Raw genomic sequence first — 68,507 nt, 5'->3', positions numbered from 1 at the left:
ATAGGGAGCAGCGTTAATTATCTCAAGGCTGCAATTGACTGTGAAGTGCCTCAGAGCATGTCTGTACAGGAACACTACACTGCCCTGAGTGCTGTGGTGGTGGTGCAGCAGTGCTATACCCGCAGGAAGACGCTTAGCTCAGTACAGTTTACCACTCGTCTGCTCAGGAGATGTTTCCCGTTGGGGCATGAAGGCACAAGATACCATGAGAGACAACAAGGAGGAATCTTGCTTCACTTGAGCTCATTTGAGGTAACTACCCCTCAGCTTGTTTCTGCCTTGAGATAAACAAGAAAAGTTTTGACAGGAAGGACTTAGAGATGTGTAAGAACTGAGGTCTGGACTCACCCCACCTGGGGAAGTGCCTATGACTTAAGAACTCAGTTGGCGAGACAGTGTCACTACTAGAAGGCACTGAGTGCACTGAAGTGCACTAAACACAGTTCAATGACAGTACACCTGATAGGTCAAGTTGACAGCTGGCCTTCATGATCTTGTAAAGTCTTTTCCAATCTAAATGATTCTGTTTCTCTGAACATCACTGCTATGACATCCCCACAGCCGTGCATCCCATCCCCAGCTAATCAGCTGCACCAGCCCAGCGTAAACTAAACCTCTGGTGCCCACACAGACACTGTGCTTTACATCTCCTGCTAAAATAGATCAAGGTGCAATAATATTATAGCCCCAACCTCAGAAAATTTACACCTTGGAAAAGATTTTGAATTTTAGAGACTGGGAGTGTCAGCTTTCTGATTTAATGATGCACAGTCCCTAGTAGGGTGGAACACACCCACGCTCCTTATGTTAAATAAGACAAGGTGAGTCCTGAAAAGCTTGATGAATGTGCAACCCAGCTTGGCCAGAACTTCAAATGCATTATCAAAAGAGGATAGACTATGACAAAAGGGTTCTGTCTCTGTCAGGATTGCCGTATCTTGTGAGCTCCCAACTTGGCATATCTTGCCTTTCACAAGCCATCTTCCCCTGGAATGTACAGTTTGAACAATAAGTAGCACAAAGAGCTCTGATCCTGACTGCAGCTTAGGAGCACAGCTGAACTACAACGTTGAATCATTATCTGCAAATCAAAATGTAAAGCAAACAGTTATTTGGAATAAAGGCGTGGACTGTTTACACTGGGCTTTTCCAAATTACTCTGCAGTGTTGACTTCTAATCAGAAGCTTCACTGCTGTTATTTCACAAGAGTTAGAGGCTACAGTCTAACTGTTGCCCCAACTCCACCCAATAAAGGGCAGCCACTGCCCCAGGGATCTTACAATTAAAGAGATGATACATAAAAATCAATATTCAAATTCTCTCATACATTGCAAATATCAAGCCTTGAAGAAATAAAGAACACAACACTGAAACTTGTAGTAGTGTGATTCCTAGATTTCACTTCAATGAGCATTTGACCTATGGTATAAAATTGTTTACATTCAGCCCACTCCCAAACCTCCACAGCAAAAGGTTCAACTGGTTCCTTTATTTTAGTAACTGACTATTTCTACTGGCATCAATGATGTTACTCAAAATAACCTATTTCTTTAAGTGCTGTGCTAATTAGGGCCTAATTGCCCAGTTCTAAATGATCTCAAAAGACAAAGACACCAAACCCACGTCTCCATCTCAACCACATTCCTATGATGTCAGATAATGGTTTTTTAAGAACTGAGCCAGACACCAACTGAAGAAAAGTTTGGCCCCAGAATGCTTTCTTTTCTGAACAAAACCACTTCCTTCTTAGAAAACCAAGCATCAAAGGAATCTTACCAGGCCAGAAGAATTCGTGGCACATAGAGTTTATAGTAGGGATGTGATTAGGGCGAACGTAGCAGTAATCAATGGGTGCTTCTGGCTCAGCCTTCCAGCTGAGATCATTCCTGTGTGGATACGCCCAGATTTCTGCCAGCAGCTTCAGTTTGGGGGGCTTTGTCTCATAATCACGCCTGCCAATTAACATGAAAAGCAAACACAGAAGGCAAGTGAGGAACAATGCCACTGCAGTCCATAAAATATTTTCTGACATGCTCTACTTGGAACAAAAGAACAGTCTTCCATTCATGTGGGAACACAGCATATTGCTCAGCAATAGCACTGTTGTGTCAGAGATCAGAACACCTCGATCCAAAGCACATTGAGGCAGACTTTATGGCAGCACCAAGGATATTATGGGTCTGACCCAAGAGCAGGCACAACTTGCACCTAAGAACCATGGTTCCTCCTCTGCCCTGCCCCCTCTTCCCTTGGAGACTCCCCTTTCTAATGCCAGTTTAATTATTCAGCTAAACAAAACTATCTTTCCAAAGTTACCACAGGATACTGAATTGTACAGCAATGAGCGAGGATGGCTGCCCAGAAGAAAAGCACCCTCTCCCTCAAGAACACCTCTTGCTCAGAGGCCACAAAAGGTAGGCTGTTGTTTCCAGAGTGAAGAGCAAATTCAACCTCTGGCCACCTGTACCTGATGTACGGTTTCAGGACACGAGACGTGTAAGGACTGACAATGCTGTGGTCTGGAAGCAGGTCTTCTGACCCTACCAGTCGATACAGGAACTTTGTTGTCTGCTGTCGATATCCCTTCATGGCAGGCAGCACTGTCTGCACATACAAAAAAAATTCAGAACATTTCAGGAAAACTAGTCAATGACTTAACACAAGGGAATCATAATAACAGAAAGAAAAAGGGCCTCTCATTACAACAGGATGATCTGGCCCCCAGGATGACCGTCCCACCTCAGAGGAACTGCAAATGCACTCACAGATTCAGCAGCTGTAGCTCGAGCTGCACTTACTGCACAGCGAAGCACTCCAGGTAACCTCTTTCCTACATGGCATGAAAGAATAGTTGGGTACCACCATGGTTTATTGGGCAGGACTGGAGTACAAATACACAGAAATCTGTGGTACTTATACTGACAGACAGTTGTGCTGACTGAGCATTTCCTGAGGAAAAAAATTGGAGCTTGTGAAATAATCAGCGAGTACACAGCTCCAAGTCATAGTAAGCCTTGTTCACATACATCTTTCAACTTCTCAGGCCAGATATTCTAAAGGTGATGCTGCTGCTTGCAGCAAAAACTCTAAAACAACCAGAGTCAAAGGATCGCTTAGATTTAACGACACTCACTTGGTATCTGTCCAAGATCCTGAAGTCTTGACTCGTAGTTCTGTAGGTTGCTTGCCCTACTGGGGACCTGGAAACACCTTCTTTGGCTCCATAAATCCCATCAACCAAGAGCAGTGCAGCATTCACGACCTGGTCCAAGTCAAAAAGCGGTAGCCCCCTTTCCCTCTTGGCTTGCCTGACTATCAGCTTGCGCCTCAGCCTCCGGGCCTCTGGGGTCATGCTCAGGGCATTGGGACAGGCTTCCAGTCTCTTCAGCAGCAGCTTCTCCTCATAGATGCTAACAGAGGTATGCTTGGGAGCTCTGGGCTTGGCATCCTTCTCCAGCTGTGGTTTCCTCTTGTCTCTTCCCCTCAACTGCAGAGGCATGTTTGACTCTTCAGGATCTTCACTGTCACCTTCCATCCTTTCTGTTTTTTCTTCTTCACTCTCCACTTCTTGCTTGATCTGCTCAGCTGTCTTCACTTTTTTTCTACTTGCTATCATGGTCCCAGCACCAGCAGTCCCACTTGGGGGAGGCACATACTCTATTCCCGGGTCTATGACTCCATCTCCTTCCATCTCCTCATCATCTGCTCAAAACATCATAATAATCCAGGAAGAAAAACGTGAACATACAAGTCCCATTGCAAAAGGGGCTCTTGCAGAACTTTTCTGCTAAGGAACAATACTGTAGGATACCCAACAGACTCAATTTTCTGTATACTTCTAGGCCTCCAGATTTGGGACAGAGAATGCATTAAGGAGTCCAATTTCGGGACACAGAATTGATCCTTTTAAGATACCTCGCAATTTGGCATCCAAAAACATCACACACACTGAGCTGTAAAGCTCAAATATTAAGTTGCTGAAAATTCCTGAACACAATCAAATGGTGAACTGATGAGCTCTATCTTCAGCTAGCATACCCTGGAGAAGCTTTGTTTAAAGTGATGTAACAATTACAAGTCACAAACGAACAGCATTTGTTGCTCTGCAGAATGTGATTCAATGAGTCATGAGGGAATCACCTGAAGTTGATCCAGGAGAGGTTGAGGTTGGATATAAGGAAAAATTTCTTCTCCAAAAGAGTGGTCAAGCACTAGAACTGGCTGCCAAGGCAGGTGATGGAGTCACCGTCCTTGGAGGTGTTTGAGAAACATTTAGTGTTGTACTAAGGGACATGATTTAGTGGGAAAATATTGGTGGTAGGTGGATGGTTGGACTAGATAATCTTGGAGGCCTTTTCCAAGCTTGGTGATTCTATGATTCTATGACTACCTTCCTTCCAACAATAAGTGATTTACTCTCTATCTTCCAGATTAGAATGAGGTCTGGCTCCCCAAGGAACTGCCAGCATTCGCTATGTATCACTAGTCTGCAACCATCTTAACTTTAAAAAATCCTGCAGCTTTGAGAGCTCCTTTTTTTAATGCCTCCTTCTTGACAACTATGTGCAGCTTATTATTAAGAAAAAAATACAGCAGCTCTTACCATGAAACAGGGCCTGTGGTGGCATGACATCAGGGATGAGATCTGCTTCTGAGAGAAGGCTAGGAGTAGCTGAATGTGAGGCTGGCGTGCCAGGAGCAGAGAAGTCCAGAGATGGGGAAGGAGAAGGGCTTGTCAGAGGAGTGCGATCTGAAGAGCTCAAAGAAGAAAAGTCAATCACCTCTCCTTTCTCAAGGACAATATCGGGACGACGGCCTCGACTGGAGAATTTAACAGGAGTGGAGGAAGTGCTACGGTCCAGGAAGCCGGCTGCCTCCTTCTGGGCTCTCCGAATATCCTTGGCTTCCTGAGTGCGAGACCTCTTCTCCTTCAGCTCCATGGCCGATTCAACTGGATTGCGGCTTACCCGTTTCCTGAGACCTTCCACAGTAATGATGGGATCCAGAGGTGGCTTTGAAGCTGCTGAAGAAGTAGCTTGCTTATTCTAACATATACTTAGCTCCTGCAGTCACTGTATACGTACTATATAGTGATAAGAACACACTGCCTTGAAACTTGAGAGGATCTATTTTCAAGATATACAAGAAATTTACTTCAAGGCATGTAGCAAAGTCAATGCGTCATTAAAACCTCACTTAAACCCTGTTCTTGCTCCTCTACACTGAAGGGAATTTGCATTTAGTGTGAACAAAATGAAAACAAAATAAAACACTCCCTAGGGTAAAGAAGAACAGAAGAATCACAGATTTCAGTTGCAAAGAAAAAAAACACCACCAAAAAAGCCCACACAGATCTCAAAAGCCTTTAAATGAGTTAGCACACTGCAAAAAGGAAACAAAATATAAAAGGCTTTTCTTTTAAGCAAACTTTTGTCATGTTTTCCAGCTCTGTCAGCTCTGGCCCAGCTAGGAATCTATATCCCATCTGGGAAACAGTTACCTTTCGCCTTTAGTGTGGATGCAGACAACTTTTCCCCTTCAGGTTTCATTGTTGGGGGTTTATTATGAACCAGTTTCCACCACCCTGGTTCTCCAAATTCCTGGGCTCCTGAGCGGAAATACAAGGGGCTCCCCACAGAGAGACAGCCAGCAACTGTGCTCCACCATGTCGAGGTCTTTTTCCTACAGTGGGAGATATGGAAACAAGCGTTAGGTCCCTACTCACCAGCTCTGCCTTCACCCCTAAGCCTCCCCACTGCTCAGAGATGGTAAGGGCAGAGGGCTTCAGGCGCTGACTGACACAGCGGGATTACGTACTCTCTCAATTCCAGTCCTCCAGCAGAGAAAGGATTAAAGAATTTCTTCTCAGAAAAAGGACAACCTACAATCAACAGGCTCTGACAAAGTGCTGCATACCTACGTTCCATAAACGCCAGACAAATTGAGCACAGCGAGATGTTATTTTTCTTCTTGTGACAGTGAGTTGCGATACACGTATCTGATGGAGGACAGGCTAATTCTGCCACTAGCACCCCTGCAGTGCCCTTTAAACCTGGGAGATTAACATCAAAAGTCCCAGTTCAGAGTCTGGAGTGACTAGATCTGGCAAGTATGAACACCACAGTGGCTCCTGAACTGTCACACATATGGTTTAGCTGTCCCTGCTCCACCAGAGGCTAATCCAGGCAAAGAAGGGAACCAACAGACTCAAGCCAGTACTCTTTCATCTGAAATCAATCGGAGCAGGGACTACCTCGCCTATAAGGAGGCAGCAGCAAACACTGAGAAGCAAGACTCCCTGAGAGAGAGACAACTGGCCATCAGCTGCCCTCCTGCCAGGGTCCTGTTGGTTTCCAGAGGGGACAAACATTGTTGGGTACAGAGCAAGGAGGCACAGGCATGCAATGAAAGCAAACAACAAATCTGGATAGGGAGAAAGGCCAGATCTCACAACAGAGAAATCCTTGAAGCCAGGAGGAAGTCTGTGAAACCAATAAATACACAACTTCATAGGCTTGCTCAACTCCTATCCTGCCTCCATAGCACATGCATTAACAGTGACATTTGATTTTGACAGTGACAGTATGCTTAGAAAATAACACAACATTCACTTATGCAAGGCACAAGACACTGTCACAAGTTACCATGTATGAGAAGGGTTCTCATTCTAACAGCTTCCTCTTCAGTACACACTGAGTGAGAAAGAATTTACCGTACTGTGCAATACCTATTAAGAGCTATTTTATTAAGATCCAAAACAAACTAGAAGACAAAGCCCAGCTTCCCTTTGTCGTGAACTTGATCATACAAACTTTGGAGCTGAGGAACAAAGTACTTTGCTGAAGCTCTTTCTTTCAAGTCCAGACAGATGACACCAGGATTAGCCCATCCGCTGTGAAAATTTAGTCAGACTGAAAAGCTTTGTGGGTTCATACAGTATTTAAATGAAGAAATAACTCCAAAACATATGCAGCTACACGGCTACATTTTTTATTTTGCTTTTTTTCCCCTTCACATTGAGAAATGCTTATTTTTTCCTCAAGATTGCCCCTCATGCCTATATTCAGGTTCTTAGTACTAAATACTTCAATTTTCTGGCTAGCTAGACTCAACAGAGACATCCCCTAACTAACCAGGGCTCACGTTGCCACCTGTATACCAGCTTTTAATTCATTCAGCTCACCAAGCAAAGCTTCCAGGACACAGCGTATCTTTACCTGTTTCCTAATAAGAAAGTCCAGTGTTTCTCAATAAAAGCACAAATATCTTCTTTCCATCTGAAGTACCCCTGACGGCCAGTTCCTTCCAGAGACAGATTGTACATTGCCAGCATGACAACCTGGAACAGAAAGCAGTGGAAACCAGTGCACCTTTTCTGCTTCTCCTGGTGAGCTGCCACCCAACTGTGTGACGCTATGCGCACAAATCTTTGCAGCCTCATAGATATCTTATTTTGCAATATCTCTCAGGCAATTTCTGCAATCTATCTTTCATGCTGCCTTTTCTCATCTCTCTATTGTTAGATGAACATTCTTCTGTCCTTTCCCCCCCCCCAGAGATTTCACCACCCTAGGGGAATAAAAGCTGCTTAATTACGCAGGTTTATGAAGAAACACAAACTTCTGCAGTGGGATAAATCGGTCATATGGCAACTGGGATCTGAATGCAGTGTGCAAGTCTTTTTCAAAAGACAAAAAGAATTGTGACAAGCAATCCCACTACCTTATTCATCAGAAACATAGTAATCAGAGTCTTCCCAGATATTCACTGTTGCATATTAAACTGAACACAGGCTAAACTATGTAAACCTGCTGCCACTAAATCAAATACTAGATCAGGTTGCCCAGGCCACACCTACAAGGACAAGGCATCCACATCATCTCTGGGCAGTCTGTTCCAGCACCTCACCAAACTCTCAGGAAAAAACCTCCCCCTGACATCTAATCTAAACCTCCCCTCCTTCAGTTTAAAACCACTCCCCCTTTTCCTATCACTATCTACCCATGTAAAGTTGATTTCCAACACATTTATCAACTCCCTTCAAATGCTGGAAGGCCACAATGAGGTCTCTTCTCCGCTTTCTCTTCTCCAAATTGAACGAGTTCAGTTCCTTCACCCAGTCTCCATAGGAAAGGTGCTCCAGCCCTCTGAGCATCTTCGTGGCCCTCCTCTCGAGAGGAGAAGGCTCCAAAAGCTGCACTTCTTTCCCATGTTGGGGCCACAGAACTCCAGATGGGGCCTCACAAGGGCACAATAGATGGGGACAGTCGCCTCCCATTCTCTGCCTAGGGACACAGCTGGCAACACTGACTTTTTCACCCTGCAGCCCTACACAGGACGCCAGCAGAAAGCACTGCAGAAGTTACACCTGATGTTTGAAATGATCTGTTATGAGACAGCACACGACTTCTGTCACAAAGAGCAGAAAGATATCTTGTATACACCTCCCAGTGCTCAGCATTTGGAATCACTTAATGCTGAGCAGTAGCTACCACTTGATCAAATCCATTTATGCAAAAGCAACTGGCACTTCCTGTGTGCCCCTCAAAGTAAATCTGCACCCTACTGGAAGCAAGACATGCATCACCCTATCCACACAGTGGTTGCTGTCTAATGCAGAATACTTTGACTGCTCAGGTGTGTAAGTGACTGAACTTGCAGAATCCAGCAAGAACTGTTAGTAAGCAAGCAGCCAAGTTAGAGCTTTGCATTCAGGGAACTGGCAAGCTGTCTGTTTGTGTGCTGCCACCTCACTAGTTTTATATTTGCTTGTATATACAAAAAACTGTTCATGCCTAGAAGCCAAGTTGCATTTTGCTTTTCCAAATTTGCCTGAAGCCATGAAATTCACGTGCAACATGAGTGAGGAGGGAAAAAGAGGAGGAATGTGGTTTGTGTGATTATCTTGCAACTTACTTGCCAAATACTCAAATTCTAATCTGCAGGCAATCCTCTACTAATTAATTTCTGCAGTTCACTCATATGTTTGTCATCTGTACCCAATCCTCCTTTTCTAGGTAATACATACATAACAAACAACAATTCTCTGAAGTGCTGTGGTCGTTCTCCTGGCACAGACATTGTACTTACTTGTTGCCAAGTTAATCTCAGCCGCTCAAATTGTTCTTTCCCATCTTCTGAGCAATCTGAGCAAGTAAATCTGAAAAAGTTATCTCCTTTGAGATAGCTGAGCTGTTCTCTCAGTTGACCTAAAATCAATAGGCAAAAGATCACACTTTCAGTCCTTCCATACAAAGAAAAGCTGCAAAAAAGATCTGGATTCCCTACAACATCAGGCAGAAAAGCACTTTTGCCTTTTCCTAGAGTCCAAAGACCCAAGCAGTACCCAACAAGTGCTGGCACAAGCTGTAATGTAAGGTATGGGTTCATTTTACAGTTGCAGCAGCCAGCAGTGACTATCAAAAAAGCACAGGCGTTAGAAAGTCTCATTCTACTTCGCAGCTGAACACAGCCAAAGGATTTCCTCCACATTTTTCATTAGTTTTTGCTTCCCAAGAATAATCTATATATTGCAATAAATAGCCATTTTCCCCATTCTACTTGATAACAAATAACAAAAAAACAGCTGATCTGCTAACCCTTCAAGAAGTTTGAATAAATGTCATCTACTGGGGTAGAGACAAATATAAAGTAGCACGCATAAAAAGCTGAATGTTCTAATTCTGTTTCAACAGCAAACAATGGACAAAAAATCAGGATCCCTAAACTCAACAGAGATGAAAGAAAGCAAAATCAGAAGAGAGGGAAACAGAGGATTACGGCACTTCTGAAATACACAGGAAAGGTCTGCCTCTAAAAGTGTTCCACCTCTTTCATTACTGCTCTGGGGATTTGTTCCACAGCAACAAGAGGAACATCTATCTTTGTAAAACAGAGCAAACTGAGTGTTAAATTGAGTGCCCTGAGATCTCATGCTACCTTTAACTCTATTCCTTTTTATTATTATTATTAATACATTTCAAGCTAATATGTCCCACTGTCTGCACAGCATCCTTTTAACAGTACTATGCTGGCTCCACCACATTACTAGCAATGCTTACACCATGCCTTGAGGGATTTCTACACTAGATTCGTGGCAAGTTCTAGGATGGTAATAAGGGCAGCTCTGATACAGCTGTGAAATAGGTGTCACAATGAAGAGTTCCATAATGCTAAACACAGAAATAATAAAAACACAACAACTAGATAACAAAACAACAACAAAAAACAGTGCTTAGCAATACCTAGGTTTTGGATCTAATAATAGAACCAACTGCTTAGAATTCCTAATGTAAAGCCTGCTATTTTGGTAGCAGCATACACCTTATGTCAAGCAGCAACAGCAAAGGGATCTAGTTATCTAGCTTGCTCCAAGCACCCCCCAAAGCTAGACACACTTCTGCAAAAGCTAAATTGAATTCACATTATCAGAAAATCATTAGTGCTGAGATTTATCCATATGCTGCACATATGCAGCAAGCTAACTAGGGAAGAAAACAATAAAAAAGAGAAGTGGCTGCACATCCAAGGGGTTCCTCCACAGACCTTTGCAGAAAGAGTTCTTTATTTGAGAGGACTGAGAGGACAACTCACTTGGCCAAAGTCCCTTGGCATGCCAGTGACAGGCCTCAGGACAGCATGTGCATTTCTGATGTCCTATCCTTGTTTGGCAGTAATTAGAGCAGACAGCCCCCCTTCTTGCAGGGAACACCAGCTAACGACACCCACACAGCTCATGGGCTGAGGTGCCCAACACACAGAACAAGCAGCATGAGGCAGCTGGGCTCTGTGCTACACCTAGACAGCACTTTCACCCCATCCCTGGAACACAGCTAACCGAAAGTCACACAGAGCATACAGGACAGCACAGACACCTTGTAAATCACAACCCTGGTGATGCCAATTGCACGTGGGAAAGGCTACAAGAAACAGCAAAGCCAGCCCTCTTACTTGCTGGAATCCACTTCTGGCACTTCTCGCAGTAGTAGGACATCTCCTCCATCCAGGACGCATCACCTTCATCACTGTTCAGTGAGTCCCCACTCTGGTCATGGGATAAATCCACCGAGGCCTGGTCCTCAGACTCTACAATCAGGAGGGTTTCCCCTTCCACCTCACCCTCCTCCAAGCCCTCCGAAGTCGAAGTCCTTGTGGCTTCATCGTCATGGCGGCTCAGCAGCCCGCTCATGTGGACGTTATTAGCCATCCTTCATGGCCTACAGCAGGATGGGGTTTGCATGACAAGGAGCCCGTCCTCCCCGCATTCACAAGTCCATCCACACTGGATGTGCCAAGTCTCCACAAGTACTGGTGATGGAAGAAATATTTTGTGTGTGCCCTATGGCTTTTGGTACAGGAATACAACGTGTCTGAAAGAAACAGTCTTCCACAGCTGATCTTTGTTTACTGAAATACTTGAAAGTACTTAGAATGCAATCATCCCAAGTGCCTTGAATCAAACCCCTGACAAGTCAGGTCCCACCTAGGACTGCTGGGATCCCTTTTCCATGAGCATCTTCTCTCTTTCTTCTGTAAGCTGCTTTGTCAAAGCAATCTGCTCTTCCAGTAGGCGAATGTTTTCCCTTTTCTGATTTTGTCGCTCCAGATCTCTGAGGACACCACTGTGCAGCCTCTGAAAGCACAAGGGACAGGGTTTATCACAGCCTGTTCGATCGTGAACTTGACCAACCCCATCTGGGCTCCAGTCCATCTTGCAGGGCTGCTCACCGTGCCATACTGCCTCTGCAAACCTCCTACAGCCGTAATGCCCTGCGGTGCACTGGTAGCTCCCACACCATGCAGGATGGACACAACCTGTAACAGTCGGGTATCTCTGCCCAAAGCCTCTACCCAAAGCCAAGCAATTTCTCCAAGAGTGCTATTCTGCTTGGAGACAATTTGGAGGCAAAATAAATTTAAGGAAAAACCACCATTTTATCTTGATTTGCTTATGTCTCACTCTTTATTTTTTTTAATTATTATTTAAAAAAATAAAGCTAGTAAACTCTCACTGTAAGGCTGGCTGAAGATCCACAGCCTGCTTACGCCAAGCTCTTGAAACAGCAGGGCACTTCATTTGCAGGCTGTACTCTTATCCAGAACATTTGTTATACATGAGACACACGGCACTGATGAGCAGTTTGCACACTGACAGCTAAGTCACCAAGCAGATGTAAACAGCCTTAAGAAGATTGCAGTTACTCTATTGTTTCCTACTTACGCTTTTCTGTCTCTGCTACCCATAATCACAGAACGGTTTGTGTTGAAAGGGACCTTTAAGACCACCTCGTTCCAACCCCTGCTATGAGCAGGGACATCTCTCCCTAGACCAGGCTGCTCACAGCCCCATCAGCCTGGCCTGGAATGCCTGCAGGGAGAGGCATCCGCAGCCTCTGGGCAACCTGTGCCGCTATCTGGGAAGGCACCCGGCAGGTTTTTGCCGGGCACCTCTTGAAGCCGTGAGTGAGAAGTGCATTTTGGGAGAGAGAAGCTCACAGCAGCGGCCTCATCAGGTGCCCCAACCAAAGGCACCTACCATCGGTTAGCAAACGAAGCAACAACTACAGCACACAGAAGGCGCAAAGGGCTGCGAGCCCCATCCTGACAGCGGTAGAAATACGCGAACGGACGAGAGGGCATCACACCGCTCCGGGCCAGCCGGCCGGCCTGCCTCCCCGCTCCCGCTCACCTCACGCTCCCGCCGCTGCTGGACGTGCACGGCCGCGATGGTGGTGGCGGAGAGGAGCGCGGTGACGACCAGCACCGCCCGAGAGCTCCTCGACATCGCCGGGCACGCGCACAGCCAACAGCCGTTAGCAGCGCCCGCCACAACCGCCTGCCCGCCGCGGGGGAAAGGCGGGACCGGGGGAAGGGGGGGTGAAACGAGCCCGCCCTGCCGAGCGCCGAGCGCGTCGAACCGCCGCCGCCAGCCCTGAGTAGCGGAGGGCCGAGAAGATCAATGGCATCCTTGCTTGTATCGGCAACAGTACAGCCAGCAGCAGCAGGGAGGGCATCGTCCCTCTGTACTCAGATCTGGTGAGGCTGTGCCTCGAGTGCTGTGTTCTGTGCTGGGCCCCTCGCTACAGGAAAGACACTGAAGTCCTGGAGTGTGTCCACAGAAGGGCAATAAAGCTGTGAGGGATCTGGAGCACGAGCCTTAGGGGGAGCAGCTGAGGGAGCTGGGGTGGTTCAGTCTGGAGGAGAGGAGGCTCAGGGGAGACCTTATTGCTCTTACAACTGCCTGAAAAAAGGGTGTGCTGAAGAGGAAGTTGGCCTCTTCTCTCAGGTAACAGCAATAGGATGAGAAGGAATGGCGTCAAGTTGCACCAGGGAAAGTTCAGGTTCAGTATAGGAAATACGAGTGGTGAGGCATAGGCACAGGCTGCCCAGGGAGGTGGTGGATGGAGTCACCATCCCTGGAGGTGTTTGAGGAAAGGGTAGATGTGGTACTGAGGGACATGCTTTAATGGGCAATATTGGTGGGAGGTGGATGGTTGGAGCTTAATTCTTTTATGATTCTATGATCACAGGAGGGTTGTGGTCAATGGCTTTATGCCCAGGTAAAGGCTGGAGATGAGTGGTGTCCCCCAGGAGTCTGTTTTGGGACCTGTGCTCTTCAGCATCTTTAACAGTGAGCTCTAAACTAAAAGAGAGGAGATTTAGATTCCATATTAGGGGGAAATTCTTTACAGTGAGGCCCTGGCACTGCTGCCCAGAGTAACTGTGGGTCCTCTATCCCTGGAGGCACTCCAGGCCAGGTTGGATGGGTCCTGGGCAGTCTGAGCAATTGGAGGCAGCCCTGCCCATGGCTGGGAGTTGGTGAAGGGGCTTTAAGGTCCCTTCCAACCTAAGCCATTCTATTGATTCCATGATTCTGTGTTGAGTTGCTGCTTTCAACTCACAAATTCCTTACCACCAGCAGATGGGAGGTTTATTGTGAGAGGCAGTCTTATCCCTGACTCCTTCCTATGCTTTTTGTCCAAGTATTTGCCATGCTGTCTGTCAGGTGGGAACACAAGGATTTTCAGCTCCTCTAAGACAGGCTCGGCTATTTCCAAGTAGAGCATGGAGGTGCTGCACTGTAGTCAGCTTTGATGACACTAGTGGAGACCTTTGCTGTGAGAAGTTGGCCAGGGCACATCCCCTGAGTAGAACAGGAAAACTGAATGCATGAAGCCAATCCTTCCTTGTTATAATCTTCTTCATCTGTCTGCTGAACAAATGTGATTAAAATGAAAGGTAAAATTAGTGGAAATGATAGCATTTCAATTTAGTATAATAGTTTTGCTCACGTTTGTATGTTTACTGTTATTAAAACGTGCATAAGTGCTTGTAGCACAGCCAAGGCCACCGGGTGCCAAGAACAGGGTTGGGCCAGATGTAGAGCGGGTGTGAGCCAAGGCACAGTGCCTTTGGCACCATGGAGGGGCACAGCTTGCCCAGCTGGAAGCCAAGTGCCTCTGTGCGAGCCTGGCATTAATCACTTCAGGGCCCAAAACCCCAGACAGGGAAAGTTGAGGCTGTGGTTTCACAGTGGGGAGTTCTGGCTCAAGGTGTTCCCATTTTCCTCCCATCCCTCCTGAGGGCCAAGGGTTGCTGCAGTGCTCACCTTCCCCAGGGTCAGGCTGCTGTGGTCTACCATTCTGGATAGTTGTTGTCTTTCCATGCTCAAACTCATTGAGGAGGTGACCTTTTGGAAAACCAAGCTAGCTGTGGGCTGGACTGGCAACTAGGTCTGGCTTAAAACCCCGCAGCAACTACATGGAAAAGTCCCCCTCTCTTTTTGTGTGAAGCTGCTCTCCAGCTGGATGGTGTGGACAGGCAGTGTGCATACAGCCAGAGGCATGATGCAGGGATGGAGAGCAGGAACGGCATTGGAGGGAGGGAGACTGAAGTGCCCTGCAGTGATACTGCTGGGGAAGCCTTTCAGCTGGAGATTAGCGCAAGGGGAAAAAAAGAAGATTTCAGAGTTACCTACAACAAATACAACCTTAACCACCCACAAGCCATTGCAGAGACATCTCACAGGACTTGTGGTGCCACTGGTGGTAGCTTATTGCAAGGAGTCAAGCCACACTGCTCTGGAGCAGAGAGTGAGATGAGATATTGAGTTTGTGCTGAGGGAAATTGGCTCAGAAGAGCCTTTTGGTTTTTTTTTGCTGGCTCACCTGGTTTCTCTCCACTTCGGGTTTCCTCGAATAAACACCTTGGTTTGCTAATAGAGGGTTCCTGGCGTGTTGCGTCTGTGCTATTCTTTGATGTCCTATTTCCTGTGCCTCTGTTCCTCCTTTGCTAGCCTGGGCATAGCAGCATGCATCATCTCCCAGAGAAGGGCTTGCAATTCAGCCAGGAAAGGGTTTATTCGCATGTGAAGGAGGCTGTGAAAAGCTAGAGGCCATTTCCCTCCTGGGCAAACAGCTCAGATCTCTACAGTTATCTTGAATAAGCGTCTGAAGTCAATGCTTAGAGGGCATTTTTATCCCTGTTTCCTAAGAAAACGAAGCTTGTGCAACCTCTGTGCCTCATTCACCCCCTCCCTTCCCCTCTGTTCATGCACAGGCGTCTGCCAGTCTCCCAGATGAGGCCGCGTTGGAGTTTCTGTGTCAGGAAGGTTTCTGTGTTCATCTGCCAGTTCCAGCCCTTTCGATAGGCGTGGAGGAGTTCTTGCTGTGCTGTGTGTGAAGGCGTGGTTACACTGAAGCTGGAGAGCAGGGTGAAGGTAAGGGGTGGCTGCAGCACCTTAATCCATCCACCAGAGAATCCAGCCCACAGGGCTCTCACTTGCAGCTCACCTAGCAGGTCGTCAGCTGCTGCAAATCCCCAGGAAAACCCCATGAGATGTGACAGGGATGGATACAAAATATGAACTGAATCTATTTCCAGGTTTGATTTGCAGCCTGAACACAGCCCCAGTTGTTCCACCTTTCACTCCCAGGGACAAACCAATCTACAAGCACACAAAGCATCATGAGTGAAAACCCCGAAGATGCGTTTCCCTCTTTGCAGAGCCAGCTCTTCCTCCTTCCGCAGCATTTGTGCATACCCTCAGTGCCCCACCAAACAGCCAGAAGGAAGGCAGAAGGTTCAGACCCCACCCAAAGTATGTATGATCCCCTTCACACAGTAGAGTCCAACAGGGCTTTCCAGCGCTGCAGGCAGGAATGCACCCCCCAACTGCTGTCCTGTGTGCATGCAGCCAGCAAGAAGGCTCAGGAGGATGGAGATGAGTGAGCAGAGATGTCTGAAAGGGAGAGAGCCTCTCCTACTGCTGTTAGCACTGATTTTCTTACTACATCAGTACTAACAACAGTGACAGAAATTATCATCACTGTGTTGCAGGCATTTTTTTCTCGCCGCAATACTGTTTCCCTTCTAAGAAATGTAAGGATCCCCCCAACAGCTGCAGACCTGATTGCTGCAACGTGGACATTGCTCAGGTGCAGCCTACCTGGCCAGGCAGCCCTTTTCCCCATTGGATTTGCAGGGCAGGGAGTGTTGCATCATCAATACGAAAAAAAATTCAAAAACAGAGGTGGGAAATGACAATATATTAAGGGCTTTCTGTCCCTGCTCTGTAATTAAGAGGGAGGGCAGCCGAGGGGCTTCTCTGCATGCAGACTCCACAGGCAATATGAATGAACGAAATGCACGCACTGAAAGTGTGTTATTTCAGCTGGGTGAGCTCCTCTCCAAACAGACGAACGTGTGCATAACGTGGGCTGGTTTTACTTTCCGCCAGGCACCAATGAAGTGAATGCTACCAGGGTGTCTGTGAGGGGATTCCACGAGCCCCTGCCCCCCTCCCACAGCAGCGCGGATAGGTTGGGCTGCTCATCCCACAGTCTGACGCCGCTAAGATCTGAATGATGAGGAAAAAGAGAACGCCCAGGCGGAAAGCAGCCCGCTCTCTCGATTGCAGCAAAAAGCAGCGCAGGGCTCTCTGTAAAACAGTTACTTCTGATTTTAATTTGCCTGCGCGTTTCCTCCTTCGAGGGGAGGGCAGGCAGGGCAGGCGCCGCTGTGAGCGCTGCCGGATTTACAGCCACCGGCGCACAGGTTGGCCGGCGAGCCCTGCTGCGCCCCAGGTAACCCGCGGCACGGGCCGGGCCGCCGTGTCTCCCTGCTTTGCCCAGGGCATGGCTCTCCTGCTCCCTACCCCACCGATTGCAGCGTCGGGGGGCTTTGGGGTGCTGCAGCGGGCGCCCGGATAAGGAGCTCCCCAGGCTCCCGGTGGTGTGGGGAAGGGCGGGTGAAATGCAGGTCGAGGCCAAAGTCTAGCAGCGAGGCGGCAGGAGGAGGATGTGAAAACAGCTCTTTATAATTATATTGGTGGCAATTTCACAGACCCTTGTCCACAGACGGAGCGAGGCAGGCAGTGCTGCTGGGAGGCTGCTGTGGGCAGGGATGCCAAAAGGCGTGGGTTTTTTTTGTTTTTTTTTTTTTCTTTTTTAAACTATTTTTTATTTTTGGTCTGGTAAACATTATAAAGGGCATCGGTGATAAAAACCCTTGTGCAAAAAGGAAAAAAGAAAAAAAAGAAAAAGAAAGGAAAGAAAGAAAGAAAAAAAAAACGTTGTCAAAGCAATTCTGAGAGAAATCACTCCAGAGCTTGCATGACAAAGGTGGCCCTGCTGGAAAAAGATCTCGTCCCCATCTGAGGCACCCCCACCACTGCAATTCCCTGAGGACGGGGATCGCTGCTGGGGCCGCGGAGCTGTTTGGAGCCGCCCAAACAAACTGGCTTCAGTGGGAAGCTGGGGAGGGGCAAAGGTGCCCCTGGTTTCCCCGAGCCCTGGCTGAGGGCAGCCCTGCTGGGAGCGGCACCTGGGGCCATTTTCAAGTAGCGGGTGCTCGTGCTGATGGGTAACAGCTCCGGGCATGTTGGGACAGATGCTGTGCCTCAGCACGGGGGAGCAGGAGAGGGAAGGCTCTGGCCCTGACCTGAGGATCAGGCACCTCAACAGCCCCTGGCCCAGTCAGGGGCAGACCAGGCAGTGGGGATCTGTGGTTCTCAGACAACCTCTTTTCTTTCCACTGCTGCAAACACCTCAGGATGTTTCCCGAGCACCTGAGCCCGGCCCAAGACAGTTATTTCTCTCTCCATCTCATCCTCATCTCTCCTTGTTGCTCCTTTGTGTCCACCCGCTTGTGAAGGGAATGCACCCACCGCCCAGCTGCCCGCTCCCAAAGGTCGACTCCCACCCATTTGAAATGGTAAAGAAGTGTGACAGGCCCATATGCATACAATGGGTTTTATTGCAGCTGTTCGTCCTGCAGGAATGAGGAAGTATCTCCCTAGCCCCAGAGATGCCATTTGTCCTTTGGGGATGGAGATTTTCTCCCTGAGCTGGAGGGGGATGTTAGATGCGGTCGGCAGGGAGCGCAGCCTGGAGCCTGCCCCGTTATCAGCTGTGCCAGCTGCAGGAAGTGGGGCTCATTATTTTTAGGAAGGGGTTGGCTAGGTCATGCCCCAGCCTTCTTCCACTGGCAGCAGCCTTCTTGGGGAGAGCTTCAGGCAAGCAATGCAGGGAAAATGTGGCTTTTGGGGGATATTTCCTGGCGTTCACATGGGTGGCATGCACCATCCAAGCAGAGACGTGGGGACATAGAACTGCGGTGGTGTGGAGAGCTGAGCAGGATGTGATGAGGGAAAGCGTGGTGCTTGAAAGGAAATAAGGAGTACAAGGTTTCCATATGCTACCCTGCCTTGAGCTGCCCCTTCAGCAGAAGCTCTTTGTTCTCATGGGTACTGGCACCTCTGTGCCCAGCAGGACCCAAAGCCCACCAGCACTGCTCCTGTGATCAAACCAGCCCTGTACCAAGCAAGAGGAGAGAAGGGACAACGCCCCACCTGAGAAGCCATATAGATATATGTCCTGCCTACAGAGCAGGCAACCATCTCCTGGCACCTCGGTGGGTTCTCTGGTGTCTGATGAAAGCTATGCTCTTGGTGAATCCTCGCCCAAGCATGGTGGGAACATGAACAGGAGTGGTTTTCTCCCTTTAGCATGCATGTGTGAGGAGCTCATGGCTGTGTGACGCTTGGCAGCCACACACGCACTGCTCCAGGGGCACTTGGAGGCAACAGTGGGAGCAGCTGGGGCTGCTCTGGGTGCCTGAGGGAGCACAGCCACGGCGAGTGGGTGGCAGGGAGACAGCACTGAGCTGGGAGAGGAGCGGACGGATCGGTGCGGAAAGACAGGGAGACGCTGGGAGTGGCAGGGGCTGTGGGAGGCTGGGAGCCGGTGAGTCAGCGCGGCGGGGCGCTTGGAAGCATGGCAGGGCTGCTGCAGGCCCAGCGCCACGTTCTCCTGGCTGGCACCCGCTGCTGCCCTCCTTCATGGCTCAGCCAAGATGAGCAGATCGCTCTCCTGGTTGGGGAAATGCTGTGGCCTCCTCCTGAGTGTGTGGCACACCTAACTGGGGCAGACGTGACAATGTGGCCTGGGAGTGGTGCTGCCTGGCGGCCGGGCCATCCCTGTGAGCAGGATGCTGCTGGGGACATCACAGCTGGTGGTGCTGCTCACATCTCCTGCGCCCAAACAGAGGACCATCTGTGCTTTAGGTGACATGTCACATCCACACATTCTCCATCCAGCCTGTTTGGCTCAAAATCTAAAGAAATCACCAGAAAGCACTGTGCATCACTGGCGTGGAGCTCATCCCCTCAGGCTGGTGTCTCTGTATTTCTAGGTGGCACGATGATGGCCACGCTCAAACCTTCTGTCTGCAGATAGACCTGTGCCCTCACCACTCCCTTAACAGCAGACAAATGCCTTTGCTCATACTTATTTGCTTCCTTTCCCATGTATTTCTCCCTCCACTCCTTTCCTCTCTGCCCCCTCCAACCCAGTCCCTCCCCTTACTCTCCAGACCCAGGTCTCAGCTGTTGACCTTGCCTTTCCCACTTCCTTTTGGCATTATATGGACCAGCACGGGGCTGGCAGTGAGGACAGCCCTCTACCAGGGACATGAGCCCATCCCCATGCAGGGCTGCATGCGGGAGGGATGTGATTGCGACAGCGTCTCATGGCTGCTGTGCAGTGTTTGATCCCATCTTTCCCTTTTCATTCCCAGATGATTTGAGTCAAATGAAGCCCATTTTAGTAGTCAAATATGTAAGGGTGGGTCCCATTGTGCTTTGACCCTACGGGGCGTTTTGTACGTTTAATTTGATTTACACCCAAAATGTTAATATGACGTACCGGATTTTCTCCCACACCCAGCTAAGGCTGAAAATTAAGCAAGGTCCCACAGAAAGGTTGGTACCACGCAGTCTCGTTAGCACTGCTATTTGTTAAGCAGTTACAGTGCTCGGGCTCTGCTTGGCTTTTCTCCCACAGCCGACTGGGAAGGACGGCAGCTGCCCTGTGCCACATCCATGGGGCTGCTTCGCTGGGGGGAGGCACAGCCCCAGGGTACTGCTTGTGGCACCACATGCATTTGCCTACAATGGTGTTTGCGGGGTCATGCTGAGAGCCTGCTCCCCAGGCTCCTCTGGGTTGAATAACAGCATGAAGAAGCTCGCCCATCACCACCATGGTGCCCTGGTCCTCTTGCCTTGCCAGAAGCTGCAAGACCACCAATGCTGGGCACACTGCAGCCCTGACCACTCATTAGGTGGTCATTAGGCTCCGGAACTGGCCATAATTATAATTCCTGATTTAGCCATGTGAGTGAGTGCACACATGGTGTGGAGCACCCAAAGGGAGCTGAGTATGTCCTCCAGTACCTTACTGAGTGGGGACCTCAAAGCAGGGATTGAAAAAGGCAAGAGCATGATGAAGCAGTCCCAGAGAGCTCTTGGTACAGGAGTGCTGTGATTAATGACATTTGCTACCTCTTTTGGCTTAAAAGACAAGGAGTGGTTAAAATAAAAGAAACCTCAAGTCGAAAGCCTTTCAAAAAATCAATTAAAACCTGTGTAGTTTTATCCTGACCTGGAGCAAAATCTCAGACATAACAGAGAAATCACTTAGCCTTAAAGAGAAGGAAAGGAATAGCGTTCCTCGTGGTATCGCTGAGGTGCCCTGGGGCACACTGGGTTCCACCTCCCCTGGCACCACAGGTCCTGCAGTCCCTGTGTGCTGAGCTGCCCTGGGTGGCTGGGGGGTGACGGTGGCACTGAGGAGAACAAAGCTGGGCACTGTCCCTCAAAGGCAGCTCCTTGGAGAGGGCTTCTCAGCTCTTCCCTCTGGGTGCTCTCAGCAATGGAGGCTGTGAAGACAGGTGGTGATGCTCTCCTGCCTCACTTCTACCAAACCATAGAATCACAGAATTGTTCAGGTTAGAAAAGACCCAAAGATCACCATGTCTGACAGTCAGCTCATCACCATCACTAACCATGTCCTTCATCTCCACATTTCCAACACCTGCCTGGGCATCCTCTGCTTGTGTTCGATCATGAGAATAAATGTTTCCTAATATCCAATCTGAACCTCCTCTGGTTCAGAGGACCTCTAACTGAAGGCCATCACCTCTTGTCCTACCACTGTTACCTGGGAACCCAGGCCAACACCCACCTGGCCACAGCCTCCTTTCAGGCAGCTGGAGAGAGCAATAAGATCTCTCCTGAGTCTCATCCAGACTGCACCATCCCAAAGAGCAGCTCCCAGCTGGGTGCCTGGTGAGCACCTCTGCTCCATCCTTAGCCCACAAGGGGCTTCAGTCCCACTGGGGACATGAATTGAACACAGATCTTCAATTTGGACGTTTCATTTGGAGGCATGTCCTTTTCAGAACCTTCAGGTTTGGCTCTCAACACCAAATCCTTACCCTGGTGGAATCAGCAGCAAACCCACCCCGACCCCCCTCCTCCTCCCTCCCATCATCTCCCTGTGGCATTTTGCTCTGGGAGGAACACGGCAACCTTGAAGGAGAGCGATGCCTGGAGGCCCCTTGGCACAGGGCAGCGCCATGGAGATGTGCGGGGAGGAAGGACTGCGCGGTGCCAGGCGCAGGGCAGGGAGCACCCAGAACGCTGTTCGGTGCTCAAGGACACACCACGCGCGGGGCTTTGCTGCGCTCAGAGGCTCTTCAACGCTGTTTTGTGGGTTTTCTTCTGTTTCTTTTGCTTCCTTCCCCCCAACCCGTCCTCTTTTCTTTTGTTTCGTTTCCACTTCGGGAAGAGGAGAGAGGACAAGAGACAATTAAAAAAAAAAGGGGGGGGACGAGGGGCGAGAAGTGAAAAGTCGGAGGCCTTGACACGTTTTTTACTTTAAATAAATGAATAAAACAGAATAAAGCTTTTCCATCTTTTGTTGTTGTTTCCTTCTCGCTCGCAGAAGGAAAGCCGGTGGTGAAGCTGAGTAACGCCGAGAGCCGCTCTCCTGCCCGCTGTCGCCCCGAGGGCACGGCTGCCCCGCACAGCCCCGCTCTGCTGGCTCTGCCCCACACCGCCCCGAGCAGCCCCGCACACGGGGCCGGGGGCACCGCCGCTCCGGGCTACGGGAGGGTAACGACGAGCGGTTCCCCCCGACTCCTCGTGAGCTTTTTTTATTTTCTTTTCTTAATTTTCAGACGTTAAATTCTTTTGCAAACATTCATGCCTTAGGAAGGGCTGGAACAAAGCTCAGCTGCTCCAACCGGTCGGACAGGTAAGCAGACTTGTTGACACCGTTATGTTTGCAGCACGCATGCTCCTTCCCAAGTTTCCTGGTGCATTTTTCTATTCCACCTTATGAAACTTTCCCCCCCCCCCCGCCCCCCCACCCTTTCCAGCCACCCCTCCCCTTCCCCTCCCCGCTCCTCGCGCGGCTCTGCCCCGGTGCGTGCGGTCCCGCGCCCCGCGCACGGCAGCGCTGCGCCCCGCCGGGCTGCGGCCGGCCCGGCCCCGGCAGCGCTCCTGTGCGCCGCACCGATCCGCGTGTGCCACACCGCTCAGCTCAGCTCAGCTCAGCTCCGCTCCGCGCCGCGCCCCCCGCCCTCGCCATGCCCAGAGCCTTCCTGGTGAAGCGGCGCAGCCCGCAGCCCGCCGTGCGCAGCTGGGCTGGGCTGCCCGACGACGAGCGCGCCGACACCTACATCCCAGGTAAGGATCCGCCGCTCCGCTCTGAGCCCCTCGGGGCCACGGGACCCCAAATAACGGAGGAGGGCGGCCCCATTTCGCCACCGGGACGCCGCGGGTGGGGAGGGCGACGGGGGAGGTGGGCGGCGGGGGGAGGGAAGGGAAGGGCCGGGGGTGTCCTCCCGGTCCCCCCCCTTCCCTACTCCTTCTCCTCCTCCCCGCCGCCTGTCCTTGCCCGGGGTATAACGGGAAGGCGGCGGAGCTGCGCCCGTTTGAACTTTGGGACCGTTCGTTGTTTGAGTTTCCGATCGCGGAGAGAACCTCCCCCACCCCCTCAACCCGAGGGCTCTCCCGCGGGTTCAGCGCCGCGGCCGCCCCCGGCCCGCTCCATTTGTCTCACCATCCTCACCCGCCGCAGGCGGCCTCGGCTGCGCCCCGGGCTACGAAGACAGCTGCAGCCTGGAGAGCAGCGGCAGCAGCGGGACGCGGGACCCCGATCTCGGAGACCCCCCAACGCCGCAGGCGGCCCCGGAGGAGCTGGGCGCGCCCGGGGGGATGCTGCTGGACCTGGCCGTCAGGCGCCCCGCCGTCAGGTCGAAAATCAAGGTAATGGCCCCGCGCACTTTGCCTTCCCGAGCTCTGCCCCGCCGCGCCGCTCCTGGCTCCGGTTCCGCGCGGGTGGGCCCCGCTCCTCGGCACGGAGCCTCCCGCAGAGCCCCGTTCCGGGCGGGGAGCACGGGGCACTGCGTGGGTCGTCCCGCTCCCCACCTTCCTCTCGGCTTATCGAGAGACGGGCCCTGACCCGGGGCTGCACAGGGCCGTCCGCACCTTAGAGGGGAACCGCGGGCCGGAGAGAAGGAAGCGCTTATCTCCCCGTTAGCTTCGCTGCTGCAGGTAGGAGCGATGATAGGCTCGATCCCGTGGGCAGAGCCGGCGAGGCGAGGCTGCGCTTTCAGTCCCAAGAGAGGTGGTGGGATGTAGGGCACAGGGGGGATGCAGGGTGCGGTGGGATAGTCGGTATGGAGGGATGCAGAATATGGGATACAGGACATGGAGGGATGCAGGATGCAATGGGATGCGCTGGGCTGAGCGCTGTCCATCCAGGAGCACCCCGGCCGCCCCCGTGCTGGGGCGGAGCTGCGTTACCCAGGGGCCGGTTCTCACCGCGTTAAGCCTTGAGCGCTGCTCTGCGGACCGAGCTGTAAGCATTCCCACAGTCCGTGGTGGGGCTGCGGCGGTTCAGCCATCACCTTATGTTTTTCCACCCCTTCCGTGCAGCCAGGATGAGGGGGAGCCCCACCTGTTGACCGCACACGCTTTCCCCTCTGCTGCTCGTCTTGTTTCATAGAAACCCCAAGTGCTTTTTCACAGAAACCCCAGACTGTTCCTCTCGCTTTGACTTGAGCCCATTTCTTACAACTTAGCCTGCATGAACAGCAAAAGATACAGCCCAGTCCACGAGAACAGATCTGTGCTCAGCTCCGTTTCTGCAGCGCTGGGTTTTCTGCAGATGCCACAGAAACTTGCCGGGAGCCCCTGAGTGCTGACAGCGTGTGCGTGCGGTGCTGCTGGCTGGAAGGGCTGGCGGCAGCTGCACTGAGCATAATTAAAATAATGGCCGGGCATTTGCATAGAAACCTTCCTTGTGAGGAACGCTCTTCCTCAGAGCTGAATCATCCGTGTCTCCCTCCGTCAGGTTGGGTTGTGGAGCTGGCACAACAATTTTAGTAGTAGAAAGGCGATTAACCTGTAATAACAGCCTCAAATGAATTAACGAGCGAGGGGGGCTGACAGGAGATCAGGGCCATTGTTGTAGGCTCCGCTGAGTCAGCACAGCCTGACTTTGTCTCACAACACCTCTGTGGGCAGAAACACCGCTAACCCCGGGCGCTTCGGTGGGAAATAGCGATGTTTGCAGGGAGACGTCAGCGCACGGGAGCTACTCTGAATGGGACGCCGTGCCGCGTCCCGGCACGTCACAGAATCGTTAAGGTTAGGAAAGACCACTGAGATCATCGAGTCCAGCCCTTAACCCATCACCACCACGCCCGCTAAGCCACGTCCCTCGCTGCCACACGAGCCAGTCCTCCCCTTCCACTTTTGGTTCCGTTCGGGCTTTGCCATGCCCGCAATCCACTCACCCGGTCTCTCCCGTTCCCCAGTTCACCACAGGCACCTGTACCGACGCCGCCGTGCACTCCTGCGAGCTGTGCGGCAAGGGCTTCCGCCTGCAGCGCATGCTGAACCGGCACGTCAAGTGCCACAGCCAGGTGAAGAGGCACCTGTGCACCTTCTGCGGGAAGGGCTTCAACGACACCTTTGATCTGAAACGCCACGTCCGGACCCACACCGGTGAGACGGCGGCGGGATGGGTGCGAGAGGACGGGCCGAGGGTAACCGGCGGGGTGGGAGCTGCGCGGGCGCCGAGTGAAGGCGTTTTGCCCTCTAGAGGAAACGAGCAGCAGTTTCTTCCATCGCGCTGCACCGCCACGGGCTTTTCTGTGGAAAGGGGGCACTCGGGGGTCAGTTTTGGCATCTGGAGGAGGCACCGTGATGTATGCTGTGCTTCTGGGTTCTGGGAGACCGTGCGATGCATTTGGTGCCTGCTGAGCCCAGCAAGCAACACGCATGGCTTCTGCTGCAGAACGCAGCTTGAGCCAACTGGGAGCTCCAAGGCTGTGCTTCAGCCGCAGCCATTCAAATGTTGGGGCTGGGGCCCAGCTGCATTCTGAATGAGCTCAGGTGGAAGCAAACCATTTCAGAGCCTTTTGCTAACCTGGAACAGGGAGAAGGATGCTCTCTTTTGGTTTCCTTTTCTTCTTTTTTCTTCCTAAGTGAAAGCAATGGCACAAGCACACATCAAGCCCACATCCACCACATAGGGCACTCTGTAAAGCCAGGCTGCTCGCACCAGGAGCCTTTCCATTCCCACCATGGGGCACCTGGTAGAGTATCTGCCTCTCCCAGGCATGTTCCACCTTTCTGCATTCGCTGCTCCCTCCAGGACTGCTCTGCAATGCCCTTTTCTTTGGCATATAGGATTAGGCAGAATTAAGCAGGTGCATGGCTAGCAGCACAAGTCTGTTGGTAGACAGGATTTGTTCCTTATCAGTAGATGTCATGAAAACAATGCTGCCCATTTTGATGAGAGAACGTTGGCCAGGGCCAGTGTTCTGGGCTGGTTTAGGTTTGCCAAGTGGCCAGGAAATCTTCCAACTGAGACCAATGGGCTGTGCCTGAAGGGCAGAGCCAATGCTTCAGGAAGAGGTGGTGTTTTCTACCCAAGTCCTCTTCTTTGGATTCAGAAACTCACTTTGCTTAGGGCAAGGTTTCTCACCAGAAGCCATAGGCATCTGTGCTGTGGCTGGGACAGCTGAACTCAACAGTCAGGATTGAACTGATTTTGTAAAACTGTGGAGGAAGAAGGATGTGGAGGAAGAAGGATCTGGAGTGAACAGAACTGAAACACTACAGTCCACGTCAAGTGACTTACAGTTAAACTGTCCCCAAATTTAATCAGAGGAATCCAGTGTTACCATTTCTCCTCTCCAGCATAAAGCCAGGCTACGCACAGGCTGTGCTTTTTTCTCTAGGGTTTGCTTTCCTGAATTTGGTGTTCCAGTGGAAATTGCTTGCAGCCAGATGTAACAGTGGGACAGCCAAATGTGCTAACCCAGGTGCATGGCACATACAGAGTTCAATGTTAAGTAACTCACATGCACAGTAAAATGAAATCGTGAAATGATTCAAAAGCAGTGGAGAAGCACAGACCCTGGTCAGCTGCCTTAAGTGCAGACCCACGCTGATGCTGGGTGAGCATAAAACCACACCCAAAATACTGTTTGTAACGGATGCGTTTTTTGTTTGTGAATTCTGAGAAAGATTTGGAGTTTCTCTCCAACTGCAGTTCAGTGTAACTGAAGCCACTGGTGCAGTCTCACAGCAGTAGGTGTTAGGAAATTAACACTTCAAGTTTGACAGTTCTAACACTTTGGAATAAACTCCTTGCCCAAGACTTGCAAAAATGCAATCAAGATGCTTTTGATTGGAACTCCCAATTAGTTTGGATTTCTGGTAACAAGATTCCAGCAAGTAAATGGCAAACTTAACACAGTTTGATGACTAATTTAACACCATAGGAACATGGCAGCTTTGCTCTTCACCATTCCTTGCCTATTGCTCACTGATACATACTTTTATCAAAGCGGGCTTGGGATAGCATGTTGTATCAGCTTTAAGGCTGGCCTTAGTACTGAGCTACTCTGTAGTAAGAAAAATCACACACCATGTTTGGGTTTTTCAAGTGTTGATAAACCCCCAGGTGTTCATCCACTGAGCACTGAGGAGCTATTGTTGTTAAATCAGTTGATTGGTGATAAAGTGGATACTCTTCTCTGCTTTTTATAATGAAAGTATTCAGGCATTCAAATCACAAGCCACTTGTGTTCTTCCTCCTCCAAGAGACGCACAGAGACTTTTTTTTCATCTCAGTACACTATTTTGTAGAACCCAAGCCTGTAATCACAATAATTAATACTCTATCTTATGAAAACACTCTTGCTCATTGGAAGTGCTGTGATCTCTGTACGTCCATGTTTGGCAGCCATCCACTGAAGAGTCACTAAAAGAGTATAATTACTTACCAAGACACAAAATTTCGTTCATTACAAGCACCAAAATGAGCAGTTAGCTAAAACCAACAGCTCTACCTAACCACAGAACTAAAATTTTAAGTCAGGTCTTCAAAGGAATAAGTGTTGCAAGAATAGATAACTGTTTCTTCTTTGGGACCAAAGCTGTGATGGCCACCAGTCAGCTTCAGCTCCTGCTTCCATCTCCTCAAAACATTTATACGCTCCTAAATATATCAAACCACTCGCGATTTTGGCCTAAAAGTAAAATGTTCTATTCACAGTTTCTTGGGCTAGCAGCTACTTAGTGCTAGGTGCCTGCTTGCTATCTAAGAAGGCAGCCTTGCTTTCAGCTGATTTCTTGGCTATAATAAATGTAAACCAGAAAAATAATGGCCCTCTTTTGGCGTTGTAGGAATTCGTCCTTACAAATGTGAGGTTTGCAACAAAGCATTTACCCAGCGGTGTTCCCTGGAATCCCACCTCAAGAAGATTCACGGAGTGCAGCAGCAATACGCCTACAAACAGAGGCGGGACAAACTGTACGTGTGCGAGGATTGCGGCTACACCGGCCCCACGCAGGAGGACCTGTACCTGCATGTCAGCAGCGTCCACCCCAGCAGTGCCTTCCTGAAAAAAACCTCAAAAAAACTCGCAGCGGTCTTGCAAAACAAACTGAGCCCTGTCCTGCAGAGGAGCTCCAAAGATGACGACAAAGATGAGTAACGCGGTGGATTACAATGGTCTGCAGGAATGAAGTTTACACGTAGGACTACATATATATTATTTTTTTAAAAAACTATTTTGAAATAAATCCCTGAAAGGGATATTTTTGTTAATGGGACTCTCTTGATACTGGTAGAACCTCAACTTGAAAGAAATATTCCCACAAATCATACAAACGTCAGACTTTATCTGGTCAAAAAAATGGAAACCCTAACCCTAAGATGGAGTATTTACTGACCCTGGCATTCAGGTAACCTGACTGCCATTTCAGCTCTCCTACACATCTGAACGGTGCTGACAAAGAAGCTCACCTTTCCCCAGCACATTTCTTCAAGACATTAACAGTTACCTCCTGCAAAAACTATTTTTGAGGTGTTTGGGTGAAAGGGGCCACGTAAGAGCGGCTCCTAGTATGCTGTTCTGATGTGCAAAGTTCATTAAAATTGGCTTACAAACAGTACAGGGTATTGGTACTTAAGTTTAAACGTGCAAATAACCTTAGCTCTGCCCCCTGTGCAGTAAATGAACAATTTGCAGAACCGTTATCCAAGATGAGCTGAAACTTTATTTAAAACAACACAGACCTTTTTCCCTCCTAAACTTCCCCTTCCAGCACAGAGACTCGCATTCTAGGGACTTCAAGCTGTGAAATCATTTCAACCTATTCAGATGTAAGTGCAACCTTAACGCTGACTTTTCTGGACTCCTCATGCTCACTTGGGAATTGTTACCAAATCCTTTTAACTTAAATCAATACCAAGCCAGAACCCCAAAGAAATCCTTTTAACAATTGAAAGATACGTATTTTCTGTCACAATGGAGTGTAACTGTGTGTGTATTTTATGGTGTGCGCGTGAACGTGGGTTGTTTAAATTTTTAAAGATCAGGTGCCTGTTCATTAGTATAACAAAGCTGTGCAAAGCAGATAAGAGTGTGACATAGGCTGTCTGCCTCATGAGACAAGTGCAAAGCTGCATGCATAACTCCCCCCTAATCACTGTTAGTTTAGATGGCTCCTAGTAAGACTGATGTTACCAGAGAAGGTGGTGTGCTGATGACAAGGGACCAGTACTATGTCCTTGCTTTTAGGACTCCCCTTATATCCAACACTGTAAATCTCTTCAGAAGCTGCTGCAACCCTTACTGGGCACTCAGGTGTCTAAGTTAGGAAAGACAGGGTGGGGTGGTAACTTCCTCAGCAACAATCCAAGTTACACCAGTCCAAGCACATTTATTCATGTCTCATATCTTAATGGCCACAGCTGCTGAACACAGTTTAGATTAATTTAAATGCTAAACAATTAATGGTTTTCATTGGTAATTTTCCCAATATTTATTTTGGGCTCAAAATAGAAGTATATTTTTGGAAAAATATATCCCACTCTGTACATATTGAAACAAATGCTCTGTATGAGCAATGAACTGTAACTCACCTGGCCAGGACCTTCATAACCATTACCACTTAAATTGTAAGGTTCTGAGTATCTACGTAGGAATCAAAAAAATAAAAAACAAAATCAAACCTCAAGATACCTCAGTCTTGTACAGACATCTCCTTGGGTTCTCACAGGGAAGAGCTTTCAGCAGTTTTCCTGGCGGTATTAGTATTTGATCCAGCACAAATCTACGTGCTTGAGGTACTGAAAATGATGATAATAAAGTGATGCTACTATGTTAAGAACAAACTTCACTGCTATGTAACAGGAAAGTTTGAAAAATACTTTAATAAACAGTAAACCTAAGGAAGAAAAAGCATCTGAAGTATTTAGAAGATACTTTGCAAAAACTGCTAAGGCTCACACGCTAATCTCAGCTCTTCTGAGATGGTGCCATTATAACTGAACTGTGTAGTAATACAGATGTCACTTCCCTTAACCCTCACAGTCCAGTCCCAGGCATGACTTGAGTTCAGCTATTGGGAGGGAGTGTCAGCAGAGGCCACCTGAGCAAGTGAGTAGAATTCACCTAACCACAAAGGATCCGTATGCTTAGCTCTGCTGAAACAACAGCCCTTGGAGCAGTAGCGTAGCAGCTAAAACCATTCCCACCTATTTTAACTGGATGGGGAATTTGTGATGCTGTGTGTGAGGAGGAGGTAGGTGCTCTTCCCACTGTAGGAACCAATGCTTTTGACTTCCTTCCGTTACCACTGCCAAATGATACCTTTGCCAAAGAAAGAGACACGTCGAGGTGGGTCATCTATGTGATTTTAGACAAAAAAAGCATTCACAGCAAAAGAATAATGTAGCGTGTAACAGTACACAGAAACAAAACTGCCCTGGATGGATAGCAAAGTTCCAACAAACTTGACACTACAGTTGCAGTAACTGCCCTGAACTGTCTGACAGGTTTTTCTACAGAGGACAGATACTCCCTGTAGCAGACGCCTTGGGCATGTCAATTTAACAGTCTGAGAAGCAATGCTAAACTGGTGACAAAGTGGGTCTGAGTTTGCATGGGACTGGCAATAGCTTGTTATGGGACAAAACTGGCAACACCTTTACCTCTTTAGTAGTTTGAGAACTCCCATGAGGATGCCTGAGGCAGCCAGGCTTTCAGAAGTGCTAGACATGAGTAACTTCCACTGATACTGTCTACCTTCCCCTGACTCTCTGATGTTACAAATTAATCCAAGACTTAAAAATAGGTTTACAAACTGGCACTGCTAATGAAGTTGGCAACCTTCCTCAGAAAGGCTTTTGTAATAAACAAATGAACACAGATGAAGCCAACAGATGCCTATGCTGCCCAGGCTCAACTAGGCCTCATTCAGTAGGAAGCAGGGTGAGGATGAAAACTTACAAAGCTCAGGGACATCTAATGGCTGATGCACTGATGCAGGAGGCAATCCCATCCCAATGTTGCTCAATTTTATTTATCCAATCCTAATCAACACAAAGAGTTCAGAACATTTTATCACCACCTACTTCAGCCTGAAGCATCGTCTCTCTCACTTATGCTGCCCTTCTTTGCATCCACAGAGCTGTCTAACTGACCATCTCCAATGGCACTGACCTACCCACTTGCTCAAATCCTGTGATGTGCAGATGTACTTGCCAAACAGGTACAACTGAGTATTCACACTGCTTTGTTACAATTAGTCATCTATGAACCCAGTTTCTCAGTCTCCATGTTTGTCTCCTTAGAAATCTAATTAAGCTCAGAGTAATCATGCCATCACCACTTCGTGGTTTGAATAAGCACGGACCGGCACAACCAGCAAAGCTTTATTGCGCAAGTGTTCACAGTTCAGTACTCTACAAGAGTCGAGTATCAAACACAACACAGGCTTACATTCCTTCTGCAGCAAGCTTGCTCATTATTTTTTTAGGTATGGTTCTGGCTGATTTTCTTGAAGCCTGTAAGTCAGTTGTATTTCTATACGTAATCTGCAGCGATATTATGAAAACTCGTGCATGTAAATCAGAGAAAATAAAGAGAATGAGGAAAAGTTTTTCCAGATGTAACACACAAAGTGTTGTCACCTGACATCATGACTTATTCTATGTCTGTAAACTTGACTGTATGAAACAAGCTTCAAATTAACTCCTCTGTTTTAGAACATTTATTCCTCACGTTATTTTAAACAACAAAACAAAGGCAATCTCAAAAAAAAAAAGTGCTTTTCAGAATGCCCAGCTTCAAAGTCACAGAAATCTGTGACTGCAAAGAAATCCACTTGCACTGGAAAATGCTTAAACCTGTCACTAGAAATAGTTCTGCACGGGTAGGCTCCTCATCTGCTCAGACTCACAAGAAAGTCAGGAAAGCTGAAAATAGTTGCAGACTTGCCCTGCGCAGTGTCCATTATCAGCCCACCACCAAAGGCACGTAGCCCATCTACATTTTCACATTTCTTTTCCTTAGCCCATGGGCTTTTTACACAGCCTGTTTTGGAACCTGCAGGAGCTACCAGAAGTAATAAACTTCCTGTCTTTTAAAACACCTGCTAGAAATTTCTATGTGTATCAGTTACAATTCTGCTCCTCTGCTCCTAAGCCACTTCTGTTAAACAATCAACTTTTTTTGTAACATTTAAAATAAGTACTTATGTGAGCTTTGGTTGTAGTTCATAGTGCAAGTTTTGCATTTGTTGCTGTAAGAAAAAACACAAATAGTAACAGGCCTGTTAATAGATATCTTTGAAATGGGCAAGATCTAACTTGACTGTAACCCAGTCAACAATATTCATTTATTTTTCATTCTCAGAGTCTCAGCTTTTTCTTGAAAACAAAAGGAGGATGATTGAACAGTTTTTAGTTCATCTAGCTAACTGACTGTATAAACCTTCCTATCAACTTCAAATTGCATAGACCGGGAGGGAAAGATATAGGGATGATGCAGGTTCTACTCTGTCTTGCCACGTCCACTAAAGTCTCCTACAACTTAGACAAGTGTGCATTTCCCATTCTGATTTTTCTTCTTTCTTTCTTTTTTTTTTTTAAGGGGAAAAAATGATAGATGTTACACTCGAGTTACTAAGAACAGAATTACTAAATAAAGACTTAAACAAATGATTTGTGCTTCAGCTCTGTGCTCAGATCACTTGCCTCTGCATAGCTTAGTTTGGGTCAGTTTCTGTCCATGTATTCTTCAAGACGCAAAAGCCACTTATTCCAGTACTGTGAGCAAAGATTTGGATCCATGAAATGTGGATGTGCAGGGCAGCCGTCCTTATAGGCAACCACAATGAGTCCACAATGAACCTACAGTTAAAAGCAGAGGGCTGTCAGAGATCGAACATTAATATGCAACTTCAATCAGTAGTTTTAGCAATAGGATCTCACTGCAAAATACCAGCTTAGATCTTCACATCTCAGAATGGTCAGAGTTGGAAGCCACCTCTGGGTCTGCCTGCTCCAGCAGGGACACCCAGAGCTGGGTGCTCAGAACCACATCTGAGGGATTCCAAGGAGGAGCCTTCACAACTTCTCTGGGCAGCCCATGCCAGTGCTGTGTCACCTGTACAGTGAAGTGCTTTCTGATATCTTAAATAAGAAACATTTAATTTGTAAGAAATATGTTCTGAAATACTTCATACTTGACAAACAGCTGTAATATCCAAACCTTAAGGAAGGTGAAGAGAAAGTGGTAGGAATCAGAATAACAGAATCCTCGAATTACCTCCTATACTGCACTTTAAGGATCTGCTTCACATTTTGCCCCTTCAAAGCTTTGGGTCAAGCAGGCCTGGCTACAATTACCTTTGGAGTCTTAAGAGCATCACATGACATGAGCAATACGTTCCCATCCCATTTGCCTGTTTGCATGCTCTTTTGTTTTATTTCTTCTTTCTTTTCCTAGTCCTGACACAAGATAAAACTACACAGAACAAAGCACCAAGGACTCACAAAATACCAATCACTACAGCTTTACTGGACCTTCTAGGACACAATTGTTCCCACTGAACAGGGCTTTCCTTAAAATCAGACAATATACTACGGACAAGCCATGGCAGCAGGAAGAATAGTAGAATTATTTTGCAGTAAAGTTGTATGTCAGTTTAGCCTGACCTAAGACAGGACTGTTTGGTTACAAATCCTAACAACAGTTCATGATAAAAGCAGTAAGAGGGGAGAAATGAGAGTAACACAGGCACTGCTGCTTCTCTTGGCTGGCAGCAGACTTACTGACCTGGAAGTCATAATTGGCATCATGATTTATGGCTCCAATATATGCTGCAACTTGCAGTGGGTTGTCAAAAGTATTCTGCAGAAATGGCTTTGGTTTCTCTGATGTCTTCCAATCAATCACACATAACTGTCCTCTGCATAAGACAAGAGAGAATGTATCAGCTTAACTTCACTCACAGCAGGAAACAAGGTATAGCACAGCAAAAGAAGTCATATCACTTTCAACCCATTTCCACCCAAAGTCATGCTGCTCATTATTACTTCCAAACTAAGAAAATCTTCCCTTTGCTGGCAGTTTAGATCTCAAAAAAAGACTTCCTGCAATTCCTGGTAACTGCCCTGCTCACACTCTGGTCAAAAACAAATCCTCCACAAGGCACTATAACAATTCTGTCAGCAGATTCACCTCTGAGTCCTTCCATTTCACCCTTCTTGAATATCCTTCTAGCTCCCCCTCTGTAGCTCACCAACACACCTGCTCCATCACAGGACACAGCTCCCCACATGCCACATAACACCACACAGCAGCTGGACATTATTTGGCTTCTTAGAGAACCAGCACCTCACCGATACTTAGCCACGCAGTCTACCAGGCCCAGATACTGAAGAGTTTCATGCTGAACTGCACTTTCCAGAGCTTTAACTTCACTGATATCTTTTAGGACATGTTGCACGCTTGATAGGTAGCCAGAAACAGCAGAGTCTTCTCCTTGCTCCTTAACAGCCATCTCTTCAGGCAGAAATATAGATTCCAAAGCTGCATGAAAAAGCTCTCCCTGGAGGAAAAGATCTAGAAAAGATGCAACATTTTAGGTACTATACATAATATGTGGCAAGCATGCATAATAGATATTACACAAAGTAACTCTTAAACTAGCCACCTTTTAATACTGAAGGCTTAAGGATGTAGGGCAGGGAATACAGTAAGACAGCAAAATAACTATCAAAGAGAAATTCTCTCTCGTATTAACGCTTACTTGACTTTGTTTTGGTTTCATTAATTCCGCAGAAAGAAAATAAGAACTTCACTGTTTAGTCAATGGCATTATTTTACTGTGTATTCCAAATGAGAATTTCTGTAAATTTAAAAACATTATTCTATGTTTCTCATCACATTTGCTTTCTATGTTGTACAGGTTCACCTGAATTGAACAAATCTGAAGTGGATGGGCATAGTTCTGTACAGTAAGGGCTTATCTCAGAAATGTTGCACAGAAGAATAATTTTAAATAGCTGTATCAGGTTTGTGTCTGTTTTACCTAGTAAGCTTATTCAGTCAAGTGCTTAGTAACTGAGAAGAGCATAAAGAAGGATATACAGTTTTCCAAAGAATAACTGTTCAAGTAAGGAGCGCTAGAGGGTATTTACCAGCCTTTCTGCAAAAGGCATTATCCTCCATGCCTCCTCAGACTGTCTTCAGCCCTACAGCTTGAGGGAAGTCATTTTTGTATGTGACTTCATTAAATGAGAACCTCTAAAACCTCTGAACTTCATGGAAGAAGCTGTATATACCATATATACACGGTTTCTCATGAACTTCAGCATATACAGCAATATGTGCAGTCTTCTGAACAATCAGGACGATATAATTTCAGAATGCTTCTTTTCACCTAGTTATAAAATACCTTTGTATCTCCAAACAGGCTGAATAAATTCAGCTGGAAAACATATATTTGTAAAGAGAAAGTAGCAAATAGAGAAACAGCAGAGGCAGATAGGATAGAGCAAAGGAGTCTGCAGTCTAATTCTATTTTCCCCACTCATTTCCGGATCAGTTTTAACGGTCCTCAAACAAAGATTAGAGCTTACACTGACAACATGTGCCCTCATAATATACTCTGACCTCTGAAATTGAAACAACTTAATGGATTTTCAAAACACTCAACTTCTAGAACCAGACATTCCAGCAATGCTAGTCTGGACAGTTGTCACTACTGGGACATACCATTGCTTCTGCTTTGTCACCACACCGTGATAAGACTTACTTTTAGTATACTCTTCAAAACCATCTTTCCCAAGTTCCAGTATCATTTTTTGCTTCCATCTTTCTAGATAAAAGGCCTGCTGCGGAGACATGGTCTGTTGAAGAATACGGGTAACACTGGGTATTTTGTTTTTTTGTAAAGCAATTTTCATGGGGCGGTTTGAATTGCTGCTCACAAGCGGAATTGTCTTTTTGGGATTTATTAGAGAAACCCAGTTCTTAGGAGTTTTTGTTTCAACTTCATTTGAAGATTTACGTTTAAGCGGTTGTCCATATAATAAATTGTCTTCTTCAAATATTGTCTCTGGTGTTTGAGCACTGGCTTTGTAAGATGTAACAGAGCATACCAAGCTTTTGTATTTTTCTTGGTCAACTTGTTCATAACTGTTCGCCTTTTTCTTCTTGCTGTAAAGATGAGCAGAGGTAGCCAGACACATATATGGGAACTGCTTTTGGTAAAATTGTGGCTGAAAAAGCATTTCCAGTTTCTCAGATTTCCGAGCCAGTAGCTGTAGGAGTTTCATTCTGATGAGAAGCATTTGTGAGCAACTATAGTTTTCTTTCTTCTGTTAGGACTGGTCTGTAGGCTATCATAATTTCCCCCTGTAGAAAAATAAATTTGTTATTTCCAAAGTCATAAAACACATAACTATCAACCTATTTTTGCCTTTTGCCAAATAAAAATCTGCTATGGTGCCTTCATACACTTAATGCCATCAAAACTCCTTTAGATTACTAACACAATAACAGAAAGAACACATTAGCAATGAAACAGAAAACAATTCTGAAAAGAACCAGTGCTGGCTGGTAGAACTGGAATCAGCAAACATAAAGATGTTTCCAGTACCAAAAGGAGCAAAAGAGGATGCTCTTACAGCAACAATATCGTGAAACTCAACAATGATTTGTAACAAACAGTCCTAAAAGGGGCAGGGGAAAACAACACAAATACGCCTATAAACATAGCTAAAATAAATACTTGAATTGTGTAATTTAAATCAATACTACGTAATTGCAGAATTGATTCTCCCACTCAAAGTTATGCGATTACCACCACAAAGATCTCTGCCACCTATCCTCTGCAAACAAAGAATACAAGCAACATTAGCATCTTGCTTTAAAACTTTTATTTCACCACACTTCTTATACAGCACTCCATACAGCACCCAAACCGTGGGCAACACAGACAGCAAAAAATATGACAGCAGGAGTTGTTTTGCATGGACAGATCCTGAACTCATGTGGAACTGCAGGGGCAGCAAAGTGTGGGTGCAGGAATCTGTTGCACAGAACAGCTTGCAAAAAAAATGGGGCTATACCAGCTGCAGCTGTTCAGATCAAGGAATCTTGTAACAAAAGGATGAGACCTTGTACTCCGTTCCCATAAATACTGTTCTCCATCTACGAAGGACAAGACCTTCCAGCTGTAGAAGCTTAATCAGGAGTAAGCAGACACACTGTAGTTTTTCTTCACTGGCTTCACTTTTTCACACTGATTCTGTATGGTTTAGGCAAATAATAACTGATCTAACAAAAAGCTAACATAAAACATCAAGGTTGCAAACAGCATGTGACCTGATGCAAAATTAACTTGCCAAAAGCAAATTTAAGCCTGGACAATTCATAAGATTAATCAGAACTTTGTGTCACGTAGTGGCATTTCTGACCCAGGACCAGGAGCACTACAGCTAGCTTTGCAGCACAAACTCAACCCAAGACAATAAAAAACAAACCAGCGCAACAGTATCTAAACTTGCAGCTTCTCAGAATATTGTTTGATGACCACTACTCTGCTCACCCAAGCCTATCGATCAGAACAGAATAAACAATGGATCAACCACTGCGTATTTGTTATGCTAGACAGCGCATAAAAAAATAATTTACCAGCCTGGAAATACAGAGCAGAGGAAAAAAAAAAAAAAAAAAAAGGCTTAAAGTAAAGAAAAAAGCTTCCTTGAGCAATCCCATTTACAGGCACCGAATCCCCGAAAGGATGGCACAGCAGCCATTCAACCGCTCTCCCTCAGCGAACCCCATGAGAGCCTTCTCCCCTCGCTACCGACCCCCGCACAGCCTCACCCCGCCTTTCCCCCGCGCTGCGGAGCGCGGCGTGTGCCCGCTAAGGCCCCCAGACCGTCCTCGTTTCCTCAGAACGAAGCGCCAACCGCCGCTACCTGCGCGCCACACTTCCCGCCGCCGCCTGCGCGCGTGCGCGACAGCAGCCTCCCTCAGCATCCACGCGCTTGCGCTTCGCGGCTTGCCCAATTCATAGTTCTTCCCCGCCGCCAGCCCTTTCCCACCGCACCGGAGAAACTCGGCGATAAATCCCACGGTATCTGTTCTATTTTCCTCTCTGTTGGGTTTTTGTTGTTTTTGTAAAGCTCCCCAAATCGTGAAGAGAAAAAAAAAAAAAGTTAAGCACTACGCCGCCATCTTAGATGAAGGCAAACAGCACGCTGCCCTCACCTAAGATGGCCGCCAAGCCGAGGGGCCGGGCGCAGCGGCCCCGCCCCGCGCTATATGAGGGGCGGCGGCGGCCGTGAGGCGGCAGGCGGGCGGCTGGTAGTACCGAGATATGGCTCTGCTTCGGGACGGCATGCAAAGCAAGGTGAGGGGGCAGCGTCGGGCCGTGCTAGGAGCTGGGCCGCAGTGCGCTTGGCCTACTCCGCTGGGCTGCCAGCGTTGTGAGGTGCGGTCCCAGGCGGTGGCCTGCGCTGAGGGGCTGTCAGCTGTCACTGGGCTGTGCCTCCCTCCCTCCCTCCCTCCCGCTCCAGCTGTTGTGTCGGGCACCGACTTAGTTTTGCGTTCCGTGAGGTGCTGCCTTGGGACGTCGAAGCCCTGACCGAGTGCTCAGGTCTCGGCGCTAAATGTGTGTGAGATGGTTTGCTGCGTTCGGTTGCTGTTTCAGAGGAAGTGTAGCTTAAAGGCTGAGGCGGGAACTTCGTGAGGTGTTTAATGGGAGTGCGTGCAGGCAGTGCTTAAAGATGCCTCTTTTACCAAGTGGTCTGCCTGGTTTAGTCTGTATGCCTTAATAGCTGCCAGCAACACCCCGGGTGGAAGGGAAGGCAGCCTTCCAGCAGGGGTCAGCTGCCTGGCCAGCCTCTGTAATCTGGATCTGAATATAGTTTGCATTATGCCTAAACTGAACTCTGGAAGATGAATTGTGCTTCAGGCTGTTTGTGCTGCTTGAGGGTTGTCTTCTCAGTGTCCTCTCTAACCTTCTGGGAGGTGCCTTGAAGGACTTGAAAGGCTAGAAATGCCCCCTCTAAAAGAGGGGAGACTTAGATATAAAGAGGAAACTTTTTACTTAAAGATAGTGAGGTTCTGGTGCAGCTGCCCATAGAGGCTGTGGTGTCCCATCCCTGGAGATGCTCAAGGCCAGGTTGGATGGGTCCTGGGCAGCCTGAGCTGGTGGGAGGCAGCCCTGCCCATGTCTGAGGGTTGGAACTGGATTGATTGGTCTCTTCCAGATGTAAAAAAATACATCTGCCTTGAACAATCTTGTTAAATAACCTCTTTCCTTCCATCTGCTTCCACAGAACATGAAACTTTTAAAACAAACTTGACCTATTGAACTGACAGAATCTTAAGTGTCTTGCCTTCTAGTTCTTCACTTTGAATTGCGAATCAGCTGCTACTTCTTTCTGCTATGCATTAAATGACAAGCATTAGATAAAGTATCTGTCACTTGAGAGTAGTGAGTGAAAGCCTTTGTAGGCTGCAGAATCTGCAAGTGTGAAGGTAAAACATCAGCTGTCTTGCAGCAATGAGTAACTGTGTATTAATCTGCCTTTCTAACATAACGGGCAGGAGCACTGAAGGGAGGGGAAAATGTTCCCACTAAGGGTTCAAGTAGCTTTAAACTCCAGCAGTAAATGACCAAAGATTAACTAGCTATTCAGGTAGTAAGGCTGTCTTGGGATTCCAGCAGTTGCACTGAAGATAGAAACATAGCTATCTTGTCTGTTCCTGTTTAGGTATGTGGGCAGTAGATTAAGTTTCTGTCTGTGAAGGAAACATCATTGTATGCTAACCTTGAGTAGGAATTGTTGGTGTGTATAAACTAAAAACTGACCCTGAGTAGGTAAAGCAGAAGTGGCAAGATATATAGGAAGAGGAAGGGAGGGACGGTAGGATAAGAGGGATTGGAAGTGCAGTGGGAAAGATAGTGTCCTGGAGAGGAAAAGGCACTTCAGAAAGTGCAGCAAGCAGTGGGTCTGCCAAGTAAAGCTTGTGTGAATATACTAGATTTGTTCTAATGCTTGATTATTCAACTGCAGACTTAGGTGTTCGAAATACCGTTATAGATCAAAATAGTGAGAGTGAGTGTTGTGGCTGCTCTTCTTCACAATGGTCAGTGAAAGATGAAATATTATGTTTCTAGGCTTTTGCTGGGAACCTGCTGTTAGCACTTCTGAATGGCAGTTCTCTGTTCTAGCCAACTTCTACTAGATGCTCTGGAAAGGAGTTGCCTACTAGGTCTTTTGCTCTGCAAGAAAACACTTTACAGGGAGATGAACTACTAGCAAGGTGAAAGTTACTGAATAGGAATAGTGTGCTGTCCAGTCTGTAGGAGTCTATAAAGCTGGCCTAGTGGTTTGGACTACTGACAGAATCTCAGATCCACGGGAGATGAAGATTGCATGTGTTGCAGAGTCCCTTTTACTGTTTCTGGCTTCACTATGGGAGGTTGGCAAAGCATTCTTGGAAATGCTGAGTATAGATTAGGGGCTTTCTTCTGTTGCACAATTTCCATCTTAGCTGGGTGTAGTTCATGTTATAGATGAAATATTGTATAACCAAGATGTTATAATTGCAATATAATCAAAAGAGTAAGGCAAAGTGTATAACCAAGATGTTATAATTGCAATATAATCAAAAGAGTAAGGCAAACAAGGATCACAAAAGAGAATAAGTAGAAGAGCTTACCCTTGGGTTGAGCTCACTAGAAGATATCAAAGAGGAGGATCTCCAGAAGAGATCCTTCCCCTCTGGTAGCCAGCTCTTAAATAGGTCCAGGAGGGGTGGAGCCAGGCTCCACCCCTTCCGGTAGCACAGGTGAATTGCCTTCACCTGTGCTCCTCTGGCTGACTCATGGCTCACCTCAGGTGATCAATCAGAGGTTCAGGCCGTGACTCAGCAGTTCCCATACAAATATAGACTGGAAGTACTTTGCCTCAGGCTGTGCTCTGCAGGCAAATTGCTATGGCAGGGTAGATTTGGCCTGTGTTGCCGAAGATGGTGCTTGATTCCTGGAGTGCAGGGAGTTCCTATGTGCTGCTACTTGGAGCAAGGTGAGTTAGAGGCTTTGGCTTGAAATATGGGAACCCTGAATGGTGGCAGTATCCTTCCTACAGCTCCTTTCCTCTGTAGAGAGCTGTTTGACCACTTGAGAGAAGAGCAAGTCTGGGATCCCTTTTACAGGAGAGCAGAATGATCAGGGAGCTTATTGCGCAGCCAGTGGCAACAGGCGCTGTAGCCATAGAGCCTGCTTTCACAGGATTGCAGAATGGCTTGGATTGGAAGGGACCTCAAGGATCATCAAGCTCCAATCCTCCTGCTGCTGGCAGGGTCACCAGTCCCCATATCTAATCCTAGACCAGGCTGCCCAGAGCCCCATCCAACCTGTTCTTGAACACCTCCAGGGACGGGGCATCCACGACCTCTCTGGGCAGCCTGTTCCAGCACCTCACCACTCTCACAGTAAAGAACTTCCCCCTGACATCCAACCTAAGTCTTCCCTCCTTCAACTTAAAACCATTTCCCTTGTCCTGCCTTTCTGCCTGATTGGAAAGCTCTGCACTCAGTGAGGAATAGCATCTCACTGGGAATAAACTAAGCTGCTACTTTGCTTAAAACAAAGATTAAGAGGGAATAATGAAATAATTCCGCCACTGGAGTTGTGTGGTACAAAAATCACAGGTTTGGGAGAGTTTTCTGTAGTGTAAGTAGCAAGGTAAAGACTGCATACAAGAAGCCTGCTTCAGTTTTCCTGGTTATGTGTAACTTGGACAACTTCAGGACTATTTCAATTAAATGCCGGAGAAATAATAGCAGTTCTGTCCCAAAGGCTGTGAAATCAAAGCTTATCATCTACTGTGTTGGCTCTGCTATGTGGATGCAGTGTACTTTCAGACATATTTTTAGTATCTTGATTAAGGGGAATCTTAACCTACTTGTGCTGAATATGACTGAAATGCGATTCTAGGGAGTAATACTGAGTGTGTGCTGGCCACTTGAAGGGCTGCTGGTTAACTTCTGGGTGTTGAAATGAGACATTCTGTAACTGAAAGCTCTATAGAAACTGCCAGAAAATGTCATAATATTCTAGTGGCCTTGAGAGAGCACTTAAACTGGTTTAACTAAACTACTCTGTTTGGGGGGGGGGGGGGGAAGTGGCCGCTGGGTAGTGGCAGATGTAATTACTTCTGTCCTATTTGTGGCTGCAGGTTGACTGACAACAAGGAGGCAATCAGCAAGAGGGGAGCTGGCTGTAGCTGATAATTGGTGGAAGGTTCTCTGAAGTGTAAGCTCTCACTGAAGTGTTACTTGTTCCTTCTGGAAGCCAAGTTATGTTGCAAACCCGTGGATTCATCTGACGTTAAGAATGAATATGGATACTTATTTCACTACCAATCAAATGTTGTATGCAGTTGCTTGCGCTAGCAGATTCTTTTGTTAGAATGGAGAAGTGACTGAGTCACTTCAGGAAAACTAATGCTAAATTGCAAAGAATGTGACTCTAAAGCTTGGGACACTTGCCAGAACCAGGCAGCTTCTGTGGCTGAGGAGCTCCACTGGGAGCTTGCGAGTATGAAGATGTGCTTGTGCTGAGTGAGGCCTGGTCAGAAACTTGCCAAGTTGAAGCCTGAGTAGGTGATTATCAGCGCTGGATTGTACTTAGGTGGTCCAACTTTCTCCTTTAAGCAGTAGAAAAACTGCTGTAAAATTCTGCCTGTATTGGTCAGTGGTATTCTCCTTGCTATCTTTTCTCTTTAGTGTCGAGATTGAGTGATTTATCATAGTGTTCTCATTAGTACCATAATATGTGTTCTGAAGCTTGAAGCAATCAATGTGATGATTATCTGTTTTTCTGGAGAGCTCTGTGTGGTGTCCTGCTCTAATTGCCAAGTCAGGCTAAGTAGGAGCTATGGTGATTGATATCTCTACTGAATAGGGATCAGATTTTCTTGAATCCACGTGAAGTCCTGAGGGTCCCACTACAAGTTGGTAAAGAGGCATGAGATGCTGAAGGCATCAGTACTGTAAAAGTTGCTGCAAACCATAAACTTCTAAAATCGTCCTGCAGAAGGGAAATAAAAGGTGGCAGTAGGGATGCTGTGCCCTGCTAGTTGGAGTGTTCAAACTTCCAACCCAATTCAGCTGCTTCCCTGCTGTGCTGCTAAAGGAGCTACCATCCTTAGCACCTCTCTGCTGTAAGGGAGGCATGCTTTCACCAGCTGCTGAGCTCTGGTCTTATCCCCCAGCACTGAGGATGTGAGGAAGAACAGACTAGATCCTGGTTGCTGAGATGGGGAATCTTAGTTCTGCTTATTGTAGGGAGGAAGCAATGATGTTCTAGCTGCGAAATGCGTCCTGATGGAGAAGAGTTGTTAGGCATGGCAGTCTGGGGGACTCAACTAGAGTAGTTTCCCAGGGAGATCTTGGGCTGGGTGCCTGATATGGTAAAGGAACAAGCCTTGGGGCCTGGAGATGAAAAAAGGCTCTGCACAGCCTGCTTGTGACTGTAAGCACGTTTTTTCTCATTGCTGCTTATGGGATGGGTGAAAGAGGAGTGATAGCAAGCATCCTGAAAGATGAACTGCTGGTGCTGCCAGGGCAGGTGATTGTGTCAAGACCAGGCATTAGTGTAGAACATCTGCTCTGGCTGCTCACTGGGTTAGTGCCTTGTAGAGCTCATAAGTTTGGGTGGGCAGAGGAGGAGGTGGGGGGGAGGGAAAAGCTCCTTGGTTCCAATTCAGTGGAAAAATGCTATGGGGGAACAGCGCTCTGCACAAAGCTGGGCTGTGTGAATGCTCTCTTTGTAGTGTGAGCCTTTCTGCCATGATTGTGTAATCTGAAAGGTCTCTGGCCTGGAGTTAGAAGCCACAGTGACCTTCATAGGGCTAGAATAGACCGGTGGCTTTCTGATCCTCCGTTTCATATTCCTGAAAGAACTGATGCTAAGGCTTGGGATAGAGTTGATAATCCTGTGCTACTCTACAACAATGAAATGTTTCAGCCTGCAGTGATCTTTATGCATAAGCTAGATAGTCATGTGTGTTTACTGTAGATGTTTAGGGCAGGAGAAAGTGCAAGACTTCTTCAGCAGTTAGTTCTTGATTATTGTTCTGGTTTTTGGACCCTCCTGTTGTGGGCTGTTTGTCTTTATGTACTGCTCTGAGTTGTGCTGCTGCTGACTCCTAGCTGTTCTTTGTAAATGAGGCCCTGCTGGAGCGCTAAGCTCTGCTTAAGTAGCATTACTGGGGAGTTATGAAGTTGTAGGTTGCATGTTCTTGCCAAATTGTTTTAATCTGGCAAAGCAATACCATCTTACATTCATACATTTATCTCTACCTCCTGTGCAGGCAACTACTAGGATGGAGAGCTGAGGATGGCATCTAATCACAGGTTACTTCCTCTGTGACGCTTAAGAAATCTCCCAAGTTGAGGACTGGCTGGTTTGTGTAACCTTTCCTGTAGTTTAGCTGAGAGGAGGCAGTTTCCTTTAGCTTATCATGCTTTTCACAGACTCAGCGGTTTGTATTGTTAGTTCTGCTGATCCTGTTTGGACAGTGGAGATAAGTAAGCAGGATGCAAAACACAGTAAGAGGGGCTGCATCTCACTGCTTTGGCTGCTGGTGTTATCTGGCATGAAAGCAGCTGGGAAATTCTGAAAGCTGCCTTTCATTCAGATGGCAACAAACTTCAAGCTCTGCTCCTTGTGAAACTATTCCTTGAATGGTGGCCTTCTACCTAGCCTGCCTCTAGTACTTGAGTGGAGTGGTGTGGCTGCTGTTGGAGATGTTTGAACCACACCTCTTCATCTGTGCCTTCCTAGGGAGAGCTGTGTGCATGTAGGGGAGTGTGATTAGCAGCCTCACTCTGTGGCTGGGTCCCCATGGTGCCAGGAGTATCATACATTCAGACCTAAGTGGTGTCTGGGCTGCTAGGGCTGCCCTTACAGGATACGCTCTGGAAGCACAGTGTTTGGGGTATCCCTCTCTTAGGTGTGGGGACCTGAGTGTATTTGCTAACAGTAACTATTAGTGATAGCTGGAATCTAGCCAGCAGCAGCCTGGCTAGAGGCAGCTGTGTGCCACCCTGGCAGCTGTGTCCTCTGCAGGCTAGTGGGGAAGCTTGCTGTCTGCCAGGATTTCAGTTCACAAATGGCCAGATGAGGGGGGGAGAGGTTTCCAAAGCTCCTCGAAATAAAGCTTTCACCTTAAAAAGGACAACCCCTCATCAGTTCTTAAGCAGCTTTACACAGAAGCTTAAAGCAGGATTCAAGCAATGTGTTGTATGATGGCCTTGCTCAGGTGCTGTCTAGTGCTATTTACTTGTGGGTTTGCTGCTGGATCTTGTGGTTAGCAGGTGGTATGTGCAGGCTCCTGGCTTCTGTTAGCCAATATGCTGCAGGGTGGTGAAGTGGTACCGCCTCAGCCCAGCTCTTGAGCTTTTTTTCTGGTAATGTATTCAAAATAATCTCTAAAGGATGGCTTTGGGATTTGGCCTGGCTCTGACAGTTGCTCTTCAGCAAACTTCCTGTGTTGTGACCTTGATCAGCAGTTTCTCCCTTACGCAGGAAATAAGAATGATTTGTTAGACTGCAGTGCTGGGGGAAGAGCCTCTTACGAGACAAGACTTGTAATGCAAGAACCACCGTAATGTAGGCTGGGGCTATTGCTGGCTTCTAGAATAGATGTCTGAAATTGGCAGCAACTTGTGTTCTTAATAGCAATAGCTTGTATTTCTTGATATCTAGATCACTGCATCTACTTGATGTAGGAATTGGATGCATGTATCGGTAATCGTCAGTTATCTATGCTACATATGCCTAAAATCCTTTGCTTCCTTCTGAGGTCATGTAGCTGTCTGTGGCTGTTTGCCCTGAACATTTAGGTACAAGCAGTGTAGTACAACTCATTGAAGGATGCTCAATTCATAAACAAGGGAGAGAAAATGAGTAAAGCTTGTGTTGTAAAACAGTAAGGTTCAGCATAACCTGGCCACTGCCCTGGTATCCCAGATACCTTGACTTAAGCTGTTGGAAAGAAGTGTCTCCTGCTAAGGAAGGCACTGGATCTGTTTTAAGCTCCTGTCTGAATCAGTGTGAGGGTCTGGTGTGTCTGATTTTTGAACCTGATATGCTCTGTGATCTCTGGTTAACGGTTTATTTGGAGCACATCCACATAGCATGCTCAGAAACCTCTTCGTAGGTGTTCCAATAGAAGCAAATAGCACTAAAATGTTGCCAGGCAAAGACTCTGTCTAGGTAAGGTAAGACTTGAATTCAGGAGAGGTAGAGGCTTGTAGTTACAAGTATAAATAGCTTTCATAAAGCAAAGTTCAGGTATCTCTGAAACTAGTTCTCATTCTAGCTCATGGGGGCTTTCTTTAAATGGCACGTGTGCATTCCAGCAGCTATTAACTTGATGCCAGGTACTTTGAAAATAGGATTATACTGATGCAGGGTTAGTACTCCAGTATTCTTGGGTTCTCCTCTTGTTTCTGGCAGACACTTGGATCTTAGACTTGTAGGAGTCTAAGGAGGTTTTAGGCATCTGCTCCATTTTTCCCTGGGGGCAAAGAAACCTTCACAGCTGTTAGAACAGTTAGTAGAAGTGCCACTGTGGCACTTGTGTGCAGTAGTCTTGGGAGATCAGAGTGGCAGCAGTGACCAATCTGAGCCAGAAGAGGAAGAGCCTAGTTTTTGTTTATGGGTTGCCCTTTATGGTGGATAAAAATCACTTAATTCTTGTGCCAAAGCAGCTGTCTGATGTAAAGATAAGGAAACAGGTCACATGACTAGGCTCTTAAGAGCTGTTCTTCCACATATTGTGGAGATAGAAATTGAGGAGAGCTATTAGTGCTGTTACTCCCTTCAAAATGATTTAACAGTCTTTGGCTTGATGTGCTTAAGTAAATAAAACTGAAGAAGTACTGGAGGGAAGATGCTTCTTTCTAGGAATACTTCACTAATACCCTGAGTTGTTCCTAGACAGTTGGGTCTGTGGGCTCTTAAGTAACACTCTTCTTATTTTATGTGCTTGGAAGAGAGGGTTGTGTTGGGGCCGTTAGACCCCTGTGTGTGCTGCTCCTTGAGGCAGCAGTCTGCTGCAATGTGGTTCTTGTTGACAATGCCACTGACCGATTTAGCTTCACTAAGCCTACTCGATGCTTGACCAGAGCTTGTTTTGTGATCTTGTGAATTCCGTTGCAGCTGAGGTCTGTATCTGTAGACCTGAATGTTGATCCTTCTCTTCAAATTGATATACCTGATGCTCTGAGTGAAAAGGACAAAGTGAAGTTCACGGTACATACTAAGGTAAGGTAACGGGGCTAGAAAGTGCTCTTTGTAGATATGATGGGAGTAATCTATGTATTTGTAATGAGCATACCTGCAAAAGTGGGTTTGGCAGTGAGGAAAATCTAATTAAATGGAGCTTTTCCACTTAAAGGTGGCCTGAGGATATAGAGGCAGAAACTTTTACATTTAAGACTTGAACGCTCCCTTTAAGACAAGGTAACTGATACACTAGGTTGGATTTACTTTTAAATAAATAAATAAATAAAGTAGCTTGAGACTGGGAAGGCTGGGGGGAAGGCAGCTACTGTGAGGTGCCACTAAATAAACTGTATGAATGCTGTTCTACAGCAGTGCCTTTTCTTCAAATAATGTTCTTAGTAAGGCTCTCATTTGAGTGCCAGCTCAGCTGAAAAGGAGTAGGCGAGGCTCTTACTAGGCAAAATAGCTTCTTTTGAAAATGGAACTGTTTCTAAAAGCACTCATTTACAAAACAGTGAGGCTTCCTTATCTTCTCTTCCAGACTACGCTGCCAGCTTTTCAAAGTCCTGAGTTTTCAGTTACAAGGCAGCATGAAGATTTTGTGTGGCTGCATGACACACTCAGTGAAACTGAGGAGTATGCAGGACTCATTGTAAGTAGTTCCTGAAAATGTGATTCTAAACAGAATTCTGTGGTAATTTAATGTGGAAATTAGTAAAGACACAAAGTCTGTTTTTTACTACTGCTGTTAGTATTTCATGACATTCCTTATGCTTTCTTCTTACTCACTCAAGTGGTATAGCTCTAGCGTTAACTTTCCCTATAGGTTGGCTGGGAGCAGCAAAACAGCCACAGGCCTCAGTCCCTGACACCACAGTGGGACTAGTATCGGCCCGAAGGTGGATCAATAGACTGATCCATTAAGTCGTCTCTCTTGTCTTAAGGTTATTCAACTGCCACAGCAGGCAGCTGGCTATGCAGTGTGTAGTAGAGGTTTTTTTCTCTTGTTTGGCTTCTAAGTGCACAGAGCTGGAGGGAAGATGAGAGATTTAAGCATCTGAGCTTCCCGGTTGCAGAGCCTTGCTGGCTTGACACGACCCTGCAAAACTGTCTCCTACAGATTGCTAGAAGTAACTTTGTAAAGCTTAGGATTGTTACTGTTTATCCCTAACCAATTATTTCTTTGCTAGATACCTCCAGCCCCTTCCAAGCCTGACTTTGATGGTCCCAGAGAGAAGATGCAGAAACTAGGGGAAGGAGAAGTATCTATGACCAAAGAAGAGTTTGCCAAAATGAAGCAAGAGCTAGAAGCGTAAGTAGGATGAATGTGTCTATCAGAATGCTGCTAAAGGCTGAATGTAAAGATGCCTTCTGGGAGAGCAATATATTTAATGGTAACTGATGTTGAAGGTGCTGCTCCCTGATATTCTGTAAAATCCTGGAATTTGGGAGTACGTTAAGCTTCTCTCAAACCTGGAAAATTTCCTGGTTACAGACTGAAAGTAGCTTCTTAATTGCTAGCTGGCTATTTCAGAGGCACACTGAATACTTTTACTGGAAAACTTGAAGCAATTCTTTGTGCAGTGGAGTTGCAGATGGATCTCAGGCTTTTTTTTTCTTTCAGTGAATACCTCGCTGTCTTCAAGAAGACTGTGTCATCACATGAAATCTTCCTTCAGCGGATTTCTTCTCACCCTGTGCTCAGCAAAGATCACAATTTTTGTGTTTTCTTGGAGTATGACCAGGATGTAAGACACCTTCTACTTTGCATGTGAGGCAGGGTGTTAGAAGTGCTGCCACTCTTCTGTGTGGTTAGATTAGAATGTTATATAAATCTACCCACAGTGTCACAGTAGTAGTAGTAGTAGTTGAAAGATAAAGGCCTGTCTTTAGGTCACTTTGCTGCATTTCTTACTTGTAATCAAGTTAGGAAGCCAACTTAATGTGTCCTTGGATCTTAGGAGCAAATATTGTGCAGGTGTGTTTCTGCTGTCTCTTTCATGATCCTTTAAAATGAAGAATATCAGTGTGCTGAAGTTGGTACTGCGTCTGTTTTGTGCCTCATAAGTGGTGGTTGCTGATTGATGTTACCTATGGAGAAGCTAAGCTGTTCCTGGGAATGAGAAAAATCTGTTGTGGAGTAGTTGAACTGCTAGTAAAGCTATTTGTACTCTTATAGAACTTACAGGGGTGTTAAGGAGAGCTTGTAGATCAGGCTGCTCTGTCATACATTAGACATAAGTGATGTTAATATTCTGTTAACATTAAAGTAGTCATCTTTTCCCCGCATCCATCCTGGATTAATTTGAAGCTGTCTTGGCCTCTCTTGTAGCTGAGTGTTCGGAGGAAAAACACGAAAGAGATGCTTGGTTTCCTTCTAAAAAGTGTGGTAAAGAGTGCAGATGAAATCCTCTTGTCTGGAGTCAAGGTAAGGTAGTTGGTTTGCCTCCTATTTGCTTTATTCTTGATGGCTTCTTATTTCTTAAGGGGCATTACTTATGTGCTTTAGGCTTAGTGTATGTGAGGCTTAGATTTACTACTGCAAACCTTACTGCTGTCCCAAGATGTGCAGAGTGGCCTTTTGATTTTAAATAAATAAAAAAAGACACTGAGGGTATAGACTGAACTTGAGTGTATTTCAAGAATCTGATGTGCAAGAGTTGCCCTAACACCTGATCCTGCTGGGAAAGAGGGAATCTTCCCTTCAGCAAACATGCTTTTGTCTACTTCAGAGGTCTGAATAAAACAAGTTATGGTTTCTGCTCCTACTGGTGAAAATAAAATATCAGGCTCCTGTAAGTGGTTCAACTTCAGCTTTTCTATCTTGTTGCCATGGTAGCTCTTTCTAATAGACTTGCTATCCTAAACACCATGTCATGAAGCTGGTGTTACAGTAGATATGTTTTGTATGGATTTTAAATAAGCTTGTAAACTGCTTAATATTCAACTACTGTGCTGTTAAAGGTCTGGGAAATGGAAATTGTAACAGCTGTTAGCTTTGAGGGCTCTCTGGTTACTTCAGCATGCAGCACTGAGTAGTTGTGTGTCAAATCCATCTTTGCGTCAATGTGTAACAAAAAAAAAAAATCAAATATTTAGAAATTCTCAGGGTCTTTTCTTGAACTCTACTTTTCAATAGAGATTGACAGGCGTAAAACTCAGGTAGCTAATGGTGTTTGTTTAGACCCTTCCTTAAATAGAAAAATGCCTGTGCTCTGTGGTAAAGTAACTTAACATGTTATACTCTCTTTCAGGAAGTAGATGACTTTTTTGAGCAAGAGAAGACTTTTCTTGTAAACTACCACAACAGAATCAAGGATGCATGTGCAAAAGCAGATAAGATGACAAGATCTCGTAAAAGTGAATCTTTTCAAAGACCTTTCTAAAGACCTGCAGTCTCACTGGATTTAGTGATTTCTGTAGCCTGAAAACCTTCTCTTGTTCTTGCAGATATTGCAGATGACTATATTTATACTTCAGCTTGCTTGAACAACCTGGCATTAGAAGAACCTACAGTTATCAAAAAGTAAGCGATGCTAATTGCTCAGAACATTCTGAGTTTTCAGAAATTCAGGGGGTTGAGTCATAGCTAGTTTGAGTTTCTTGAATTGTACACAAATGGCATTGAAACTTTCTTTCGCCTGGTGCATCAGAGGAAAGAATATCAGCTGCGTTGGTTACTTACCTAACTGATCTCATGCCACTTGTGTGGCAGAGCTGAACTGTACTTCTCAAATCTTCTTCAGTATAGAAGCCCTGAATTTTATTCATATCACAAACTCAGAGAATATAGGAAGAGTTACACCCCTGTATTCTGATGTATTAAATACATTTACAGCCTACACTAGAACCTCTGAAGTTCCAAAATAGTTTTTTTTTTTTTTTTTCCACTGTGGAAGCCTGGTCATTCTAAGATAAATTATCTTGATAACAATGTACTGAGCTTTGCTAATGCAGTTTACAGCTGGAAAAAAAAAAAAACAACAAAAAACAACACCAGCAAAATAGTCTGTCACTCTTGGAGAGTAGCAGTGGGAAATTCTTTACAGGATTGTTAATGCTACTTGTTTATTATTTTAAACGGTGTCTAGTTGCTCAACTCTGTTAAAAAGGAATCCAGTACCTCTTGCATTAAATCTTTTGTCCATGTTTCTACCTAGACCATCTTTTGAATCTCTTGTCTGCATCTATATCTAATGCTTATGCATTTTCCTCCCCGAGGTACTTGCTGAAAGTTGCTGAACTCTTTGAGAAACTCAGGGTAAGAGAAGCTTTGGGAAAAGTAAAAATAACACAAATCTGTAAGTCTGGATGACACTGTCCTGTTACATGCAGATTCTATAATCTCTTCTGCAGAAGGTGGAGAGTAGAGTTTCATCTGATGAAGACTTAAAGCTCTCTGAACTGTTGAGGTACTACATGCTCAATATAGATGCTGCTAAGGTGAGAACTGTCTTCTTTGTGAAGCTTGTTTTTGTGGAATTGTGACTCAGTTATCTCTGTGCTTTGAGAAGATAGGAAGGTGGACCCTTGTCTCACTTAAGAAACCCCACACTTTTGAATGACAGCAGAATATAGAAACTATGTATGACACTACTGTCTAGTCCACTTCTGAAACAGTTAAGACATCTGGCCAGTTTCTTTGGCATGTAGAGGTAAAAAAAAAAAAACAAACTCAGAATCACAGAATTGTAGGAGTTGAAAGGGCCATCTAGAGATAGAGTCCAACCTACGTAAGCTGGGACCTGTTTTAGCATGTTGCACAGGTTAGTGTCCAGACAAGTCTTGAATATCTCCATAGAAGAAGACTTGACAACCTCTCTAGGCAGCTGGTTTCAGTTCTTTGTCACTCTGACAGTAAAGAAGCTCTATGGGAGATGCTCCAGGCCCTTAATTGTCTTTGTCACCCTCCACTGGACTCCTAGTCCCCTTTCTTGAACTGGGGAGCCCACAATTGGAGACAGTACTCCAGTGTGTCCTCACCTAGGATAGAGTAGAGGGGGAGGAGAACCTCCTTCTATTTGCTGGCCACGTTCTTTTTTTAATGTACCTCAGGATACTGTTGGCCTTCTTTGGCCACAACTCAATGGATTCTTGTGAGTTAGAGTCAATCGAGTTTCAGTTTGCAGTACTCTGGTACTTCCAGTGTTTATAACCCATTAAAAATGCTGATGACAAATTAAAAATCCTTAAGTAAATCCTAAGTACTGGAGCCCTTTCACATAGTTATGTGTTAAACGTGTGACAACTACTGGAGTCTGGACTTCCAACAGGCAGTGTTATTACTACTCGGTGGGGAGGCCCACCTTACAGAAGGATGAAACTGTTTTGAAGGGAGTAATTATAACTAAAATAGCCCTCAAACTTCCTTGATTAAGACATAAATCACTGTCTTGAGCATGTGATACTGTACAGGTGAAACACTTCTGCTACTTTGCTAAGAGTAAAGAGTGTTAGAACAGTTTGTTAGAAAAAGCATAATCTAGTGCTGGCAGAAGTGAAACCTCCTGCTAAAGTAGTTTGTATCTCAATTTGACTGCAGTCCTCTTAAGATTTTTACATGTTATTCCTGTCTGCTTTCAGGATCTTCTGTACAGACGTGCAAGGGCTCTTGTTGGTTATGAAAATTCAAACAAAGCTTTAGACAAAGCCAGGCTAAAGAGCAAGGATGTCAATCTGGCTGAGGCACATCAACAGGATTGTTACCAGAAGTTTGAAAAGATTTCAGAATCTGCAAAACAAGGTGAAAAAGACTTTGCTGTACTTATCTTCATGCTCGCCTGTAGCAAGTACATCTTCATGTACTTATCTTATATGCTCGCCTGTAGCAAGTAGTCTGAAATTCTTAGGGACTGTGTAAATGTATGTAAAAATTCATGCAACTGTATCTTCAGAAGAATGATTGTCTGAAGCTGAGCCATGTCTGCACTAGACCAACCTTAAATATAAGCCCTCATTTGCTTTCTAGACTGAGCTCTTGTTCTTAGCTTCCACACCAAACAACTGTGGAATCAGGCTTTTTCTCTGTCCTCTTGCTGCTGAGTGCCTGATATCAAATCTCATGCTGCTTCTTAGTTGTATGCTTTTGGCCAGTATTAAAGAGAAACGTACCTTCAGGTTGCACACAACTTCCTTCCTATTCCTGGTTTCCAAATGCTCCAGCCTCTCCCAGAGCTTATGTGGCTCACTATTTTATTCATGTTGTTTTCCTACAAAGCCCTTCTGTTTCAGAGCAGATAGGCAACTTGTCTACTAAGATAACACTATTATGTGATTCAGTGCATATTCTGGCTAGAAACAGTGAGACTTAGCTCTTAAATCTTTTTGTGGTCAAACTCTGTACTAGAGTTGCACAGTATGAAACGCAAAGGGCATTACTGAAACTTCAGTCATTACTTTGTACATCTCTCATCTGTGCTTATGCTTTCTTCCTACAGAATTGATAAGCTTCAAACAGAAGAGAATAACAGCCTTCCGCAAAAACCTAATTGAAATGGCAGAACTGGAAATAAAACATGCAAAGGTGTGTTCTTTAGAATTTAACAGAGGTAGCTTGAGATAAGTAAATAATGTGCAACCTACAACTTGCTGGGTTTCCATTTAAGGCTAGTAATTGTAAAGTTGAACAGTCAGGTTCTCTGAGATCTAGAGAAGAGGAGGAAAAGGAATTGAAAGTCTGTAAGTATTTGAATATACAGTGAACAAGTGCTGGCAGTCTCAGACTGTCTTATGGGACAAAGGCTTTCAGCCTGTCATTCCTAGGACACTGGCCTGTTGCCCTGTGAGTAAGAATTTTCAGTTTAGCATGTAGCAGGCTGCCCTTTCATTTAAACTTCCTGTGAAGCCACTTCATCTATGGGATTTGACCCCTCCTGAATATGCCTGATAGTGGGCAGCTGTGGATGCGTTACTGAGAGCTGTGGGCATGTTCTGCAGCTTGTGATCCAGCTGTCGACTCTTTTTGGCTTTGTGAAGGGAGGCTCTGTGCTGAGCAAACTTGATGGAAGATGGAGAGGCCATTTTGCGTGCTGTAATCTTAATGTAGGAATGCATATACTAATTGTAGGGTCTGCTAATTTAGAGAACAAAGTGGAAAGCCTGAAGAAGTAACTCTAGCCTCTTTTGGGAAGTCTAAAGAGTCTAATTTTCCATTCCTTGGACTTCATTATGGGTAGCTACTTCAGTGCTGTGTTTAAATTAGATATAAGAAAGGCTCTGTTTGGCCCACTTAAAAAAAAAAAAAAATAAAAAATTCTAGGCTCCTGTCCTTTTCCTCCCTCCCACAGACAAGGTCACAGTTGCAGGTTTACAGAGAGGAGCAGACCACTGACTGCTTCTGACAGTGCTTGAATACTTGTTTCTGCAGTACAGTCTCTTAATTGCTGTCACAAGCTACAAAATCTGGGGATGGACCTGACATCTTGAAAGCTCCTTCATTGTTGAAAACCTGATTTACACAATCAGTCTGACTCACCTGAAACTAATTATCTTCCTTTCCAGAATAACGTCTCTCTCCTGCAAAGCTGTATTGACTTGCTCAAGAACTAAGGAGCCTTATTCTGAAAATGTGAAGGAATTAAAAAAAAAAAAAAAAAAATCAATTGCACTCAATGGCTGGGGTAACTTATTGGCTCAATTTCATAAGCTTAAAATAAATATTGTCACTGAGGTTATTTGACTAGTACTTAAATATGTTGATAGTGATGTATTGACTTCCTTGGTATAAATGAGAGCAGAACTGCATATGAGTTTTCTGGATGTAGCTACATCCTGTTGACTGATAACTCAAAATGAGTCAAATGTTGGGGGGGGAAATTAATTTGCTGTTGACTGATTCTTCATCTAGTGGAAAATGTTTTTGGAGAAGAATTCCTATTTTCCAGGATTGCAAAGCAGTTGTTGTAGACTTGATATTTGAAAGTTGCAAGTGGGAATAACTTATGTGTAGAAATTTTATAAAGTAAATACCTTTAACATTCCATTTCCCAGATGGATTTCTACTACAGTATATTTTGAATTTGTATAACTACATTCAGTATTTGTACACTTGGGTGATACAGCAAATAAAGATATCTGACTAAACAAGCTGTTGCTCTATGGCAAGACTTTGTGTGGGATCTAAGTGACATAATGGGGCTTCCAGGTACAGAATTATGGCATTACTCATCACCTGGAGCTTTTCATTCTGTGCACTGGAGATGTATATTTTGCTCAGTAGGAATGATCTTGAAATGGATGTTGATGTGAAATATGGGGAGTTGAGATCATGCTGCTGCTTGAGAAGTGTTCTTAAACTGTAGGTTGCTATATGCTATACGCCAAGGAAACTAAACCTAGGTCTGGATGGCTTGGACTCCTTCAAACTGCTTTGCAGTGCTTCATTTGTGTTTTACTGATCTTGACAACACCTGTTAGTATCAAGAGGTTGTTTGAAACTTCAACTGTGCTGCAAGCACAGCCCTTGTCAGTATTCTGTGTAAGCTGTAAGTCTTTACATTTTATGTGGCCAACTGGGCTTTCACTACCATAATCTAGGTACTCCAATGTGGCATGGCAGTGTAGCTGTCGTTTGGTGTGTGAGGATACGGGTCAGCTACCCATGTCCTAGAGACAGCTTTCTGTAGAGTAGAAGAGAAACTTGAGCATATGTTTTTTTCTTTGAACTTGTAATTGTGCTGAAAGTAGACTACATAGCTATGCTCTGATCAGACTGTTTGAAGCAGTTTCAGCTAGACAAGCTTGTTCAGTTGCTTACTCTTCCATAGCCCACTGCTTATTTATTTGGACTCCGCTGTGCTGCTCTTGGCAACCACATCTTACAGAGTTGTTAGGTAGGTTGCATTGTCTGTAACGAGGAAACTCTGCTTGCTTGTCCTGGGGTGTTCAAGCAGGCAAACTTTCCTTAAAAACTGTGTGCTGTACCTTCTGCCATTACTTTGGCTCCTTCATTCAGAGGAAAGAGCAGGCTGAGGTTTCCTGGGGTCAGTTAGTATGCTAGCTGCGTCGTGATGAATGTGGCTGTGACTCACAGCAACTATGGTTGCATCATGGCCTTTTGCACCTATTTGCACCTATTGCATGTTTTATGGGGAAAGTAATATTGCCTTGCTTATGGTGCTTGACAGCAAAATGCTGTTTATATAATGGATCTTCTGAACCCAGCTGTAGTATTTGGGTTGTCTGTTTTTTTTTTTTTCCAAACTTTTCATTGAGTTTGGTTTTAGGGAAGTTTGATGCAGTATTTTAAGTAAAGTGGATTTCATCAGATTTAAACATTCAGAAGATTTTGTAATTACAGTTTTATACAAACGCTGTAGTCAGCAAATTCACAATAACTGCAAGCGAAGCAGCTATAAAGCAGTCTTTGTCAGTGACACGGTTGCTTTGCAGGAAGCTGCCTTCTTCTAGCTGTGCCGGTAGAGTGCGTCAGTCTGCTTCAATGCCTGAAGCACGTTTACTTGGAAAAATACCACTCAGCACAGATTGTGTTCCTGGAGGCCAGTGGGTGGCAGTCTGGGACAGCCGGTAACTAATAACACCACGTTTGCTTTCAGGTAGAGTTGTGGTGGAAGTACTGGAAAACTGCTGCATACCCTAGTTTCCTATCCAACAGCTAGACATATGTTGAGACTTAAGAGAAATTGACTGCGTATGTGAGCATTCTGCTGATAAGGACCAGTAAGAGTTTAACGTAATATGACTTGACGTGTAGCATGGCCTTGAATGGAGCCTTGGAGCAAAGAAAAGAGTGTGCAAGTTGGTGTGATAAGACAGTTGATCATCAATATGACATCAAGTGTTTAAAATTATTGCTGAGACTTAGTTTGAGGCTGTCTGGGGAGGGCAAGAGCAGAATTTCACAGATGCCTGAAACAGGGATTGGCTTTTCAGTATATACTCCCCCATCACATCTACTAAGCAGTTTACTTTCACAGCCTTGTTGCTCTGATCTAAGCGTTGTGAATGGACTTTGGAGGAGAGGCACAAGCTTCACCATTGTTGTGGTTACTATGGTATGTGGCTTTTGCTTGAAGTTAGAGGGAAAACTAATGTTTGCTGAAGTTTGCTCAGGTTTGTTAGACTTCCAGCTCTAATGTTGCTGATCGAGACTGTCAGCACTGTGACCAGGAGGTAAGCATACCACTGACCTGCAGCACAGGTCTGTTCCAGCAGTTACCTCTAAGAGTTAAAATAACAGGTCTCTATACTGACCCAGCTTGCCCTGCCTGGGTAGGGATTGGGCCAGGGATTCTCCTAGAAGCAGCTCAGCAGATAATAATCTCTAGTCATGTACGTATTCTGTTAACAGCTGATTGCAGAAGCACATCTTGTACATTGCATCTTAGTGCAATGCTATGGCTTGGGTTACAGGAGATAGCATAGAGAAACTGTCCTCCATCAGGGAGAATGTTTTTACCAGCATAAAGCTTCTGGGCTGCATAGGGTTTGTAGAAGGGAGCTCTGTATTCTACAAACATGGTAAGTTAGGAGTCTAGTTTTTCTATTCCATTTGACAAAGAGTAGATGGTTTTCATCCTTCCAAGGGAAGTGTGGATCCTGAGGAATCCAGCATCTACTCAATATTAGAGAGAAAGAGGGTGATTCATGTCCTTGAACAGAGTTGTGTATCTCTACTTACAGAGAAGTGAAGGTGACTGTTGGGATGGTGAGAGTGAAATAGGATAGAATGAATGAATGGGTGCTGCAGGTATCTGGCTGAGTGTTTTTTGGTGGAGCAGAGCTGAAAATAAGACAAGCACAGGACAGTGGGTGTGATTGAGAGTGCACACCCAAAAGGGACTAGTAGCAGGGCAGCTGGATGCAGAAGGCTGTAGTCCTGGTATGGTGAGTTTGCAGTGAGTCAGTCATATTAAAATAAGAGCATTTTAGGGCTGGATGAAACAGGTGGCAATTGTGCTTAGGGAGTATGTAGCATCTGGGTATTGGAAAACTGCAGATGAGAACCAACCTGGTCAAATATGATAAGCTGATAAATATGTCCTGTTGTGTGAGATTGCATCAGTTGAAATAGCAAGGAACAAAGGATTCAGTAAAATAGGGTTTTGTATCTGCAGAAAGGGAATGATTAAGGGTCAAATGTGCTTGTAGAAGAAGAAACTATTTTGCTGTGATTTCAAGAAGGTGTGTCACTGATGCTGAGGGTGGTAATCCAGGCAGAGAACAGTTCCTGTGCCTTTGGAATACAGAAAGCCCTGACTGACTATGCATGGACTTGATGCAACAGCTTGTTTATTCTATAATGCAAAGAATACTGCAGAGTTCCCGTTCTTGAGTGTAGCTCTCAGTAATTTGCTGCTATCTCAGTGCTGAATGAGGAGTTATTTCAACTTGCACTCCTGAGAAACACCTCTGTCACTGCATGGTGACTGTGGAAATCTGAATTGGATTTGAAATTTGTCCATTTGCAGCTCACTGGTCTCCAGTGAATGATTACAGGCACTGGTGATCCATTTTAATCCCCCAGGTCACTGACTGGTTCTAGCTCTAGAGCAGCAGTTTGCTGTTTTTGGGAAATGTGCTTCATCTGCTATCAAATGCTGTCCAGTGGCTGGGCTCTGGTGTGGGTTCAGCCTTGCTTTTTGTTTACTTCTTACATTACAGAGCCAAAGAGAAGGCCTAGCTGAGATCAGAGTCCAGCTCAGCTGGGTTTTTGTGCTGGTGTGCTAAAAATAATCCCTGCTAGGGCAGCTTTGTAATTTGAACAGACAAGCAAGAACAGTACCCCTTTTGCAGGAGAAGGGATTCAAGCAGAGCATGGAAAAGGTGACTTGCCTGTTTTTCCACAGGGAATTTGTGGCAGAGACAGAAATTTAACTTGGATCTGAAATTCTACTCCAGGACTCTTGCTGTCTCAATCTGCTGCTGCTGGAAGCAGTCAAATGAGTGTTTGTGTTGGTTTTTTTTTTTTTTTTTTGGTTTGACTGTCCCTTGGCTGCAATTTACTGCTCTTCTGTGGAAGTGTGGTAACTGCTGCTGTGACTTTCTGTGTCCACTCCAGTGCAGTGAAATGTGTCAGTTTAAATGTTCTCGTTTGTGGGTCTGTTTTACTGGCAGTGGAATTGTGAGGTCACTTTTTGCAGAGAGGGTGGAGGAGTACTTGCTACTTGGAAAAGAATTGTGAGTGCTGCTCTGATGATGCTTTAGCTGCATATTAACACTCAGAGGGAGAGTGTTGTGGCCAGACCATGTGCATTTAGTGCTTACAGCATTTTAACTTCTGGGTATGGCTGCAAAAGGTTTCCCTATCAGCTAGAGGGTTTCTTTTGTTTCTTTTGTTTCACGTTGCTTTGTTGTTATTTAACAACTTTCCTAAGCCTGTTCTGTATGGAACACGCCTTTGAGAGTCCAATTCACTGGTAAAAGAAGAGCAGTGAAAGGTAGTTTAAGGTTCCTTTTCAGTAAGAATCTACTGCCTGCTTAGAAAACAGTTCACCACTTTGTGTCTAAGTTTGGATCAAGTTTGTTTCTATCCTCTGGAGGACGGAGGGGGAAAAAAAGACAAGGCGGCACAGGTTTAGTATGCACTCATGGCTTAGTCCAAGTCTTATTTGGGTTTAGCATAATTTAGTCAGTCTTGAGCTCTTTCTTGTACTGCTCCTTCTTGAAGGTGTTGCTCAAAAACCTTTTCTCAAGGTTAAAAAAAAAAAAGTTGAGCAGGTGAGCAGAGATGTGCTAATGAAGTAGTTTAATTTAAACTTGGACAGTGAAAGGTGTTGTTTCATCACCAGCTTGCTGCTGCTGGAAGGGGATGGCCTTGCTTCCCCTCCTGTTTTGTTTCTACTGCTTCCCTTGGGCTGGTCCTGATGTTCTCGTGGCCTTGTGCCAAGCTGATGTAACTCACTAAAATGGCATGAGATGGGCCAGACCAAAGTCAGGCTTTTTGCCAAGTCAGTGCACTGAATCTGTTCTTGGAGCAGAGGCACGTGGGCCTGTGCGGGGCAGGCGGAGGGGGTTGCTGGAGGTGATGGTGGTTGGTGCCTTCTATGCAAAGGTGTAGGCATCTGAGATGGGGCAGCACTGCGCTGGGCTCACGCCTGCTCACAAGTGGTGCTGGACTGTGGGTGTGGAAAAGGTCAGCGAGCTGAAGCTCTGAGCTAACGGGCAGTGCCACTTTAAAATTTTTCATTCTGCTGTGGAGATTACTGGCACGGCCTCCTTCAGTAAATGCAAGGTTGTTGCCATGGAGGACAGGAAATCCCTCGTCTGCTCGGAGAAGGAAAACATTGGAAACTGTCCTACTGTAAAGCACAGCTGCCTCTGTGCTGGGAGAGGGGTGCTTGCTTGTGCAGAGTGTTTTCCAAAGGTCTCCTTTTTGTCTGCAGATCTTTATGCCTTTGCTCTGTTTCTTAGAATGCTTTTTGCGTGTTTGAAGAGCGATGGACAAAGGAAGTGGGAGCAGCTGGCTGGGACTAGCTCTAAGTGCCCTGATTATTGTGAGAAGCAGAAGGGATTTTCGCTTGGGAGTAAGATACTTAACAAATTTACAGTATCTGCTTCATCCTTTAAATCCACAGCTCCTCTTCTTCCTCTTTCGTCTACTGTTTGCAGAGGAAGGTCTCTGCCTTTTCTTCCATTGGACCTCCAAAAACAGGAGGCCTTTCTGCTGCTAATGCCTGGATGGGGAGAACTGCCCTATCCCTGTAGGATGGGGAAGAAGTGAGATTTGAGGATGATCTTTCAGGATGTGTTGACCCCACCTTTCCACTGCAGGCTCTGCAAGAGGGCTTGGTTCCTGTAAGAGCTGAAATCAGATAAGCGTGTGGGGAGGCTAATTAGTTCTGTCAAGCTTTTTAATGCCATCAAGTTGCATAAAGGTTGGGATGCTTGGCTGCTGCTGGGCAATGCTTGTCTGTCTTCTCCATGGTCTGTTCCAGAGGTCAGCCATGCAGGTTATCATTGATGTGCATTAACAGTTATTGGTGGTCTGTAGATGGATGTCTGGATCGGGGTTTTCCCTGCCTTCAGAAAGAGGTTTGTCAGTTTTCTAGTTCAGCTCAGGTTCTGTCCTGTCTGCCCACACTGGTGAAGTCCTGAGCTTGCTAGGTACTGAACAGAAGCAGGTAGGGGAAGTCTTGTCTGACTCATTGAGCTTTAACCTCTGCTTAGTAATGTTTTCTGGGCTAAGTGCTTGTGCTAACACTCATGAAGCTGAACTTACTGTTGCAAGACTCTGGAGGATGTTCCTGCATTGTAGACCATGGTGTTATAGAAGGTGTCTTGGCTGCAGAGGGAAGGGAGCTTGTGCTTTTCAGCTTCTCAGTATGTACGTGTGGGTACTGCTTTTAACATGCTGTGTTTCAATGAGCTGTGTGGTTCCTAGTTCTGTGCACTGTTGAAGTGGCAGCAAGCCTATGGGATACCTCTTGGGAGTTGCTGACAGGGATGGTGTGGGGAGGCTGTGGTACCTTTGACAAGCGTTGTGGTGGGAACAGCATGAGAGCAGAGGGCTCTGGTTGAGGGGTGGAACTCCCCTCTTCCTTAAAGGGACTCCAGGATTCCCCTGGCAACTGTTTCTGGACCTGCCTCAGGTTGTGGGTTTTTTTTTTTTTTTTTTTTTTTTTTGCAGTTCAGATGATGTAATCCTTGTACAAGCAGCCCTCTTGCATGGTTTCTTCTCATCCTGGGAAAGGAGGCTGGAGTGTCTTCTGATGTAAGCTGGCCTTGTGTTGACTAGCATGAATGCAAGGCTGATTTATGCTACTAGGGCTCCACAGCCATGTTTGCCTAGTTCTGAACACAGTTGGTTTTGACGTCTGTCTGGAGTCAATATGCAATACCTGATTCATGTTTTCCTTTATGAATGACTGCAAAGCACCACCTCCTCCTTTCCGTATCAGCCCTCCCTAGGTATATTTGCGCAAGTCAAGCCCTACTTTTTGAGTTGCCTTATTTTCCCATTGATAAGTGATGCAGGCTTCTTCAGATGTCTGCATTTTGACATAATTCCTCTGCTCTGATGGGAGACCAGACTTTTTAGGCTTAGCTGAATAGCTCTGTCTATTTGAGAGTTTTTCTGGCATGGCCTTCTAGGTTGGGGCTGGCACCATTTGGTGCAGGGCCTGGCTCAGTTCCTTTAAGACTGTCTGATCCTTGTGGAGTCCCAGCCCTGTGCCTTGTAAAACATGCCAGGAAATGGAGAAGTTGGTCACTGGACATGAGACAACATGGAAAAGCTCTACCTCATATATGTGTGGAGAGAAATGAAAGGTAGGAATTTAAGGCAGTAAATGGAGATGATGAAGCCTATCTTCAACTTAGTTGTCAGTAACAGCCTTTCTGGCAACTGTTTGTAGTATGGAGCTCTCCTTTTATTTTCTAGAGGCCATCCCTTGGTTAGAAGGAAAGAGGAAGAAGCGTGGATCTAGGGAGGGTGGAGGAATCATGTCTCACTCACATCAGACCCCAGGGCAATGTATTCCATGTTCTGTGGCAAGTATTGGTAAGAATGTAGCCAGAGTGAGCGTTTGCACAGAATGGTGTGGGGAGGTATCGCTAATGGTGCAAAGCAAGCCTGATGGCTGTGCTTCTGCCCCGTTGTTTGGTGCACACCCCAATGAGCCCCCCTCCATTAGACACTTCCAGAGGCTCTGGAGAGAGCGACTTCTGCAAAATCCCTTGGCTTGCATTACAGCAGAGGGCAGTGAGGCCCTGGAACTGCTGCCCATAGAAGCTGTGGTGCCCCATCCCTGTGACTCAAGGCCAGGTTGCAAGGGGAGCCCTGGGCAGCCTAAGCTGGTGCGGGAGCAGCCCTGCCTACAGTGGGTGTTGGAACTGGGTGGGCTTTGAGGCCCCTTCCAACTACCCAGTTTTGTGATTCATCAAGCATAAAGCGTAGCGTGGGGCCTGGATGTTGCAAGTGGCTCAGAAGAGGGAAGAGGGAAAATGCAGCGCTGACCTGCTATCCTTAGAACTGCGCATGTAATGTTTGCTCAAGTGAAATTGTAAGCTAGAGGATGTATGCTGAAGGAAGAAAGGGGACAGTTGGCTGAAAAGCTTTCCTCAGGCAGGATAACTTGGTTTACAAAAATGGTTTAATTGTAGAAGCCATGTGGTATGTGAGTATGCAAACCTTCAGCCACCAGAACTCCCTTGGTGCACACATCAACCAGAGGGAGGTGCAGCGAAAACAGGGAGCCCTCTGTGGGAGACAAGCAACTCTGTGTCTCAATGGGGAAATCTTTGTAAATAAACCACCTGGCCATGTTTGATTACAGCAGAGCTATAAAAGGAGCAAGGACACTGAGTGGAGTGCATCCCTGATTGGTGACTGATGAGATGGATGAGTTTAGCGAGAGATGAAGGTAGGGACAGCTTCCTCCCTGATCTTTATCCATGGCAGGAAGGATGTAGGAATCTCGTTGTCATTTAAGTGTCGTGCTGCTGAGAACTCCTCCTTGTCTGCTAACCTGCTATGAGGTGGGTTATGCAGCATAAGCGTGGAGAGTGAAGTGGATGGGCTGTTTCCTTGCTTCTTAGTGTTCTGTTCAAGGCAATGTGGAGCAATGGGCCATGATCTCCTGTCAGCTCCCCTGTGGGATGGAGAGATGTATCACTTTTGGGGAACCTGCAGGACCTTCACAAATGGATTGCTTCTCTTGAGCACAACAAAGAGGGGAAGATAAGAGGATAGAGGGCAGCCCCTGCCCTCTGTAAGCCGTAGACAGAAGGGGCTAATGTGCAGCACTGGGTTTTGGTTCCTCCCAGGTTTGTGGTTGTGCTCTCCAGCAGTGTTGCAGTGTGTGTTGTACTGTAGCAAGCATGCATCCTGACTACCCTGGTGTCACTTTCTCTTCCAGCAGTGTCAGCTGCAAGCTGCTCGAGGCAGGCCATGGTCTTTACTGGTGTTAGTGTAACACCTTGTGCAGAGGAGTTATGATCCCAGCCCTGAGCTATTGCCTGGAAGCAGGTGTTTCTCAGCCCTCTGCACGCTCCTTGCTGCAGGACCCTGTGGCCAGGTACGTGCTGAGTGGCAGAGAACAGAGGGGGCTGCAGCAGGTTTCCAGCTGCCTGCAGACAGTCTCTGTGCTGGTAGTGGGACAGACTTCTGTGGAGACGGGCCAGAGAAAACAGGTTTATTTCCTCGGCCTGGACTCACAGTGAGGCTTAAAGGAGAAGAATTGCAGTCGTACCGTGAATGAAGGCAGATTGAAGAAGGCAGCCCACACCACTAGAATGAGCTGAGGGCTCATGGTTGCGGAACTGGAGTCAGAAATCAAAGTATTTAGAGGTGGATGTCTCAGTATCTGTGTCTGTCGGTCACTGAGAGCATCCTTGTGCCAGATGCTTGCTGCCCATATGGAGCCCAAGCTTGTGTTGCCTGATGGGAGCAGAGGAGTAGAGGGAGACTTTTCTCTGATCTAAGTGTCCCCTGCAGCTTCAGCACAGCCTTTGTCCCTGTGTGGCTGCTCAGCCAGGTCTCTGTGTTGCTCCTGCTAGGCTGTGTGAGATGTGTTCTCACCATATGGTTTTTGTTGCCACAAGTGAGTGAAGCCAGAAATCTGATATGTGAAAGCAATATCACGGCTGATTTCCTGGGGCTGGTAAGTACAGGAATTATAAAAACACTTTGGCATGTTTCAGCGAGGCGCTTCTTGTAGCGTAGCACTAGGCTGGGGAATGAAAGGCAGAAAGCAGAGGTTGATCAGCTGTGACAAGGACAAACAGCAGGTGGGTGAAGCTTTTATAACAGGAGTGCTTCTGTACTTCAGGGTCCTGCTCTAAATTCAGGAAGAAAGTGCTCCTTTGCTGAGGGGAAGCTGGGTGTAATTCTCCCTGTTAAACATCAAAAGCAGGCTCTGCTTCCCTGGCCATCATTTCTCTTGTCCCACAGCTTGCTTTCCAGCCTTGGAAAAAAGGAAAAACCCCAAGAAAGTGGCTTGGGCTTGAGGCTTTGGATGTCTGCAAAGGTCAGATCAAAAAGGAATTCATGCAGGAAAAATGGAATGAAAAGACATCTGCTTGCCCCAGGGTGCCTGTCCTTAGGTCTCCAAGTGGAGGAACAAGAATGCAGGGGGCACATTTCCACAAGTAAGCATGCAAGAGTGTTTTGTGGCACAGCAGGCAGGGCTTGGCTGAGTCCATGTGTTATTAAATTGCCTCCAAAGCAGGGCAGGCACATCCATGCTGCCTGCTGGGAAAGCTGTCTGACCCACTGTGCCCTAAATGTGGAATATCTGCAGACTGAAGCTACAAGGACTATTCTAACAGCTGCATTTCCAATTCCTAGCAATGTTTCCTGGTTAAAGGCCTCCTGCCTTTGTTATGGCACCATGCTGATTGGTCCTTGCTGGTGCACACCAGCATGGTGATGTTTCTGCTCTAGAACTTGAGGCTGAATGTATTTCATGAGGGCCCTTTTGGCATTTTGCAGCAGATGGGAAGTAATGGTGGGATTCTTGTGGTTGCCTTTCCTACTAATGTCTGGCACCAGGTGTTGTGGTGATGGATCCTGCCTTTGGATCCAGGCAGGTGAGTCCACAGCTGTGTCCTGATCAGCAAGTCAGCTTTAAACCCAATGCCTTGAAGTAAGCCCAAGGAAAGTGATGTGTTGCCAAACCTGAGATTTGATGCATCTGTGCCTGTGGCAGGCACCCTAGCAGCTCTGTGTGCTGCTCAGCAGCACCCACAGGCACAACGTCTGGCAGAGCTCCCGCCTTTGCCTTGTCTGTAAATATTTGCATCCTTTCCTTGCCATCAGTAGTCTGGCATTTGCTCAGAGAGAAGGTAACAGATGTTCAGGGAAGTCATTTTCTGGATGGCCAGGTCATGGGAGCTGTGTAGGAAGGCTTCCTGGGGGGGTGGGGGAACCATGGTGCAGCAAAGCAGCAGTGCTTCCTTCTGCTGCAACGCGTTCTCCTTGTGATTTGTGGAGCGCTGTGCATATCTAGCTACTGCCTGCAAAGCAGGAGGCATTCTCGGTTTGGAGCACTGGTGTTTGGCAGGTGGTTGTATTCAAGAGGAATGAAGAGGGCTGTTGGTAAACCTGCATGTCTAATCTCTCATCTTTTAATGCTTTCCTGAGTCAGCCAGTTCAGTGGTTACTGATTTACTGTTTCTTCTTCCTGAGACTTGAAGGGAGTTCATGTTGGCTTTTCCAGAGGCAAGATGTGGTCTCATGAGGGCAATGCTTTCTCGTGGTCCTCAGTCTCTCTGTTGTGGGCTTGATTGATCAGTGCTGCTTCACCTCCTCAGGGCCATCACCTGCTGGAATCCTGCCCAACGTAACCCATCAACATCTGTGCACTGACCTGGAGCAGTATCTGCTTTGGCACTGCAGGTGGTAATTAATAGGATGTATAGCTTCACTGCCAGCTAGAGAAAAGCCAGACATGGAAAGTGCTGAGGCTTATTCCTTCATTTCTTCACCTGCTGCAGTCACTGCAGAAGAAACCTTTGGGAGCCATTTGCCAAATGTTTCTCTTCGAAGCAATCCAGGTTGAAGCAATGCTTGTGATTCCTGCCTCCCTGCTTGTTTACAATGCTGCTCTGTGGGACCGGGAGTAAAACAGCAGTGGACTGACCCAGGCTGGAAGTAACCTAGTAGAAATGATGGCTTGGGTGCTGCTGCTAACATGATGCTAACTGAGAAACCATGCTCATGGTCAGAATTCAGTGGACTTTAGAGGTCTGCAGTAGGTCTTCTGGTAAAGGCATGTTTTGCTGATAATGAAGAATGGTTCTTAGGAATATGTTCTCTCTGTTGGCATGTTTATTCCTGCAGGGGATAACAGCATCTTTCAGAGGAAGAGAGCCCCAAACCCTCAATCTCACCCAGAGGATGCTGAAGTGAGTGTGGATGATGCACTGGCCTGTGTCTCATTCTCTGAGTTCTGGAGATGTTTGCCCTTATTAGAGTGGTAACATTTGCATGGAGTCAAAACTCTGCTTTCTTCTGTTAGAAGGGAAGTGAATGAAGAGAGCAATTAGCCAGTGTTAGCACCTGTCAAGGCAGGAGGCAGCTGGTGCTTCTGTGGGTAAGTCCCTGCCAGCCCACCTGCCTGCTCTCATGCTGCATATTCTCCAGGAAGGGCTAAGGCTCTTCAGGAGGGAGTTAGGGCCATGGCAGTCCTGTGAGGGGCTCAGAGGGACACCAGCCTGCTGTAACGTGGTGCAGCTGTGCCTTGGCTGGAGACTGGTTGGTACCCAGCCTCACTTTATTTAGGATTGTAGCAAAAATGCTAAGTCATGGCTTGAACCAGTGATAGAGCAACTGGTAGGAAGGCAGGGCCAACCCTCGGATGCTCAGGTGCATGCAGTGCTCCTGAGTGACCAGAAGAGGTGGAGCTGTGATCCACCCCTTGCCAGACCTCATTTAATGGTTGGCAGTAGAGGCAAAGCTATCTTGCTGTACATCCCTGCATACCTGAGGCCTTCTAAATATAAGCAGCTTCTTTCCTTTATTTCTGTGCCTGTGGCTGTTGCATGTGAGCAAATCTTCACTTGCTACAGCCTAGGACCTTGCTGTTCTGCCATCACTGCTGTGCTTTCTGTCACATTACAAGGATCAAAGGAAGCATGAAAACTCCTGGGTAGAGCTGGGAGTGCTGTCACCATTTGCTGGCAGGTTTTCCTTTTCCAGAGGAGGTAGTCTTAGAGTATACTCCCAGAAGGGGCTGGGACTTCGCAAAGAACAGGAGGGAATTAGGGATGCAGTGTCTGCCCTTGGCTCCTCAGGATGCTGCAAACTGCTCTCAGTCCTTCCAACTGTGTTTGGGATCCCCACAGCACTATTCCAGCGCTGGGCAGAGAAACCTCATGTCAACAGCTGCTGTGCTCTGCTCTCCTCCAAAGACTCCCAATTAATTTTTTTAAAACACAGCCCATCTGTTCTCAGCCTGCAGGCTGCTTGAGATAGGGGCTGTCTTTTCTGTGTGTATTAGAACAGCGCTGCAGAAAGGGGTCCTGGCCTTGGGCGCGGTGACAAGCAGAACATTAAACTTTGTGTGAAGTGGCTGTGTGTTCTGGCACAGCCCTAGACTGATGAAGTTGTCAAGGGAA

The 68,507-nt window shown here is 46.5% G+C and overlaps 5 protein-coding genes across 9 annotated transcripts in view; 2 read left to right on the top strand and 3 right to left on the bottom strand.

The window, feature by feature from the left end:
* KAT14 (lysine acetyltransferase 14) overlaps positions 1 to 11,207 on the bottom strand; it is a 15,603-nt gene extending 4,396 nt beyond the window's left edge. The window contains exons 1-8 of one of the 2 annotated variants that reach the window (XM_042894815.1): positions 10,952 to 11,207; positions 9,092 to 9,210; positions 7,219 to 7,340; positions 5,502 to 5,683; positions 4,605 to 5,024; positions 3,135 to 3,703; positions 2,469 to 2,605; positions 1,778 to 1,953 (exon numbers count right to left, since the gene is read on the bottom strand). In XM_042894815.1, coding sequence (XP_042750749.1) covers positions 1,778 to 1,953; positions 2,469 to 2,605; positions 3,135 to 3,703; positions 4,605 to 5,024; positions 5,502 to 5,683; positions 7,219 to 7,340; positions 9,092 to 9,210; positions 10,952 to 11,207 — 1,981 coding nt within the window. The remainder of the gene's footprint in view (positions 1 to 1,777; positions 1,954 to 2,468; positions 2,606 to 3,134; positions 3,704 to 4,604; positions 5,025 to 5,501; positions 5,684 to 7,218; positions 7,341 to 9,091; positions 9,211 to 10,951) is intronic. The other variant, XM_042894822.1, reaches the window with a different exon arrangement.
* A 272-nt stretch (positions 11,208 to 11,479) lies between these two features.
* Positions 11,480 to 12,834, bottom strand: LOC122193944 (protein PET117 homolog, mitochondrial). Its single transcript, XM_042894856.1, has 2 exons — positions 12,690 to 12,834; positions 11,480 to 11,633 (listed from the first exon to the last, which is right to left on the bottom strand). Exons 1-2 carry the CDS (start codon positions 12,783 to 12,785, stop codon positions 11,484 to 11,486), a joined length of 246 nt encoding a protein of 81 aa, XP_042750790.1. The 5' UTR covers positions 12,786 to 12,834; the 3' UTR covers positions 11,480 to 11,483.
* A 10,096-nt stretch (positions 12,835 to 22,930) lies between these two features.
* Positions 22,931 to 31,439, top strand: OVOL2 (ovo like zinc finger 2). The gene is made up of 4 exons (XM_042881966.1): positions 22,931 to 23,030; positions 23,425 to 23,612; positions 25,169 to 25,358; positions 28,053 to 31,439. The coding sequence occupies exons 1-4, from the start codon at positions 22,931 to 22,933 to the stop codon at positions 28,361 to 28,363; spliced, it is 789 nt and encodes a 262-aa protein (XP_042737900.1). The 3' UTR covers positions 28,364 to 31,439.
* On the bottom strand, positions 28,909 to 38,436 carry MGME1 (mitochondrial genome maintenance exonuclease 1). 4 transcript variants are annotated; one of them, XM_042881952.1, is made up of 6 exons: positions 38,060 to 38,140; positions 35,982 to 36,583; positions 34,564 to 34,786; positions 33,998 to 34,130; positions 32,914 to 33,069; positions 28,909 to 30,003 (listed from the first exon to the last, which is right to left on the bottom strand). In XM_042881952.1, the coding sequence occupies exons 2-5, from the start codon at positions 36,517 to 36,519 to the stop codon at positions 32,935 to 32,937; spliced, it is 1,029 nt and encodes a 342-aa protein (XP_042737886.1). In that variant the 5' UTR covers positions 36,520 to 36,583; positions 38,060 to 38,140; the 3' UTR covers positions 28,909 to 30,003; positions 32,914 to 32,934. The 4 variants fall into 4 exon arrangements, with proteins under 4 accessions (XP_042737886.1, XP_042737869.1, XP_042737878.1 ...); XM_042881935.1 differs by lacking the exons at positions 28,909 to 30,003; positions 38,060 to 38,140 and adding an exon at positions 38,286 to 38,436 and having other exon boundaries at positions 30,069 to 33,069; XM_042881944.1 differs by lacking the exons at positions 28,909 to 30,003; positions 38,060 to 38,140 and adding an exon at positions 38,155 to 38,198 and having other exon boundaries at positions 30,069 to 33,069.
* Positions 38,437 to 38,497: 61 nt separating this feature from the next.
* Positions 38,498 to 55,574, top strand: SNX5 (sorting nexin 5). Its single transcript, XM_042881915.1, has 13 exons — positions 38,498 to 38,588; positions 47,424 to 47,528; positions 48,031 to 48,141; positions 48,680 to 48,801; positions 49,114 to 49,237; positions 49,822 to 49,917; positions 50,744 to 50,849; positions 50,940 to 51,015; positions 51,711 to 51,750; positions 51,846 to 51,932; positions 53,073 to 53,232; positions 53,927 to 54,012; positions 54,990 to 55,574. Exons 1-13 carry the CDS (start codon positions 38,556 to 38,558, stop codon positions 55,035 to 55,037), a joined length of 1,194 nt encoding a protein of 397 aa, XP_042737849.1. The 5' UTR covers positions 38,498 to 38,555; the 3' UTR covers positions 55,038 to 55,574.
* The last annotated feature ends 12,933 nt before the right edge of the window (positions 55,575 to 68,507 follow it).

The sequence above is a fragment of the Lagopus leucura genome, unplaced genomic scaffold (genome assembly GCF_019238085.1).
Source record: "Lagopus leucura isolate 7727_CA_CO unplaced genomic scaffold, USGS_WTPT01 Super-Scaffold_73, whole genome shotgun sequence".
NCBI classification, from domain to species: Eukaryota; Metazoa; Chordata; class Aves; order Galliformes; family Phasianidae; genus Lagopus; species Lagopus leucura.
The sequence above is the reverse complement of the archived record's forward strand: the minus strand, read 5'-3'. Positions and strand labels throughout refer to the sequence as shown.

Coding starts and splice junctions, on each gene's coding strand:
- LOC122193944 (XM_042894856.1), bottom strand. CDS start 12,785: ATGTCGAGGAGCTCTCGGGCGGTGCTGGTCGTCACCGCGCTCCTCTCC. Junction 11,634..12,689: donor AGCAGCGGCGGGAGCGTGAG/GTGAGCGGGAGC, acceptor TTGTGCTTTCAG/AGGCTGCACAGTGGTGTCCT.
- OVOL2 (XM_042881966.1), top strand. CDS start 22,931: ATGCCCAGAGCCTTCCTGGTGAAGCGGCGCAGCCCGCAGCCCGCCGTG. Junction 23,613..25,168: donor CCGTCAGGTCGAAAATCAAG/GTAATGGCCCCG, acceptor CCCGTTCCCCAG/TTCACCACAGGCACCTGTAC. Junction 25,359..28,052: donor CCACGTCCGGACCCACACCG/GTGAGACGGCGG, acceptor TTGGCGTTGTAG/GAATTCGTCCTTACAAATGT.
- MGME1 (XM_042881935.1), bottom strand. CDS start 36,519: ATGCTTCTCATCAGAATGAAACTCCTACAGCTACTGGCTCGGAAATCT. Junction 34,787..35,981: donor TTTTGAAGAGTATACTAAAA/GTAAGTCTTATC, acceptor CATCTTTTCTAG/ATCTTTTCCTCCAGGGAGAG. Junction 33,070..33,997: donor ATGCCAATTATGACTTCCAG/GTCAGTAAGTCT, acceptor TTTTAACTGTAG/GTTCATTGTGGACTCATTGT.
- SNX5 (XM_042881915.1), top strand. CDS start 38,556: ATGGCTCTGCTTCGGGACGGCATGCAAAGCAAG. Junction 51,751..51,845: donor AACTCTTTGAGAAACTCAGG/GTAAGAGAAGCT, acceptor TCTCTTCTGCAG/AAGGTGGAGAGTAGAGTTTC. Junction 51,933..53,072: donor TCAATATAGATGCTGCTAAG/GTGAGAACTGTC, acceptor GTCTGCTTTCAG/GATCTTCTGTACAGACGTGC.